The sequence below is a fragment of the Sesamum indicum genome, linkage group LG2 (genome assembly GCF_026168435.1).
Source record: "Sesamum indicum cultivar Baizhima isolate 11 linkage group LG2, ASM2616843v1, whole genome shotgun sequence".
NCBI lineage: Eukaryota > Viridiplantae > Streptophyta > Magnoliopsida > Lamiales > Pedaliaceae > Sesamum > Sesamum indicum.
Window position 1 is genome coordinate 12621150 of NC_142658.1, and position 72089 is coordinate 12693238.

At 33.1% G+C, this 72089-nt stretch overlaps 2 protein-coding genes, 1 long non-coding RNA gene and 1 other non-coding gene across 5 annotated transcripts; 1 reads left to right on the top strand and 3 right to left on the bottom strand.

Annotated features, from left to right (window-relative positions):
* The first annotated feature begins 16046 nt into the window (after positions 1-16046).
* Positions 16047-16120, top strand: TRNAT-AGU (transfer RNA threonine (anticodon AGU)). Its single transcript has one exon. It is a non-coding gene; the product is annotated as a tRNA-Thr (tRNA).
* A 10767-nt stretch (positions 16121-26887) lies between these two features.
* LOC105155863 (putative nucleobase-ascorbate transporter 10) lies at positions 26888-30648 on the bottom strand. Its single transcript, XM_011071848.3, has 13 exons — positions 30489-30648; positions 30212-30388; positions 30011-30111; positions 29442-29517; positions 29235-29294; positions 28874-29049; positions 28581-28677; positions 28198-28284; positions 28034-28092; positions 27727-27818; positions 27533-27610; positions 27290-27450; positions 26888-27200 (listed from the first exon to the last, which is right to left on the bottom strand). Exons 1-13 carry the CDS (start codon positions 30516-30518, stop codon positions 26982-26984), a joined length of 1413 nt encoding a protein of 470 aa, XP_011070150.2. The 5' UTR covers positions 30519-30648; the 3' UTR covers positions 26888-26981.
* A 4604-nt stretch (positions 30649-35252) lies between these two features.
* Positions 35253-36844, bottom strand: LOC110011606 (uncharacterized). Of its 2 annotated transcripts, XR_002286631.2 has the most exons (4): positions 36625-36844; positions 36097-36525; positions 35885-36024; positions 35253-35813 (listed from the first exon to the last, which is right to left on the bottom strand). It is a non-coding gene; the product is annotated as an uncharacterized LOC110011606 (long non-coding RNA). The 2 variants fall into 2 exon arrangements; XR_002286630.2 differs by having other exon boundaries at positions 35253-36024.
* Positions 36845-38996: 2152 nt separating this feature from the next.
* On the bottom strand, positions 38997-41928 carry LOC105155600 (uncharacterized). The gene is made up of 2 exons (XM_011071494.3): positions 40165-41928; positions 38997-39265 (listed from the first exon to the last, which is right to left on the bottom strand). Exons 1-2 carry the CDS (start codon positions 41621-41623, stop codon positions 39243-39245), a joined length of 1482 nt encoding a protein of 493 aa, XP_011069796.1. The 5' UTR covers positions 41624-41928; the 3' UTR covers positions 38997-39242.
* Between the last annotated feature and the right edge of the window lie 30161 nt (positions 41929-72089).

Genomic DNA, 72089 nt, shown 5'->3' on the forward strand with positions numbered 1-72089 from the left:
GAAAAATAACAACACATCAAAGGATAAAAAACCCCAAGGGGCTGGGCTCAATAATGCAATGGCATCTGAACAATAAATGCATGAGTGGACCTAACAAAAAAACACCACAGAAAAGAGGACTATCATTCTCAGAGTGACAGCCAATTTGCATCCATGGAAACATAAGTGTGTGTTTAATGTTCTTTTGAGTTTTAAAGATTTATTTTAAAAATATTTGGATAAAATAAAATTACGTAACTTATAATAGTTACCAACATCAAATTTGCAATTAATTTAGAAAAAAATCGAAGTAGCTTGCTATAATTTTGAAAATAAATTGAGAATTCTTTACTTTTCGTAAAATTTATGAGCCCGGAACATTTTTCTTTTTATTTTTTTATTTTATAAGCCCATTTTACCAAAAAAAATATTATATACTTTAAAACATTTTATATGCTCTAAAATATTTAAAAAAAATTATAAACTCAGCCGAACAGCCCGGACAAAAAAGGGCAGGACCCCTTGTCAATTTCAAACTGACAATGCCCAAAGGTAACGTTAAATTCCATCTACTAATATATTTATACTGTTTTCCCACTTTAATATCTTGGCCCCTATAGTGCTGTGTTTTCTAGTACCACTACAACACACTTGCTATCAAAACATTAGTCTTGATATTCGTAAACATGAACTATGCAATTTACATGTGATATGAGAAATGAGTAAAATAATTTTTTATAAAAAAAAATAATAAATTATTCCCTGTATTTTGGAAAAAGAAGCTAATTATCCCCTATTTAAACCACTGCTAGGAGGTAATTTGCTTCATTTTATGAAACACAGGGGGTTAATTTGTTAAATCTTATTTTATAGAGAGGTATTTGCTCATTTCATATAACACAATGGGGTAATTTTGCATTAACCCTAATTATATTAATACCGACATGTTTGTTTCTATGGAAAGTAAAATTTTGGCTTTTCGAATCCCACTAACGTGTTGAATGTTATTTTACTTTAATAGTAGTTGTTGATTGTATATAATTATCTGATATTGATGATTAGTATATGATTGTTATCGTTGTCGGTTGTTGTTAGATAACTATAATCGATTTATTGAAGAAATAATAGTTTATCGTTTTTAACTTATCCCCCGAAATAAAAAGAAAACTACTGCGTATACATGTGGTTTTTATCATTTTATTTTTGTATAAACTATACTTAATGTTAATAACTATAATTGATTTACTAAAGAAATAATAGTTTATCGTTTTTAACTTATCCCCCCGAAAAAAAAAAAAAGAAAACTACTGCGTACACATGTGGTTTTTATCATTTTATTTTTGTATAAATTATATTGACATCCCATGAAATTAGATTTAATTATAGAACCCCTTTTCATTCAGAAAAATGTAAAGTGTACAACACTATAGCTTGTCCAAACCCCAAGGGCTGCAACACAAAAAAACCAACACCTGTCAATCTATTACATCAAGCCCATGCTATCCTCCATAGTCTATACAAAACTAAATTGAAGGTCACCACTCAAATGGTAAAGGAGATTTTGATCATTCAATACATTTAATCCCACAAGTCCAGAAAAATTACAACTTTTGTCCCCTTACTCATTTTCGTTAAATTGATAATGGATGGATGCACGTGCTTCTTCCGTTAACAATTTAATGGAGGTGGATAATAGGACGTAAATTATAAATTTGTGGGACTAAATCTACTGAGTCATAAAACGATAGAACCAAAGTTGCAAATATGATAAGTTATGGGATGTAAATTGTAATTTTTCCTACTGCATTCAACAATTGTTTATCTCTCCACCTCCTACTAGCCCATTCAACACCCTGTTGCCATTGCAAACAACGTCAACGAAGCTCGACTTTCATACCCCAAACCCCCAAACACCCTCCTAGAGAAGGAGCATTTAAAGAACAAACAACGGTGTTTCTAGTGATTGGCTATTGCAAAGTATACATGTACGTCTTTTGAGGTTGTAGTTAATGTAACTATAAATACATTCCATATTCAGGGACGAAATTTTATACCAACACCTCCTACGGTACATTACACTGACACTCTTTTATAGGACGTATCTACGCCAATTTTACAAAAGTCAGAAAATATTTATATAATTAAACCTAGTGTTAGAAAGTATCCATATAATTTATCCATTTCCCCCTCCAAATTTAGAGAAAAATGACAAGGGTTGTGAAAAAAAGACAGTAAAATTTGCTAAGAGTGGAGTATGTGAGAAGGCCAGTGAGATGCAAGTGCAAGAGTGGTAGTTCAATTTGTCTCACTAAAATTAGCAAATTTACGCATCCAGAGATCGAGAGCATTTATTCTTCCAGGAAATAGTAGGTATTTTAAATTCACTCTCTCAATAATTTATTTTTTTACAGAAAAAAAAAAGACCTTGTTTTGATTTATTCTCCAAGGTCGATTTTCAATTTTATATTATTTTAAATTACGGGACGATGTTTGATTATATTCTTTTTTAAAAAAAATCATTCTATCACATTTTTACGTACAAAAATAAATAAAAAGTATCAATACTTTCATAAAAAAATAGCATCACAAAGTATATTCAAATACATTTTTATTTTACAATGTCTTTTTTTATATTTATAAGAAACCATCACAAAACGTATAAATTCAGAGCTGATTACACTAGAAGAAGTATTACTTTCTATTATGGTTTATTACCAAATACAAAAATTCATAGTAAAACTAATTACGATTACTCAATTACTATCGGCCGTTATTTCTGCAGTCGAGATCAAAATATTAGCAATATTTAATAATCGTAGCAAATATATTTTTGATCATAGCGAAAACCATTGAAAATATTGATTACCCGTATTCAAAAATTAAGTTTTCATATCAATCTTTTTTATGTAACGGTCGATAGAAAGTATTTTTTTAGTATTTGAAAATATTAAAAATTAAACATTAGGAATGAAAACAAAACCTAACAATTAAGGCCAATGTTTCGAAAATCCTTTCTTTTATTAAAATATATTATAATAATACAATCAAACTTATATATTAATATTTTTAAACTCATCAAATATTTGAAATGTGTAAGAGTAGTGATGAGGTGGAGCAGAATTAGAGCTTTTATGAATAGGTTGAGTCAAGCCCCACACGTGTGCTGTTGCCCGCCATGTGCTTCAGATTTTTTGTCCACTTGCTTCCTCAATCAATTCTCACTTTCAACACCACTTTGCTAAAAGCCAAACACATATTTAAAGATATTTAAATTCAACTCAACAATTTCATCTCCATGATGAAGACAGGGTACGGTGGAATTCGCACTATAAGGAAAAAAAAATGATTTTTTTTTATATTATAAATGATCGCGACTTAGAAATGATGATAAATGAATATTATGAATTAGAGATGATTACACTCCTCTTCCCTGAGGTTGGTTTATTACACGTAAATGTCCCGTTGTTTGAAAAATTATATACAGGACTTATGAAATTTATTTTTATCTAATAAATAAGTCCTCTAATTGAACAAAATTGACTGGATTTTGTTGATATAAACTAAAAATTGAATGAAAATTTGATATGTACCTTCGATTGACTTATTACTGACTTATTGCAAGTTAATTAATTATTTTTCAAACTAAACTACCCTTATAATGGTGAAGATATACTTGCTTACATTCATTAACATGTGAAAATGTACGAGGGTAGTGTGATCATAAAAAGATTTATTGGACTTGCAATAAGCCAGTGGGAGATTATATAATCTTTTTTCAATTTTTTTATTAATATTAGTAAATTCAGTGAATTTTGACTAAAAAAATGTCTTATTTGTTAGACAGAAACAAACCTTAAAGGTACTACATGTAATTTTTTAAATTTCAAGGGCTACACGTAAATACACCAAATCTCAATGGGAAGGGAGTGTAATTATCCCTATTAATTACAATTACATAAATTATTGCAAAACTAAATTTTTTTACTATGACTAATTGATATTTATCATGATTTTTAGTTATGACTAAAATATTTGTCATGGGTATAGTTATAGCTAATTAATACCACACTTGGAGAAACAACGGCTAATTGTCATTGGAGGATTGTAGTTAATATATATTCACCATGATTTTTTTTATTTTCACTGTAGTAATTAGCTATAGTGAAAAACTATGTTTATTCGATATAGTATACATTCTCATGAATTTTTCTCGCTCGAAAAAAATACAGTATTTTGTCATAATTAAAACCTATGATCGAAATTAAAATTTTTGACGAACAATTAATGCTAATCAATTATGACTAAACAATGACTATTAGTCGTCAGTTTCGCAAATGGGGCGAATGCATGAATTATGGCCCGAAAACCTTAGCCATGCTTTCGTCTTAACTAAAATCATGAAAAATTTTAATCAATCATAGTCAAAACTTAGGTTTTCACATTGATTTTGTTTACTTATACTATATAATATTTATTTATCATGAATATTAAGTTGTAATTATTTATAATATAGAGAATAATTTAATTTTTGATAAATTACATCGACACTCCCTAGTGTTATGTCTATTGACACAACCATCCCGTCCATTGTAAAATTATAGGTTCACCCATTAGTGTAATGCATACCAAGGGGTGTTTGTGTAAATTTCTATTATTGAATAAGTAGTCTACTTGTAATTATAACTATAATATCAAAAGTATACTTATAAGTTTGCAAAATAACATAAAATTTTATGGTAAATAAGGTGGTGTTAATGCAACTTTACCCGTAATTTTGTTTTGTTGTGACTTGAGACTATTTCTGGGACATGTCTGTAATAGCCAAAAAACAGAAGAGTTCAACTAAGATTATACAACTTACATTCTACAAAACTCTGTGCGAAATCCTCCTTCTATTAGAAACAAAAGGAAGATAGGAAACATGCACCCTTAGTGTGATTTGACATTTTTTTTGACGTGTTTGGACTCATTTTTTGCCCTTTGTTGACTAAATGTTCATTTGATGGCATCATCAAATTACTGTTTTGAACTTCCTTTTTTATTTTTCTTCATCTTATAAAAAATTTAAATAATTTTTTTTCTAAAATATTCAATTAAATATCAAAATATAATATATATAAACTTTAAATATTTATATGAATATACGGTAGCCAAGATTGAGAGCTTTGACAAACTGTAGCCATCATCGTAGATCGGGCCGGGCGTGGGGGGACGGATTGCAATGGGGAATTGGAGGCTGGCGGTTTGGGGCGGGGGGAGGTGGAGGCTGGGGATTTAATTTTATTAGATTTGTTTTTTAGAAATAATTATATTATTTTGTTTAGTTTATATATTATACATATAATAGTGATGTTTATAAAATGGATTGACCAAAAAGGCTAAATGATCCTAAAGGAAGAAAAAAATTGCAAGATTCTAAAGGAATGCAAGACCCAATGTTCACTTGAGGAGGGCCAGTTCATGTAAGGGCCTATGGTGGCCCTAGGAAGTCCAATTTGGGTAGAGCCCCAAGGGAGTTAGCTAGGAGCTGACCCAAGAAATAAATTGGTCAAAAAAAACTTAATTGGTCCATTTTCAAGAGGGGCATAGATCTAAGAAGATCTTACAGGGCCACAAAAGAGTTTAGGAACTTGAAATTTTCATAATGTCAAAACCAATATCACATGGTATTCATGGGTGGCTTGGGTGGATATCACCTAGGATATGTGAGGGTGTCTCCACAGCATCAAATTACGACCAACTGCCCCATAAGGACATGTGGCACTCCTAGTCGGAAGTAACCTTTAAACTCTAAAAGCTTTGACTCAAGCTGGGAAAGGTGTCTCCTCAACCCTCAAATACACCCATCTACAGCGGGATCCAACTGTGCCCAAGGATGGGGATCCTCCAATTGCTAGGAGATGACCCTCCACCGAGTCCGGGGGAATTCCCTAACTGCTGGGAGATGACGTTCTACCAAATTCATGAAGGATTCAATCTTATCGAACCACTGTGAGATAATTATACATAAAATTTGTGAGAGTCCTCCACTGAATATGCAGGAGATTCAGTCTTCTCTAACCGATTGATGATTGTCTATAAATTGAGAGCTCCCTTAGTGGAGAAGGTAACTAGAACTTGATGTTATAAGTTTTATCTTCGTACTATAAATTTCACCCTCATACTAGAACTTTACCTGAAAAGAACAATTTAATTTCGTACTTAAGAGTTTTACTTTAATGTCAATCTCTTCCTTGTATACAAAATTAAGGAAATACACTAACAATTTAACTCATTTAAACTCTTTTATTTTCTAGTATTTTATTTTATTATTTTATAACCTAATTAGACCCAACCACAAATTTTTTGCTTTCATCAAATATAAATTTAAAATTTTGAAAAATCGGTGGTGGAAAGTGTCACAGTTGGTTATTTCTTGGAACTCCGTGGAATTACTCCACTTCCAAGATTGAACACATAACCAGATGTACTCCTTGAATCATCAATACTTCCACCAAGTTCACTATCAGTATATCCAGCAAATTTTACCGGTTCATGAGTTTTGTAGAAAATACCGTAATTCACCATTTCTTTGATATATCGCAATATCCTTTTTGCATCTTCCCAATGATTTGAATATGGTTTCTCCATAAATCTGCTGAGCAAACTTAATGCAAAATTAGATGGGTCTTGTTGCTGTGAGGTACATCAAGTTCCCAACAAGACTTTAGAACATTGTTGTATCAACTGGCTTTCCTTCACCCTTCTTGCACAACTTTAAACCTGCAACACATGGAGTTGTAACTGGATTTGCATTTTTCATTTTGAATTTTCTCAATAATTCAGCAGCATATTTTTCTTGAGAAATGAAAATTTCTCTATTTGATTGTTGAATATTTATACCAACAAAGTGGTACAACTCTCCCAAATTAGTCATCTCAAATTTATTCATCATAGATTTCTTAAAATCTGTTAGCATCTCCATATTATTTCTTGTGAAAAAGAGATCATCAACATATAAACTCACAAACATAATATCTCCTCTGGAACCGTTTTTTATGTAAAGAATGTGCTCATATGGACACCTATCAAAGCCATTCTTTAGAAAATGATCATTGATTCGATCACACCACGCATGGGGTGATTGCTTTAGCCCGGGTTTGTACACCTTTTCTTCTTCTCCTTTTCTTATGAACCCGAGAGGCTGCTTAAGATAAATTTTCATCTTGAAGAAAACCGTTTAAGAATGCCGATTTTACATCCATTTGGAATAATTTCCAACCAATTTGAGCAGCAATTGAAATCACCAGTTGAACTGTATCAAGTCTTGAAACAAGAGCAAACACTTCACTGAAATCTTCTCCTTCCTTTTGTTTGTATCCCTTTGAAACCAATCAAGCTTTATATTTATTTATTGTGCCATCCAAATTGGTTTTTCGTTTTGAAAATCCACTTTACACCAATGGCAGATTTGTGCGGAGGCAACATAATAAGCTCCCATGTTTCATTCTTTTCTATTGAGTTAAATTCTTCCTTCATAGCATGAACCCATTTTTCATCAGATGATGCATCTTCATAACTAACAGGATCCTCTCCAATAAAAAAGCAAAGTATACTTGATCTCCAATACTCATTTCTTCAGTTGTATAATATATTTCCTGCAACGATCTCGTTCTTCTTTTCGGCGAAGCCGGGGAATTTTGCAACTCTTCAACAACTATATTAGAATCTTCAACAACTGTATTAGAATCCTGCTGCAAAGAGTCTTCGATTCTTGCACTCTAATAGATTCTGAAAAATCATAGCAAGTCTTTTTATCAAAGCAAACATCCCTACTTATCATAATTTTCTTTGTTCTTGGATTGCAAAGCTTCTAAGCTTTAGTTATTTGGTTGTAGCCAATAAATATGCACTTTTCGAATTTATCATCAAACTTTGATCTTAATGCATCAGGAATGTGAGAATATGCAAGACATTAAAAATTTTCAAATGATTAACATTTAGATTTTTACCATACCAAACCTCATTTGGCGTGGCATCATCCAGCTTCTTTGTATGTTATCTGTTGATCAAATAAACAACATAAGAAACTGCTTCAGCCGAAAAATTCAATGGAAGATTTTTCTTTTTCAACATGCATCGAACCATCTCGATAATTGTTTGATTCTTTCATGCTGCAACACCATTTTGATATGGCGAATAGAGTGTTGTAACTTCATGCTGAATTCCTTGGTTTCGAGAAAAATCTCCAAATAAAGAAGACATGTATTCTCCTCCACGATCGCTACGCAAATTCTTTATTTGAAACCCAGATGACTTTTTAACTTGCAACTTGAATTCTTTGAAATGTATAAGTGCTTCTGATTTCTTTCACACAATGAATCTAAATCTTCCTTGTATAATTATCAACAAATAGCAAAAAGTATTTGTTTCCTCCAAGTGATGATACTTGCATAGGTCCACAAAGATCTGTATGAACAACTTCCAAAGGTGATTGTGCTTGCCATTTTGATTTTGATAGAAAAGAGTCACCATGATGCTTTCCCAATTGACATTCCTCACATACTTCATAGCTAGCATTAATTCTTGGCAATCCTTGAACAATGCTTTTGTTGGACAATTCTTTCAAACTTCGATAATTCAAATGACCATACCAATCGTGCCACAACTTCGAGACTTTGTCATTAGAAGTAGAAAGATAACATGAATCATTAACAACATTTAGCTTGATAGGGAACAATTATTTGACCCAAAAGCAATGTTTGCATCATGCAGATTTTTTTTTTTATGATACACTTATCTCTAAAAAATTTGATATCAAAATCCTTTCTTACCAAGTGACCAACACTCAAGAGATTACTTTGTAAACCAGGTACATAGAATACCTCAACCATCTTCTTCATTTTTTCCTGCTTTTGTTTTGAAAGCTATTTCACCAACACCTTCAATTTTGTAGGATTTTGCATCCCCAATAGTCACCTGCCCATGGTTAGCTTCTTTAAGAGTAGAAAATAGAATTTTGTTTCCTGTCATGTGTTTACTTGCACTACTATCTAAATACTAAATATTTTCAACATTTCCATCCGAGGCTATCAACAATGTTTTCGAACACTCACCTTTATTTTCATGCATGAACCCAACAACTGGTTTCTTTTCAGGATGTTTCTCCAAACAATCACTTTCTTTATGACCCGGCTTGTGGCAATAATTGCATTTGAAGTAAGGTTTTGTACCTTTATACGTTTCCCGACCACTTCCTCTTTGAGAGTTTTGGAAGGGAGCTCTTTCTTCCTTTTTTGATTCATTATTTCTTCTATCTTGAGAATGCCCAGATTGTCTAGCACCGCTTCCACTACGACCTCTGCCACGTCCACGATAAGAACCACGGCCTCTGTTTCTCCAATAATCGTACATTTCACCATTGAATTTAGGAACAAGACAAACAAGGTTGTTAGCCATTTTTTTTTTCAACCTTGCTCTAGTACCAGTTTGTTGGGATTTAGAATTTTTCTGTTTTCATTTTTTTATTTGTTATCTAAAGCTTTACAATACATCACTTATTTATAGTACTAGTATTTTGAAGGACAGCAAGAAATTCTAAGAGATACTTTGACCAACACAAACAAAAAAAGATACATTCAAACTTCACATTAAAGAATATGATTTTACTCCAACAATTCGAAGTGTTACAGAAATAAAAAATTCCACTTGGGATGAAAACTGTTAGCAAGCATTCCAAGACTAGAAAGTATATACACTCCTTTTGCTCACTAAACCTGGCTCACTATACCCTTTATAAGTAAGCACACAGTAAGTCTCATGCTAATCAAAGAGTAAGTCTCATGCTAATCAAAGAGGAGGATGGGACACACAAACCTTTCTATCATGTTAATCAGGTATCCCACGATGGATAACAATGCTACCCGAAAATTCAAATGCTAGCCTTAGCGCTAGTAACAACAGCTAGAAAATTATATCCTTACTTTGTATCTCATTCTATTATTGTACGTACCAACACTTTCCTGCGACAAATGCTAGGGAAATTTGAAGCTTTATGTAGAATAATTAAATGGGTTGTGCAACTGCCGTCAACACACAGGATTCATGGAATTTTTTCTCCCTTTTACCTCAAAGTTCTGTTTACATTTTAAATTTGACTTAATAACAATAAAAAAAAATAGTACCATAAATTTATGAATTTTCTATTCTATTATTAAGATCGAATTCCCACATGAATTAGCTTTTTTTATTTTATTTTAATTGGAACTAAAGGATAGAATATAAGTTAATAAAGTTCTTTCTCTAAGATCATAAAAGTATAAATTAGTTTTGTTTATCTCTTCACAATTATATAAGTAAAATAATGAAAAAAATATTTAAATGGGTAGAGGTAGAATAATAGTTTAAACAATATTACAATAAAATAACTAAATTTAAAATCTAAATATTGTAGTTCTATTGAAGAATAATGAACATAACTATTGAGCCTCTAGATGTAAACTATTATTATTTTGATACTAAGGGTTTAATCAATTTGAATTATTTTTTCTTATATATAACTAACAATTTGTATATCAATGGCTTTTAAAAAATATTTTGAAACATAAATATTTTTATACAAAACCAAAAGTAAAATATATAGCATATAATTTATGTTAAAAAAAATAAGAAAAGTCAAATGGTGCAAAATATATTAAAATAATAACAACTAAAAGTACGATTTTTAAAATAATTAATGTTTACTAACACATTAGTTATAGATTAAGTATCATTATATTCGTATTAAGAAAATTAATAAATTTTGAGAATCAACATAGTAACAACAAAATAGTAGATAAAAAATAAGTTAATTACATTGAAACTAGAAATAAATGATGATAAATAAATAAACCTAAGATAAATATATTTTTTTTAGGATAATTTTTTATAAGTAACTTAAAAGTTTAAAAAGTGTGAATACTAATAATAAAAATTGATATATGAAAATAAAAAGTACTAATTTTTATTAATTATTGCATATGAAATTCAACTATTGAGTGGATCTCTTACAATTTCATTTTTTTAGTATTAGATAATTCTGAATGCACATTAGTATTTTTACATCTATTGCTTTTAATATTACCAACTTAAAATTATTACAACAACAAAATATGACATAAAAGATTAAGTTGTAACATAATATATTCTTGAAGAAGAAATAGATTATATCAAATTAATGCGTACTAAAATTAAGAAAGTAAAAATTTCAATATAAAGACAAAAAGTATAATTTTATGCAATAATATTTGAATATTTAGAAGTTGATAATAAAACATCTAAAAAATATTTAAAGGTTGATGCTAAAATATACTTAGCAGATTTTATAGCACTTGCAATACAAGTACTGATACTATATATGATTCAATAATACAAGTACTGATACTATATATGATTCAATTAGATTAATTTTTTATCAACAATAGTTTAATAAATAATTAATTTAAAATTATTCAATGTCAATAAATTAAAAAGAGTAATATTCAAGATAATATCACATATACAGAGTTAATATAACAAAAACTAAAACAAAATTACAAAAAAAATAGCAAATAGGTATAAATAAAACCTACAAATAAAAATTGAACAATGTTATTATTTTTATTTTCATATTAATTGATTTGATACAGGATAATGAAATATAATCCATAGTGAAAAGGAAATGCAAAATTTGAACTTTGGGTAATATTGATTTTATTTAATTGTACCAATTAATTTAAAAAGTGAATTACAAACAACAGAATTAAGTAGTTCTCTTATCAATTAAATTAATATTAATTTATTTGAAAATATAATTGTAGAACTAATTAATGTTTAAGGAAAGAAACATACATCAAACTTCATAATATATATATATATATATATACACGTAGTAATATAAAAAGAAAAGTCCCTCCACACTCACAAATAACGATTAATGACACCACTGTACCAATTTTTTATAAAGTAAAAAATGCCCTTCATGATAAAATAACTAACTTATTCAATTTTTTAAATTTTACGTTAATTGATAAATTAATTTTTTTCTTTGTATTAATATAATATACTGATTTATATATTTTATTATTATTTATAATATATTTTAAAATATGAAAGATTATTTGTTATATGCACTCAGAAACAACATGCCATAACGATTAATTATTATATAAAAAGAAACCTTTTTATCCTACGAATTTTAAATATCCAAATTTATGATAAATTATTTTTTTTATTAATGCAATGTACTAATTTATATATTTTATTTTTATTTATATTTTAAAATATAAAAAAATATTTATTATTTGCATGTAAAAAACAACGTGCCACAACGGCTAATATGTATATATATATTGAAAGAGAAACTATACAGTATACAAAATACACCAATAGTAATGAATTTGTACTTTAATTTCCCTTATTCTTTTACATTAAAACTTGAGATAATTTTATTTAACAACTGTTTTCGTAGCTCAGTTGGTTAGAGCACTCATTTGGTAAGCGGGAGGCTTTTGAATTCGACTCTCAACGAAAACAAAATTAGCAAAAGCCATCTACTATAAACAATTTTAATTTTGATGAAACGCGACAAACTTTCCTTTGCAATATCCCAATCGCAAATTTTGCAATGATTTTTGCGATACATTTTTCATATGATTGACGCTATCTACTGGAAAATCGTATCGAGGTATGAGATTGACGAATCTTGAAAATAAAAAAGGAAACGAACCCGTTGGAGAAAATAAAACATCCGTAGTACCTAATTATCCTATACGATGGTTAGCGAGACAACCAAGAGATGCTGCTGAGTTAATGTTCGGGTAGTCGCCCACGGGTTACCCTTACCCCAGTGGTGCAACTACCGGCTAATTAAACTATATAATATAAGGGGTTAATTATATTTTATTATTCGAACTATAATTACTTTTACAATTTGACATTTAAATTTTTTCTTTATATCAACTTATCATCTCAACTTTATGAAATTTTACATTTTGCCATTTATATATGTTTTTTGTCGAAAAAATATTGCATGCAGTGCAAATGTGATATTTAAGGGTTATGCGATTTGATATTTTCACATATGCACAATATGTTATGTTTTTTTCCGGTAGAAAATCAACAAAAAATCGATCATATATGGTACAGTGCAAATTTCATAAAATTGAGATAATAAGTTGACACAAAAAAAAAATTGATAGTAAAGTGCAGAACTCCTTTAAAGCTAATCCGCACCACACCGAAAAGATGGATTTAATCCTCTTGCTATAAAGGAGTAGATCGACGAAAGAAACCAATTTCCAAATACACTATTAAGGGTCTCGGCCTCTAATTTCAATTATTCTCTCTCAATTGTTGACTTGGAGTCAACCAAGTGGTGGCTAGGGTTTCCGCATTTGAACCGGAATTATATTAATTTGTTCAATAAATTAATTCAAACCCAATAATTAATTAATTTATTTATTAGGGTACTATTTAATCCAATTAAATAAACCCAATAGAAAATTTATGTTAATATTTAATCTAATTAAATATACACACGCCCAAATATATTTAATTAATAAATGTAATCTATTAATCAAACTTAAATTATTAATTAGTCTAATTATTTAATTTCTAGCCCATCTCCACTAAATAATGAATTCAATCCATTGATTAAACAAACTCATCTACTAAACAATTAATCCAACCAATTAATTAATCCAAGTCTCTTTGGCTGAATCCAAAATTTAATTAATTCAATTAATTAAATATTTTGGTCATCCATACAATAGATTGTCCCAAATAAATGATCCAATTATTTATTGTTCCCCATGAATTAATTTAATTCAATTAAATTAATTTGTTTCTTTTGAGATTAATTTTAAATTAATTCCATCATTCACAATGATTTGTGTCCACTCCCAGCTAGATTTGAGCTTGTGTCTCATATAATTAATTAAATCTAATTTAATCAGTTATTTCTGATTATCCAATAACTAGAAAAACCCGTCACAATAGGTGGTTGTCTAGCAATTGTCCATATCACTAGAGACTAGATGAAATTTAGTGTAAACATTTAGGCTCCAAGTTCCTTATAGGTATGGTCCTTCTGTCGACTGTTTCACAGCCTTCATATAGAGCATAAAATTGAGCGTCGTTTTCTATTCTTGATTAGGAAACTTGCTTCATACTCTAAATATGTTTGTTCTATTGATTCGATTTAGGGAACCCATCCATAATTGGTCAATTGCTTTGGTGAGAGTCTAAATCATCTCAGAACACATAGGAGAACTACAGTCAAATACTGACAGGGAGCAGATTCTCTCTTGAAATCCACCTTCCTCGCTACATACACTAAACAAGGCATATATTGACCATATCTTATGACACACACTACTCGCTAGATATTCCAAAATATAGTTTTCGTATATAAGTGACTGCCATGGTTTCTCAAGTCCAAGGACTAATCTCGTACTATCAGAGCCTAAAAAATCTCAGTCATATCGACCAACCTTTCAAGGCTTCTATATGATTATTCCTACAAGTCGGTTCAATCAGTCGACTATCTTACTAACCCACTAAAATTGCATAGACGACATATGTTCTTGTCGATAAAACAAGGTTACAATATTTAGTACAAGTCTCTATATAACACTCGATGTCCTATTTCAAGGTACTCGACTTGGAACATTTTAGATCAATTGACAGAAATTGATTTCATGGCCGCCAACCTCTAAATCCAACTTCTTAGATTAACCATGTAGTCTGTGGAGTTTGTTGTGAAGTTAAGATTATTTTAACATAAATAAGTGAACACTACAAAGTCCAATGCCATTAAATTAATATTTACTTTTATTCAAAATAATATTACATTACATCAAAATTTTCAAATTATTTATACAAGACCTCAATCTAATTGGTTTTCTGATCACTTATCCAATTGAGACCATAAAGCCAATTAAATTGGTTGTTTTCTACTCGTCTATCTTTATATACTTAAAACTTCAAAATAGTGTGAGTACTAGGAATAAAAATTGATATATGAAAATAAAAACACTAATTTTATTAAATTAAAATTACTTATGAAAATTCAATATTAGTGAATCTCTTACTTTTTGATTTTTTTAGTATTAGATAATTTGGATGCACATTATTTTTACATCTATTGCTTTTAATATTACCAGCATACAAGTATTACAACAACAAATATGATATAAAAAATTAAATTGTAACATAATATACTCTTGAGTAAGAAATATATTCTATCAATAGATGCCTATGAATAAAATTAAAATTACGAAATTAAAGTTTTCAATATAAAGATGAAAAATAAAATTTTATGCAATAATATTTAAAAAGTTAGAAGTTAGTAAAACATGTAAACTATACTTTGGCTATATTTAAATTAAGGTTGGTACCAAAATATACTTGAGATACAAATTCTGATACTATATATGATTCAATTAGATTACATTTTGATTAACAATAGTTAATAAATAATTAATTTAAAATCATTCAATGTCAATAAATTAAAAATAAATAATATTCAAGATATAGTAGTTCAAGAAAAACTATAACATATATAGACATAATATAATAAAAACTAAAACAAAATTAAAAGAGCAGTAAATAGGTATAATAAAATTTAAAAATAAAAATTGATAAATTTCTAAAACAATTCAAAATGCGGGGCTTGACTAATTAATTTTATTTTAAGATTGGATTTTTTGATGTTATTATTTTTATTTTTATATTAATTGATTTGATACAGGATAATAAAATATAATCATTAGTGAATAGAAAATGCAAAACTTTAATTTACATTAATTGATAGTTATTATGTTTTTATTTCTTTCTTTTTATTAATGTAATGTACTGTTTTATATATTTTATTCTTATTTATAATATATTTTAAAATATGAAATACTATTTTTATTTGTACATAAAAACCACGTATCACAATGACTAGTATATATAGATATTGAAAGGCAAATTATACTGTATATCAAGTACACCAATCCTAATGAATTTGTACTTTAGTTTCCCTTATATTTGCACAAATAAACTTGAGGTAATTTTATATTATATCTGCTTTTGTAGCTCAGTTGGTTAGAGCACCCGTTTAGTAAGCGGGAGGTCTTGAGTTCGACTCTCAATGAAAGCAAAATTAGTAAAATCAACATTAAAAAATTTTAATTAATCCATTTCTTTCAAAATTAATTCCATCACATTTGAGTGATGAGTGAGTGACTCTTTAGGTTCACCCGACTTGAGCATGTGTAACCAACACAATTAATTAATTTATTTTTGATTAACCAATAACCAGAAATAACTCATTACCATAGGTGACTGTATAACAACAGTACATGCACTAGAGATTAGGTGAATTGTGGCGTAACATTTAAGCTCCAAATTCCGTGCGAGTACGGTCCTTCCATCAACCATCTCCGGACTTTAATTTAGGGCATCGATTGTCATCTTGGACTAATCATCTATACTTATAATCCGAGTTCTCGTTTACCCTGTAGATTGAACTGGAAAATCCCATTTATTCAGTCATTGTGGCCACAAATTCAGGATATAAACGGATCTCAGAGAGTTTAGGAGGTAGTACTGTCATAATACTAATAGAGGATGGATTCTATCTTGGAATCTACCATACTCACTACATACACAAACTACACTGGACAAAGCTTATAATGACTATGCCTCACGACATAGTCACTACTCGTCATATCCAAGATACAATTTTCGTATGAATTGTGATTGTCATGATTTCTAAAGTCCAAGGACTACCATCGTACTATCGGAATCGAGAATTTCAGTCATACTTAGCAAGCCCTCAAGGCTTCCATATGATGGTTCCAGCAAGTTAGTTCAGTCAGTCAACTACCTTGCCATATGGACTCCACCATGCTCTCTCATTTTAGCGACATCAAGATAGTTTTAGCCACCCTTCTCCGCTCCTCGTTAGGCATTTCCCAGCCCGCACACTCAGTGAAGTTTTCTACTCCTTCATTTTCATTATTCTTCCTGGGATATAAAATATTGAGGCCAATGTCATTTTTAAGTGTGGGAAGTTGAAATTCTATGCTTTCATGATTATATTAGTCAGCATGATGTGGTGAATCCTTTTTTTTACTTATGCGTTGAGTCTTGTATGCTACACCCTAATTTTGACCTTTCCTGACATGATAAGTGAATATACTATTAGGATTGCAAGAGATAATGGAGATAAATAGGAACTAATTCAAACTTGCAGCACTTGTTTTGATTGTCTTGATAATTGTTATGAATGATGAATGCCTGTGAGTAACACACGAGCCAAAATTTTGTGAGCTTTTGGGCCTTATGAGCACATCTTATTGCTCTAATATTCTTTTTAGTTGTGTGATTGTCATCTCTGGTTTGATTTTTTAGAACTTGCTCGATTATACATGTTGAGGCTGCATTGTTGAGTTGGGTGTGGTGAGAGTGATAAGGGCATTAGGATTTAACCAAAACATTTTGTTAAGCCTACATAAAGGCAAAATTGCAAAATTGGTCCCGTAAGTATGGGGGGAGGTTGGAAAAATTGGGACCATAGCTACAGAACTGGCAATTTTAGTACCATAAGTATTGATTTTTTAGTAATTTTGGTCCTTCCGACCAAAATTGTCTAAAAACGCGGCAGAGAGATTTGGGGCTTAGGGTTCCGATGTCTATGTGCGCAATTTAAACACCTAAGAGCTTGCGTGGCTAATGATGTGGCTTCTTCTCCTCCCTCACTCTCTCCCAGGCCATCCTCTCTCGTCCACCGCCCTGCGCCATGCCTCCTCTCACCCTCCTCTCTCTATCTTTCTTCTTTGTGTTTTATTTAGTTAGGATGAATTAATTTACTTTTTACTAGGGCTTTTGGAAAACTAATTGAGAAAATATTTTGAGTATTTTATTGAATTAATCCACAACGTTGTTTTCATATATATCCATGTATTACTGTGCTTGTTTTTATAATTTGAGAGTCTGATACACTTTTAGATTTAATTAATTATGATGATGAACAGAGAGGAATTCGACATAGTGGAAAACATAATTATGGTGTAAATTAAATGATATATAGACATACATAAATGTGATTCATCTAGTATAAAGGTTTCTCACAGATCTTAATGCATTATTGTCACGAATTTTAAATTGGAGAAATATACTATTTCTTTGATAATAATAGGTTTGATATAACTGGAGAGAATCTATTATATTAACTTGAGAAAGACGCAATGTATGAAAATTTGCCTACTAAATTAATTTGTGAAATTCAGCATTCATTGCATCAATTAGGTGGACCTATAGCCTTAGCATCTTTCTCACTCATAAATCTTCTCCAACACATTGGTTTGATTTATTTTCGTTAGTAGTTATTTTTCGTAATAGTAGTCTATCACATGTTTTACGATCGTCCGAATAATCCTAGATTAATTATAGTTTTGATAACTATTTCATTTAAATCCTCGTGAGAACAATATTTATTATACTATTTGATAGCTAGTACACTTGCTAGGGACCTAAACATATTTTAGCAATCACCTATACTAACAGATCTCTATATTTCAACACTCAAGACCATTTACTGATAAAGGGCGACGAATACTTTCCAAAATAGTCAATATAATTGATTTTTTTTGTCACCTATTCTAACATTGAGGATATTGAACACCCCCACGTGAACTATTCAGACCAGCACTGATCTCAATGATAATGTAGCTGACATGGGTCAGGAGCTGAAAGAGGTGAGTAGAAGGATATTAGGTGATTTAACTAGTGGATTCTACGTCAGGGCACGAGCTTCTAAGCTTAATGACACATCATAAAAGTATGATCAGATCTCCTAAACCTTGTTGATAAAAAGAAGAATTAACATTATCACCTCCTTAAGGATGTACTGATATATGGTAACAACCTATTATGCCAAAAAATGCAGTAGCTACATAGCAGAGGTTGGTGGACATGATTTGCTAAGGATCACAATATCAACCTAGCTAAAACTTTTGAAGTTTTGAACCCCTAAATGCGCATTCAAGGTACCAAGTGCAAGTTTCCTCAAGGCATCAAGTGGAAGTTTCCTTAGCTACATGATAATGGAATGATGCACACAGTCAGCTCAGTGCTACTCAAGGAGGTGAAATGCTTGTACAAGTCTATATACACATGGAAGTGAGCTGAGGTACCTAGAAATAGAAAAACTGGGATATGCTCTAGTGGTAACAACATTTAAGCTGCAACCATACTTTCTCTCCACCCGATAGTAATTATCCCTTTTGACAAATCCTTAGGAACAATGATCAAATGGGTCATAGTTGATTTCATTTCTAAAATTATTACCTAGTAATAAGAGTTAGGTGTGGTGTTTGCTTAAGGCTTCTCCACCAGCTGAGGATGAAGAATAGGAGTGGTTATTTATAAAGTTGAAAATGACAATATGCGATTATGTCTTGATTGTAGGCAACTGAATAGGATCATAGTTAAAACAAATATCCTTTAGATCTACTTGATCAATTGAAGGGTGCAACTATGTTCACTACAATTTATCTGAGATTAGTATATTAGAAACTACTAATTGAAGAAAGGTCTATTTCAAAGAAAACTTTTAATACAAGGTATGAGCGTTATGAATCCTTATTATTATATATGCCGTTTGGGTTAATAAATGCCCCAACTGTTTTCATATCCTTGATGAACAAAACACTAGTCGTTTCTTGATGAATTTTTTATTTTGTGTATTGATAATATTTTGAAAAATATTCTCTCGTGAATCGTAATTTTACATGTTTTAACTGTTAAAGCATGTGGAACTTGATGCGAATCTACATTTAATTGTTAAAGCATGATTTACATGCCATTTTATGTATGTTTTGTTAGAATAGGTGATCGGAAAGGCAATTTGATTGGACTTTTTTGTAATCTATTTCACAACTTTTGATGTAATGTAATATTGTTTTGAATAAAAGTAAATATTCAATTAATGACATTATACCTTGTTATGTTTACTTCTTTATGTTAAAATGATCTTAACTTCATGACAAAGCCCACAGACCAAACAGTTAATCCAAAAAGCTGGGTTGCACATAGGTTGACAACAATAAAACCAATTTTTGTGGATTGATTTGAAATATTTCAAGTCAAGGACTTCGAGACTAGGCATCGAGTATCCTATAGAGAGTTGCACTATCTAATGTAGTCGCTTCATCGGTGGGAGATGCAGACTGTTTATGCAATTTAAGTGGGTTGGTTGGCAAAGTAGTCGATTGAGTGGACTAACTCGTGGGAATATAGAAGCCTTCAAGGCTTGGTCAGTATGACTAGGATTCCCAACTCCGATGGTACGAGATTAGTCTTCAGACTTGAGAAACCATGGAAGTCGCATGCATATGATGTCTATAGCTTAGATTTAGCAAACAATGACTATGTCATGAGATGTAGTAATTTTTATTTAGTGCAGTTAGAATGTGTAGTAAGGATGGTGGGTTCCAAGAACGAATGCATCCCGTGTCAGTATTGTGATAGCAGTATCTCCTATACGCTCAAAGACTCGTTTAATCCCTTAGAATCTGTGGCCATGTGACTGAATGGATGGAATAAGTTTTCACGTGATTATTCAGGAGGGTAATGAAATGCCTCGAGTAAGTGAGTATAGATGCCTAGTCTAGGATAAGAACCAATGCCTAATTTCATGTCCTAAGCTAAGGCGGGGAGACGGTTGATAGAAGGATCATTATCGTATGAATTCAGGAGCCTAAATGTTCATGCTATTATTCACCTAGTCTCTAATATCGTGGACTGTTGTTAGACGGCCGCTCAGGGCAACGTGTATTTCTAGTTATGTGATAATAAAAATTAATTAATTAAATTAAATTTTATTAATTTTATTGAGAACATGCCCAAGTATATTTATTTGCAAATACTAACAATATATTATTCAATAATAGAAATATTTCAATGCATTTCCTCATTACTCTCTTTCATAACATAATCATTCAAATCAAATCATCTACCTGACATACAATTACAAATAATTTAGTTTCAGCACAAATCACAGACCTTCATAAAAATACTATCACAAGGAAAGAAAGCTTAATTATATAGATAATACCTAATAGTTTAAAAGATATATATGCCTTAATTAATTCTATATGTGTGTGTATATATACATATATATATATATAGTTACAACACATAACTCTTGTCAGCATAACAAAGATGAGTTTGCTTTCTTACATGGATGACACGTGCGACACATATCACCACAAATTCATTTTTATCCTTGTTTTTATATATATGGTAAAATTACAATGATCTTCCCTAAGATTTTGCATAATTATAAATACTCCGTCGTTATTTAAAAAATTATTAATATCCCCTAATTTTAATGATTGTCTAACAGTTAGCATATCCCGTTAGTTTTATTAGTTTTTTAATCTATTTTTGATAAATTGATCAAAATATCCTTATGGCCTAAGGATTATAATTTTATTTGTTTTTTAAAAAAAATTAATTTTTTATGGATCAAGTGGATAATTTTTTTATAATTTTTAAAAAAATTTCATCCACTCTATTAGATTTTTTTACAAACTTTTATTTTTATAAAAAAAGAAAAAATACAATAAGGGCATAGTTGATAATTTCATACCTCAATCCAAGGATTACATAATTTTATCAAACATTATGGGGAATTTGTAATTTTTTAAACAACGAGGGGTATTCATAATTAATAACTTTGTTAAAATTGTAATTTGGCCCCCAAACTTTTAAATCTAAGTAGTTCAACCCCAAAAACTTTATAAAATTTCAATGTAGTGTTTTAAAACTTTAATATATTCAAACTTCAGTTTATAACTTATTTACTACTTAATACAGATTTTTTTATTATTTATCAATTAGGCTCTCAATTATGTCATAATAAAAAAAAATTATGGATGTTACAAGAATAATGGTTGAAAATGATGTTAATGTGATGTAATTCATGTGAAGTGTAAAAATATGCAGAAAAATAGTCTAAAAATCAAGGGAGAGAGAGTGTGAGTGGATAGCTTGTCTCTCCAAAATGACTACACAAATAGTCCATTTATAGGTGACTGTGAAGCAAGATCCGGAAGGTGGTTACGTTAAATCATACACCGTTGGAAAGCTGAAAGTGTTAGCTACTTAACAAAAAAATTCGGTCGCGATTTAAAATTATCTAGATGAAGATATGATCATTTTACCGGTCCAACCTGCCAAAGAATCCAGAAATTTGTTAAATGTTGCATCAAGAGTTGATTTCAGCTGGATTAGTTGTAGCTAGTCGAAGATTTTTAGTATAGTGTGTCGTTCTTGTTGTACGCTGACTCTGGATTGGGTTAGCTTCTCGAGCCTACCAGATTAGAAAGAAGAAGCAATATATGAGCTTTATACATTGTTCTTGGCTCAAGATGCACAATAGGCCAGATTGGACTAACCCAACTTAGGACCGAATTGAATAAAAAACTATGCTGGTCCAGACCAAGCTCACTTCCAATTGGGCCGGTCTTGAGCTGGTCCCAAAATTCAATACCTAGGACCATTCCAGCTCAGTGGCCCAAGACCACTTCGTCCTAAATCAGACCTATTGGGCCTTCTCTTTTTAATAATGTATGACATATAATTTTTATTTTATTCTTTTGAGTTGACTATTCTAAGATTTTTAGTTTTTTTTTTTGGATTTTTGAAACTCTAAAATTTTTATCTTTATTGTTCTACTTCTAAAGTTTTGGTACTTTAATTCATTAATACTCTTTGTTTTATTCTTTTCTTTCAAATTTATTTTAAGTCCTTTTTTAATTTATTATCATCTAAGTTTATCGTTGTGAGCTTGTTAGTCAAATTATTATTTAAGTTCATTATATTTGTTTGATTTAATAATTGCTTATTTATTTGATAAGATAAATAAAATAAGTACATCTTGGCTTGATGTGGTTCTGGTCTGGGCCTCAATTGTGCCGGTGCATGGGCTGGGCTTTGATTTAGAAATGGACCTAATTAGGGTCCACTCAGAGGCTCAGGGCTGCCCTAAGATCGGCCATGAGCAGTAGTGGGATGTTCCTAGGTCAGGTTTTTTCGGGTTGTTCTTAGACCGGTCTTTGGTGGTCCTGGGCTCAGCCGGCTGTGCAACTTGACTCTTGGCCTTGCCAAGCTCGGCCTACTGGGCTACTCAGTAGGGCATATTACTTATTTTCTTGGGTTTTGAAGGAAAATATTTGAGCGACATCACATATATAGATAAAAGTTTCGATTAATATTTATATATTATTCATGTGTTATTTATTTATGTGCTATAGAAAATTATCTTTTTTAAATATACAATTAATATTTCATCTAAGATATTATTTGCATATTTATTTTTAATTGGATGTGTTATACATTATCTAAGTAGTTTAGAGAAATTAGAAAATTAGGACTACTAAATATAGGTGTCTTTTTTGATAGAATTTTTTTATTTTATAACTAATATTTATATATTATCAAAAGGAGTATTTATGTAAGAGTTTTTAAATTTAAATTTAATATTCTATATATTATTTTATGTGTTTTTATTTTAAATATTACTGCGCCATGATAAATTAATTTTTCTTTAAATATTCAAGATTTTTTCTAGCAATATAATTGCGTTGAAATATTGTTTGCATATTTATTTATTTTTAGTTGGATAAGCTAAGTATTCTCTAAGTAGTTTAGAGTAATGAGGACTATTGAAATAGTTTTATATACTAGTTGTCGCAGCACGCCATCCCTACGTGCATATAATAAATAATTTTCAACACTTTAAAATATATTATAAATAAGAATAAAACATATAAACCAACAAATCACATTTTACCCAAAAAAACAAAAGAAAAAAAACTTAATGTATCATTGGCACAATAACTAAATTGGTGTAGTGGTATTAAAATAATGGTATCTCTTTTCTAAAAAGAAAAGAAAAAATAATTCAATTCATTTTTAAGATTATCTAAAAAGTTAGTGGCACAGTGTAAATAACCGCTATTTGTGAGTAAAAATGAAGTTTTTTTTATTAGTATAGAAGTATAGATATAGATTAGTATAGATAGACAATATAAATATATAGATAAGAAGAAGAATTTGAGTAGGAGTGATGGAAAAATACATAAGGAATATTTTTGGAAATTAAAAAAATTGATGTTGTGATGTAAGTAACCGCTCTTTGTGAGTTAAAATGGTCATTTCTTTTTTATATAGTATAGATATCAGTTATTGTTCTATAACTACATTTTATTTAGGGGAAAAAAGTTTTGGTCCTTTAATTTTATGCTCGATTCATTTTGGTCCAATAAATATTACCATTATCAATTTTTTACCATTATTTTGAAAAAATATGTAAATTTCATCCAATTTGGAGTTTTTATTTAATTTTCCAGCAATTTTAGCCCGAATGCACTTGAGTGATTGAAAATTTTTATTGCCTATGGGGTTCAAACCCTATTCATTTAAAATAATATTTAAATCCTTCACCATGCTATAATTTATAATGCACGGGTACTCTAAAAAATTGCTCGATGCAGTGATTGAAAATTTTTATTGCCTATGGGGCTCAGACCCTAGTCAATTAAAAGAATATTTAAATTCTTCACCACTTATACTATAATCTATAATGCATGGACACTTTGAAAAATTGCCCGATGCAGTGTTGGACACGGACACAGCTCATGCACGCCTCGACATCAATGATGTGTCCGAAATTAAAAAGAAAAAAGAAAAAAGCGGGACACAGCTTCGGAATGCCTGTTGGCATGTCCGACACATTTCGGTTTTTTTTATATAATTTTAAAAAATTTTAGGTTGTCTTTAAGAAAAAAATGAATTTTTAGGCTTAATAAAAATAGAACAAAAATTAATTCACTCCTCTTAAACTAAAAATATTATGATTGAATTACTAAAAATTCTAGAGAGATTCTCGATAATTTAACTAATTTAAATTATTAAAAATTCTTCATTGTGTTTCTTTTTAAAATAATCTGATTTTGTAAATTTTTGATGCCACATTCGATTAATATAGATGTAAGACATGCTTATTTTATATTTTATCTTACTATTTCTTATACTGCATATTTTAATTTTATGAAAAATTGAGAATGTATAATAAAAATATATTATATATAGCCCGTGACAAGGCCGTGCCATGTCTTAATATTTTTTTTATTTTCTGTGTCACCATGCCCGTGTCGCTGTGTGCATGTCCATACATTGTAGGCTATGTCCAACTTGTGTCTTGTAAGCTCAACCATACAATATAATCTATATATCTATAAGTATTTTAATATAGATAGATGATAATATCAATGTATTAAATATTGTTAAACAACTAATATATTATACTAATTTTTTTAGAAATATTAACATTTAATAATATTTTCTTTATTCAAGGATAAAAATTATATATTACTTTCTATATGCTTATATTTATATGTTTTTCATTATTATTTCTTAAATGCTTCGTATTTTTTAAATTTATCATTATATATTACATGTTTTGAAAGATTTATAAATTTTTTAATAAATTAATAAATATATTATTTAATTGAAAATTTTGGACAAATTTTTATACGTTAAATATATAATATTTCAAAAAATTACTATATTAAAAATCAATATGTAATCATTGTATAATATTTAAAAAGTTGTTATCTTAAAATATAATACAAAAGCAGTTTTCAATATATCAATCATAACCTATATATATATTCACTAATTTAATAAAAAATTAGAAATCTTTCACAACATACAATATATAATAAAAAACATTTAAAAATAATAAATGATTATATCAAATATATAAATATTAGCATTAAAGGCAATACATTATTTTATAAAATACATAGATACATTTTTTCTGCTAACACATCTATTAACTTTATAAAGGTTTATAAATATTTAAAAAACACACCATATAATAATAAGTCTATAAAAATAAATGTAATATAGTAATATAATATATAAATATTAGCATTAGAAATAATACATTGATTTTCAAAATGCATAGATATTTTTCTTCTGCTAATATTCCATTTCTGCTAGAATCTCGATATTGTTAGGTGTAATTTTTTTATAAAAATATATAATACATTGAAATATTTCTAGATATATAGGTCATATAGCATCATTCAGCTTAAAAATTACAAGTTAGTTGTAACATTAGTGATAAAATAATTAAATATTATTTTAATTGACTAGGGATCCAACCCCATGACCAACAAAATATTTGAATTGTTCAAGTACATGTCTCAATTTTCTTGCTTAGGTGGAAATTCCAGCGGACATGTATATCAAATTTTGGGGAAAACTGTCTGAAAATTGAATAAATTTACATCTTTTTGCAAAGTAATAATAAAAAATTGATAATAGTAATACTTAGTGGACCAAAATGAATCAAAAACAAAATTAAAGGACCAAAATTTTTTTTCCTTTCACGACAAATAAAAACTTGTCAATTCATACTTTTATATATATATATATATATATAATATATAGATATGAATTAGTTAATTTTAATTAGTTGTCCAGCGCCATTCATTCTTGAAGACATTATTATATATAAGATGGGTGCATAACAATTTATCTCCTTATGATATTGAAAATGAGTACATTATCCATCTATGAAAAAATATAGCAATTTATCCCCTTATACCTTTTAAAATGAAGTAAACCTCCTTATACTGGGAGGTAAATTACTTCATTTTAAAAAACATGGGGAGGTAAATTATTGGATTTTAAAAAGTATAGGAAAGTAAATCGTTATTTATTTTTTCATAAAGTAACTTGCAACGCGATATCACAAGAGGGTTGCTTGCATTTTTCCCCATACAAGATTACAATAAGCCATGTTAATTTCAAAACAGAGCAGTTTGATACTTGGAAAGAAAAGTCACCTGAAGTCCTCAACTCTCATACATACGCCGGAAAACGAACAAATCGTGTTCAGGAAAACATACACATAACTTCCACATTTTTCAGACAACTTAGAAAGATGGAAAACATCTATTGAGTCGGCCTGGCAACCTATAAAACTCATCGCTCCTGACGTCTTTGCCATAAACTACAAACTTCTCCCACCAGTAAGAGCCATTATCTTTACGAGTCTCGTCGGTTCCATAATCGAGAGTGCAGTCCAGTAGGAGGGCAATCGCAGCGGCCACGGTTGCGTGTGACATAAAGACGACAGACATAATGTCGTTGAACTGCACATCGTGACAGAAAGTTGAAACGAACAGGTCTAAATTGTTTTATGAATTGAAAGTTGGAATAGGTTGCATATAAATGAGCATACCCATACTGCAGGAGTGTGAACTGGACCACCTCTAGAGTTCGGACCATGCTCTCTGAAGTATTGCGGAAGAGAAAGTCCGATGAAGAAGGATAGCCCCAGTACAAGCTTTGTCCTGAAACTGTTGAGGTTACAGAACTGGAGAAATCCCAAGCCTACAGATGCTGCATTCGAGAAGAATTCAGCAAACGATAGGATTTCGGAGTACATGAAACAAAAATGTTAATATTTTGAGACGGTACGTACAAACGTAGCCAAAGAAGATGCAGTAGGATCCTGCCATAATTGGTAAAGGAATCGAAGCAAAAATAGCTCCAAATTTTCCTGATCCACGACCAAGGTAAGTCGGGGTTACATAAAATTTCATCGTATCTGTGTAGAATCTTGAATTACAGTGTGAAATTGACAGAACATGTAGTTTATATAAATCTGGAGCTAACCTAAAATGGAGAAGAGAATCATAAATATAGATGATATTTGGACAACTCTTCTGCTTCCTGCTTTTGTCAAGGCCAGAAGACCAACATTTTCACTGTACATGTCATAAAATCTTAGTAAGAGAGGTGAATAAAGCCATAACAACACTTAAAAATCCGGGATCTTGTACATCGTACATGTTCTGGTGCATGTGATCAACTATTTTTAAGACCGTTGAGCGGAGTCATATATGTTAACGTACCGTCTAGGTGAATGCAATTATGCAAGTAAGAGAACCATAAAGGCAGCTATAAAGGAGGAGTTTCTTACACTGTTGCGGTGGAACCAGTGATGCTGCCAAACAGGGCATGAAGCAGAGTCCCGATCCCCTGAATAAGTGAAATATAGTCGTGAGTAAACCGATGCAACGAAATGTAGAGCTAAAAATGTATCTTAAACCGTTGTAGAAGTAGAAAAGTAGCTCTTAGTCTTACCAGCCAGCCGACACCACGACTAATTACTGAGGGTGGCACCGGCGTTGCACTGCCATATCGAGCTGCTGAAATGAACGAGCCAGTAGACTGCCCATCAATTGAGTAGTAGTACATGAGGCAAATCAAATGGTTACCCTTTATTAGGATATGTAATTAAAGATCTCTATATACAATATAGTCTTTAATACTCTTCCAACGAATGCAAAGGGAAACAGGAAAACTTCCATTAAGAAGAAAAGTCATGCTCCTAACTAGCACATCTGTTGAAAAAACTGATCAAGTCAGAGAGCGCATGTACTGATCTTAGGTTCGGTATCCAGTCATGCATAGCAAAGCATATATACAATCTATACTATTAGTAGATAAAATATGCAGTTTAACACCTCAATTGAAGCGACAAATGAAGCAACGATTGCTGCAAAAGCTTCTCCAGCTCTAAAAGTGGGAGGCCCCCATTGGAATGGAAACGGGACGTAAAACCTGCAATTCATGGCGACAAGAGATCATGACGCCCATGATTTGACATTATATGTATAAAACGGCTGGTAATATATGCAACCACGCGACATCCTCAAATGATTAGGCAGGTGGAAACTTGTTGACAGATGTTCGTTGCAAATAAAATGTAGTCGCTAGCTAGATAAAAGGAAAGAGGAAGGAATGCGGTAGACCGTACCAAGGAGCTCCCCCAATGAGCCCTGAGCTATCAGTGCGGCAGCTAACGTGTTTAGATTTCATAAAAGCACCACTCCATGTTAGGATTCCTGCATACATCCACACAATTGCAATGGCGAAAAGCAGCGCATATCTATCGCAGAGGTGTCTCTTTGACTTTATAAATCTTGGTAAAAACTGCAGCGCAATAAACGTTCAAGCATTAGTCCCTGCACAAGTAGTTAGTCACTCGGCATCGCCGCTTTGTAGTAAACAAAATCTCATTGGTGTTTTTTCATACAACGTTCATCATGTCGTCTTTCATGTTTCACTAGTTAGTCACTCAGAATTAAAAGCATAAACTGTCCGGCCAAGTCAGTTACCTGTGAGATGATTATCAGTAAAACCAGCTGTGGTATCCCGACTTCAAGACAGGTTGCAATCTGCATAGAAATAACAACAGATTAGAGTTTAGAGACCACATTGAGCATCAACCTTGAGTTCAGTAGTTCATTTTTATGTGGCAAGCAGGAGCAAAGTACTGAATTTCTCAAAATGTGAAGCTCAACTGAAGGGCTAATAGTTCTTACAAGTGGGAAGCCAAGATGGTAGAGCCCAAGTCCGGTGAATGTAATCAGTGGAACCATAGACAGAGGGGTAAACGACCTAAGACCAGAATCAGATAAAGTAAGGATACATTCTTTTCTTTTGCAAAATTACAAATAAACATCTGAAATCATAATTGTAATTTTTATCAACACCACCAATGGCAGTAACTTTACATAACCCATGAGGTAAATTATATCGATACCCCTTAACGAGTGTAATTGTAATTTTTCAAGAACATGGATAATTATGTAATAAAACCTAATTAAGAGGGTGTCGATCTAATTCACAACAAAATACAATAGCAAATTTTCAGTAGCAGGGCATCGATAATGTGAAAAATGCAAGCAACCCCTATGATATTGGAAATGAGTAAATTACCCTCTATTAAAAAAAAAAAAAAAGAACAGTAATTTACCTCAAACTGCTTTATTTAAAAAGCACAAGGAGATAAAATTGCTATCTTTTTATCGTAAAGTAACAATTTGTTATTTGCAATATCACAAGGGTAAATTGCATTGAGGCCCATCAATAATTAGAGTACTTAACCAACCTTGCTAGGTTTCTCCACAAACCGGTGAATCCAATGATCATTTGGAAACATGAAGTAACAATTAAAGCTCCCTGTATTTCTCTCATTGTTTGCAGAAATCTCTGAGAACAATCATCGAAATAACAAAAGTATTAACATTGTAAACAAACACATATCAATTTCTAACAAGGACGAATGATAGAACTGATTTCATCACTTCACCTGCTCGGGCTCGTGCATCAGTCTGTATTTTCTTGCATGAATAATTGAGGTTGCCGGAATCAAGAACGCGTAGGAGCCACCTATTACTGATGGCAGCCTTGTACCAAAAAAGGAGTGCAACAATGTGTTCACGCCCGATATGAAAAGTAGGGTTTGTATCACCTTGGCCTTGTCTTTCTTCAATACAAGTGCAAGAAAAGGGTGGATCAATATATATATATATATATGCATGCATGATCTGATGAATTTGGATAGTTAAAAAGGAAGTGAGACTTACATCAGTCCCACCCATTTCAGGAACTAGCATACTTGGAATTAAGACAATTGAACCAAGAGCCAGGATATAATGTTGGAATCCCAAAAGAATGGCTTCTACTGCATCAAAGAAAAACACAAATTAAGAATCAAAATTATCGGAACAAGCCACAAAACCAATATTCTCGAAAAAGTAATGCCAAATTGTGCCTATATATAATCAGACGGGGTTAAATGCAATCTCCGTGTTGTGAAAAAAAAAATAGTAAATTATTTTCTGTATTTTCAAAAATAAAATAAAGTATCTCTCTTGGTTTAAATAGGATGTAATTTGTTTTATTTTTTAAAACATGGAAGAATAGTTTGTTATTTTTTCACATGGAATTTTTTGTTTATTTTTCATATCACATGGAGTAAATAGCATTTTTTGTTCTATATAATGTCAAAATTGTAATGGAGGATTATAATTTAAAAAATTAACGCATTTACCAAATATGATCGAAAAAATACTAAATTTGTTGAAAATTAGTTCATAATTGACGCGTGACCCTTTTAATTTTCCAATAAATTTTGTTAATCCGTCCATTTGACACATCAGCATTTCCGCAGCCATCGTGTCGCCCATGGCGCATTTTGAAAGCATGTCAGCATGACACCTAATTTGGGACATGAGGCCAAATTGCCACTTCAGCAAATCGAAACTTAGGAATTCTCAAATTGAAGGGGTGACGTGTCGTCACAACATCAGCTTATTTTAAGCAAATTTAATATTTTTCACCGACCTTTGGATTAAATATGCTAATTTTTTTAATCTTAAATGTAATTTTGACATCAAACCGAATTAAAAGCATTAATTTCTATAATTATAGGACCAAAATAATATCTTTCGCAGATATTTTCGTTTAAAAAGATCAAAATGACCATGAAGAACATAATTATTAACATCGACAAGACAAATTAAGCAAGATCGCAGAAGGACTAAGTTAATAAATTCATTACCTAAGACCATTCGCAAGAACCAAAAGTATATATATATCATATATAATTGGAAGATCATAGGCGTAACTCCGACAATGGATGAATGAAAACTCGGAAATATCGAAAATGCAACAAATACGTATTGAAGATGCGGAATCAACTTAATTTGCAAACATGAAAAAGAGACACTGATGAAATAAGTCCACTTAGATAAATTCTTCAGCTAATAGAGAGAATAGGGGAAAAAATCATATGTATATATGTATACTGACACCAAGGAGGCGGGCTATTTATGCAATACTGGATGCCCGGCAGCTGCTCAAGGACTGCATGCGGCTGCGGCTCGTTTACGTCTCCATTGCTATTGCTGCTGTTGCTTCCATCACCCGGCATTGTTGAAGGTCGGCGGAGTGTTGCTTCAGGGAGAACGGAACACCTCAAGCAGTGGCTGGAGATGATCTTCTTGTTTTTCCTTTCTCTATAAAGAAGTTGAGAGTATGGTCATAAGAGGAACATAATCTTGTGATGATATGTAACTTACATATTGTTAACTAATACTCCTCCATGATCTGGCAAATTTATTGGAGATTAAATTCCTGAAATCATTACAAATTTATAATACAGAAATAATTAAAATTTCAAGAATCATATTATATATATGTATAATATAAGAAATTATGCAATATATCTTCCTGTAATATGAGAAATGAGCGAAAAATTCCTGTGAAAAATATAATAGTAAATTACTCCCTATGTTTGAAAAATTAAGCAATTGACAAGGGGTAAATTGCTTCATTTTTTGAAATACGGGGAGATAATTTGCTATTTTTTTTTTATTTCATAAAGATTTATTTTGGTCATTTTATATGTTATAGGGAGTAAATTGCATTTAATCCTATATATATATATATTATATACATGTATTTACTAAATCATTTGAGGGTTTATAGAAGATTGCATGAGGAATAGAGATTCTTGCTTTAATTCATAATATTGCTTCATGATTATTAATAGCATGCATGGTTTTACTTTGGCCTAAATGATTATTATTTTGATTGTATTCACCAGATTAATTATTACAATGGATCTTCTCATGATTTGATAATGTTTGAAGGTTTCATGTAACTGTAGGATACATCAGTCGTCCCTCCTGCTTCTCCTATAAGCATCGATATATATCAAATGGGAAAAATTGTAATTCCAGTCATGTAATTTGGGAATAGTATTATTGGTTCTGTACAAATTAATTTAGTTTTATAATTCTAAAAATTAATGTAGAAACTCGTGCTATATATGCACGGCTTTATATTTTCTTTAGATTAAATAAATTTTTATAATATATGGTATACTATAAATAAATCTTTTACACAAAATAATTTTTTTATTTTTAATGGGTAAAACATAATAGTTTTGAATAGGGGTCAACTTTTACATATATCTAACCCTATATAAGAATAAAAAAAAAGAATTAATTAAATGTATGGTTTGTTTATATAATTCATCTTGCTCATAAACTATATTAAAGTACATAGGAACTTCTGTTAATCAGTTATAAGAAAGATGAGAAATAGAAAGAAAAAGAAATTTAAAATAATATCAAAACCTGGTCTTTTTTCATAACAAATTCTCTTATTAATTGATTTTTAAATAAAAAATTAATTTTCTTTTCTCCGTGTTTATTTGTAGCAAAATTTCTACAGTTTTCTTAAACCTTGATGCTATTGTTTATTTATTTATTTAATTTGTTTAATATGACCATTTACAAAAGTAAAAGTGTTTACAATAATATAATTTGCTTTTCAAACTACAATAATATAAGCGTAGATTCTCCCAGCCTTACCTCTGATGCTTGTCAACGGAGGAAAGTAGAAACACATTGCAGGAAATACACGAAGGAGCTTGTGGATCTTACATAGGTGGCATAGCTCTGGCAAACAAAACTTTGCGAGCATGATATTTTTGATCGACTCTCAAGAAGGACACCATAAATTGAGCAAAAAGATGTGAGCAATGGCAAAAGCATGCCCCACTAATTCATGTCCCAGCCGAACCATTTAAGGCCATATCAGCACCTTGTGCGTTCTTCCAATGGTGAATAGAGATAGTGGGCCCCTTCCCAACCGCAAAAGGACAGCGTAAATTCCTTCTCGTGGAAGTAGATTACTTCAGCAAGTGGGTAGAAGCGGAACCCTTATCCAGAGTCACCGAAAGTGAAGTGATAAAATTTCTTTGGAAAAATATAATCTATAAGTATGGTTTATCTCGTGTTATTATTTCTGACAATGATAATCAATTTCAGGGTTCGAAAATCTAAGATTGGTGTGCAGAATTGGGCATCCAACAACACTTCACATCCGTAGCCTATCCTCAAGCCAACAGGCAAGTCGAAATCATTAATCGCATCCTCGTACAAGGAATCAAAACGAAGCTGGAGTAAGTAGGTGGACAGTGGATAGACATGTTATCTGGCGTGTTGTGGTCATATGGAACTACCCCTTGATCCACTATGGGAGAAACTCCTTCAACCTGGTATATGGGTCACGAGTTGTTATTGCAGCTGAAGCTGAGTTGGAAACCTTCATAATACAACATTACGAGCAGGAAAATAATGACAACTTGCTTCGAGCCAATTTTGGGCTTGATAGACGAGTTCAAGAGGATGCTCATACCCCCATAGAAAAATACAAGCAGAGAGTAGTCAGTGCTTACAACTTACAAGTTAAAAGGAGAGAAATCCAAGTGGCAGACTTAGTACTCCAACAAGCTGCTGCCCTTGGACCAATAGAAAAATTAGCACCCAACTAAGGAAGCTCTTATAAAGTCATTCGAATCATTAAGTTTGGAGCATACGAGCATGAAAGTACTGATCGCAGAAAACTTTCTTGACCATGTAATGCTTGCAATCTCAAGAAGTTTTACTCCTGAAATTTCTCTATTTATAAATGCTTACTAGTGTAATCAAATATTCTCTTCTTAATAGAAATACGTTTCTTGCTCTCCTTCTAGTGACACTTGCAGGATGAGATTACGAATACAGCTAACTGCACTAGTTGGCAGTTATCTTTACTTACGCCTCCTTGCTGGCGCATACTTTACTTAAGTTGTCCTAGGGGTGAACGCTTTGCCTAAGTTGCCTTGTTGGCACACACTTTTTTTAAGTTGCCTTCCTGGCGTATACTTTATTTAAGTTGCCCTACTACCGCACGATTCACTTAAGTTCCCTTGCTGGTGCATACTTTTCTTAAGTCGCCTTGCTAGTGCATACTTTACTTAACGTTGCGTTACTGACGCACGCTTTTTTTGAGATGCCCTGTTGGGCGCATACTTTACTTAAAGTCGCCTTGTTGGCGCATGTCTTCCTTAAATTGCCTCATTGGCGCAAACCATATTCATCACTTCAACTGACACACTCTTAACAAACAAATGCCTACAATATAGTTATTTATTTTTACCCCACTTGCTTCTTAAGAATCCATAAGTCACAAAATATTATGGTTTGCTTTATAGAGATATATATTTTCTCTTGCTGACATTCTTCCTATTGATAAATAGGAACACCTGGAACAAATAAGCAAAATATCCCAGTATTCCTTCTTTTATATTGGATCATGTTTTCTAGATCATTGCACCAGACCTCTATCGTACCATTTTATGGGCATAAGACATCTTCTATAATTAGCATGCAGGAGGTGGAGAATCCTATCTACCTTTTCCCTATTTAAGATTATCCTAAACTATTACAGAAAACCTATTAACACAAGCATGAGAGCTACATTTTTATACAGCCATATACATAGGAGCAATAAAAGACAAAAAAATAAAACTGCATAAACCATTAAGCAAGAAAAAAGAGAAAAGAGTGGAATCCAGGGGGCATCAAGGATCCAAAATAAACATTTAGAGCCCACAAGAGGGCATTTCGATAGCCTCACGGGAGGAAATGTTAACAAAAAATATATTTGTTCATGTTAATGGCAGAAAGCTAATTTACTTGTCAGGATGAGGAGGAGCGGTTTCATCATCACCAACAAGAGGGACCGCTTTGAGGGGAAAGACATCCTCCACCATTTGATCCATGGGGTTTGTTGGGGCCTCACCTTCCCTGGGAGCATGAAGTAGGGTATCTGGCAATTCACGACGAATTTCCTTGTACGGCTTAGGTGCATCGGCCAATCCCGTGTGAATATCCAGGAAGTCAATAGGAGCGTTAGAGGAAGATAATCGACATATGTGAATTGGGAAGCACAAGTCTGATATCCATGGTAATAGTACTCAAGGCGCTATCTGAGAGGAGACGTGGAAACTCCATGGATCTTGAATTCGACCATTCGGCTCGACCATAGCTCTTCCAATTTTTGCTTCCCCTCCTCTGTAGAAGGATAATCTTGAAGCTTGAGTACCGCCTGCTCTAGACGTTCATAAAGACTTGATATCTCTTACCTTAAGTGAACTAGGTTGACTTCATGCTTGGGTTCCTTTTTCCGTATTTCTCTCTCCTCCTCCACCTTCCTCTAGGCCTCCGCAGCAGCAGGTTCTCCTCGTTCCAACTAGCTAAACAAATCTCCGGCCATTAGGGCAGCCTGCAAAACAGGTTAAGGGTCTATCAAGTCTACACATAATAAATTTAAACATTTTCATTTCTTACTTCTTACCTTACTAATATGAGAAGCTAGTGAGTTCATGGCTTGATCACGAGGAAAAGCCTCGAGGAAGACTTTGTCAGGTGGAGAAAGGAGCCCTTTTAGAAAATCAACTGCCAGACTGCCCTCATCCCCTTCCTTCAGCAAGGAGGAGACCTCATCAAAAATCAGTTTCTCCCCTTTGATTTTCACATCAGATGGGTGGGGAGTACCAGCGCTCATGGATGGCTTAGGAGCCGGAGGAGCTAGGGAACCGGTGGAGATTTTGGCCTTCTTGGCAGGAGTTGAAATAGGCTCTGTTTGGCCTTTTCCTTTACGATCACATAGTGGAGGCTGAGCTTGCTGGAGTTAAAGAGGGACTTGCTTAGACGAAGAGCCAGTCCTAGGAATTTTTTCCTTCGTCCAGAGCCTTGTCATGCAGCAACTTGTTGAACATATTGACTGTAGAGGGTACAGGTATGTTAGCACAATCCTATATATATATATATATAAATCGAAAAAGCATAAAAGAAATAAATCAGAATACAGAAGGAGCTGTACCATGTTATACACCATTATTACCAACATTGCTTGCCACCTCATAAGGTCTCATGTCTACAACTGAATGAAGAGCTAGCGGAATCAACCGTCCCAAAGAATTGTGACCCTATTGAGCCAAATCCCCACTATCCGCAGAACCCTCACGCTGCCGCAAATGGCAGTTAACAAACTCACCAAAAACTTGAGAACCCCGCAACACCATCCTGGTAGACGATGTAAACGAGTTATGGAGGGACAACACCAACATCTATTGGATGTTTGGAGGAAAGCTTGGTCATTACTAGATAATTATTGGATTGTCCAATCACGTCTAGGTTAGGATGTTTTATTATATCTCTAGGTTCCTATAAATTACGTGTAGGTGTTAGTTTTCTTGTTTGCCTTGTGTTTTCATTTCATTTGGTTTGAACAGTCAACAATGTAGTTCGAATGGTTGTTGAGTTTAATATAATCTCATCACTTATTCTCAATATATATATATATATATATATATTACTTTATACAAACGCTTTAAGAATCTATTTTTAAAATAAGAAGCAATATTTTATAAACTCCTAAAATATCTTATAAAATATAGGAGTTTGTAAAATATTTTAAAAAAGTTTAGCCAACAAAGTGTAACTTCAGCCCAAAAAAGGCTACTCAACTTTAGGAAAGCTAATGCAGAAAATCAAATACGCAAAACAATATTTTTTCTAGAATTGAAAATTCACAACAGCTTTTTCAAAATTTTGGAAATACACACACTTTGTTAATATCAATAGAAAGAGAAACATAGCAATAGAATTAAGATTGAAGACTTGCTATTGGAGCTAGGAAAGGTGAAGTTTTCTTGAAATTGTTCTCTGTTCTTTTCATTGCTTTACCTTCCCTTAAATGACGATACATTTGTTTCCTTATTTTTAGGATCAAGCTAAAAGTGGCATTAATCTATCATAAACAATTCTAACATATGTATATATGTAAGTGGTACTGGCAAGAGAATATCTGAGTGGGCTTCCTTGTTGCATTGCCTTTGAGATGGGCGTGACTTAGTGATTCTTTGGGTTAATCTGATTATGCTAAGTGAAAAATCTCTGACTTATTGCAACTTTGATACCATAATTCTGTGTTTGATGTTTCAGTATTTTAAGAAATAAAACTTGCGATTTGATCCATTATATTTGTAAAATTCGCAAACATAATTTGCTAAAAAAGTTTGACATGCAAGTCACATATGTCCTCAAATCTAAGTTGACACTTGATTTGCAACTACAAATTTCCAATAGATTTACAACTTTAGAGTAAATTATGTTATCAAATCATGAAATTTGCAAAAATAACTTATCAAATCACCAAAGGTAAAATACACTTTGATTTCCTCAACTATTCTTGATGTAAATTTTACCGCTTTAAGCTAACAAATACGACACTTACCCCCCTAAAACTATATTTTTGAACAATATGTATTATATACATAGTTTAAAGAATTCTTTTTTAACAATTTTGCATTTTAAGTTCAATTAAAATTTTCTTAATTGAAAAAAAAGTATCTTTTAATTATAATAAAGTAGAATATAATTAGTGAGTTAAATAGTTTAAATTTTATTATTTTTTAAGTAATGATTGAGTTCAATAAATACACAAAAAAAATTCATTAAAAGTCTTTTATGAATTTGGTAATAAGATTAATTTATTGATTATTATTCTTTTAGATAAAAATGAATAATTACGTATTGGATCTTTTAATATATTTTAAAAAAAATAAAATATATTTATTCATTTTTTTCTAAGAATGTTTTAACTTTTGGTTAAGCATATATATTTGTCAATTTATTTTTTCAAAAGCATAAATGAGTTGGTTAAATTATATAGTTGTGTATCTACTATATATATATATATTAATTTATACTCTTATAAAAATAATGAAATAATTTGTTGATGATTTAATGTGCAAAATACTAAAATATATTGAGAATAATATAATTGTTCAGCATGACGGGCAGCAAACACCTAAAATTACAGAATCAAAATTGCAGTAGAGCCCAAAATCTCATATCATGAGTCACAGTAAAATACGTTAGCAAAAGGAAGAAGAGCAAGACAAACATGTCTTATTTGCTAAAATGCAAGCACAATTGTTCATCTTTTTCCTTCCTCTCATCTTAGTCTGAAATTTTACCAAGGTAAATTAGACACTCAGCTCTTATACTGATGGAGAAAGCATGAGAGTGTATGTCAACACAGTGTTTCAAGTTTAGTTATGCACACCAAACACCAGTTACTTCGAATTACAATCCTATGATCCACCGCATACCTTAGTTCAACTGCAAGTATCATCAAATTATCATTCTAAGCAATATACGCGTAAACGTATTGGAGATCACAGACACTGAGCACAAAAAACATGTTCGGCATATATTTTATATTTCTAAAGTATATAGAGAATAGTGAACAGACAGAACTATGAGATATGTTAGTCCCGGATAAAACCTCGTTACAAGTGGAGAATAGCAGTATAAAGATCATATTTTATCCGTTACCATGGTGAGAAACAACAGAAGTGAGGCTTTCAGCAAAAGCCGTCATCTTGATAGACATTACAAAAATCCAGAAAGCCTTCTTGTTGTGGGCTATAGTTACTCCTGATCCGCTGAAATTCCTGGCAAAAACAATGAAATAAATGTGACTTTTCTTCTACAAGCATTTCAGAGATTATCGAATTAGAAACATTCTGCTACTTCAAACCAAGATGCCTGGAAGTATAGGCAGCATGAGAAAATGTAAAGAGTACAGGCAAAACCAATGTATTTATCTACCTCCATATCAGCCTCTATATATCATATATATGTAGGCACACATACTGAAATGGTTTGCAAAACATGCAACAATACACGCGTGCATATGATAACAATGTGTAATGCTAAAGTGGGATCTCCTGCTGAAACCTAGACGCACAGCACTGCCCTGCTTCGGACACACAATCGACCCCCACCATCACAACCATTGATCTTTTCCATTGTCACTAATTTGTATTACATAGTTGTTTATTCAAGTAATATTGAATGCTTATGGCTAATGGAAAACTAAAGTTACATCATGTGAAGATGTGGTATATGCATGGAAAAATATTTGAAGGATCAATCTGTACCCACTCCCAACTGAACCTCTTGTTAAATAAGCTGTAGAAGATAGATCCTAGAACACTAACTGAAAGCTGTGTTCAAATAAAGCTAGCATTCGCTTAAACAGAACTGATCTATACTCAACCACTGAGTTGTCTCATCAAACCTAAACAATTTACTCAAGTTCCGGGACCTGATTGTATGTCTTGTATTTAGCCCCTTGCTTGCCATCTTTTTCAATCAATCTAGTGTTTACTGCAAATAAATGCACAGACAATTGCTAACCTCATAATACAAGTACTGAAGCATGTGGGAAAAAGCAATTTTAACTCTCAACAATTTAGTATTCAACTGAAGTTTGACATAGCATCATAGCATGCATGGAGCGAATTAAACTAAAATTAGTCACAGTGATTGGTTGTACAAAGATGGATACCAGAGGAGCCAACTTCAGCAGCATCTGTACCCAACTTCTCTTCCTTTCTCACCCACATCATACGACTCTCTCTCGGTTTTGTTTTCCAGCTATCCTTATATCTTCCTGAGTTCGCGTAGCTCCTGGTCGCTTTCACCCTTGATCTCACATTATCTGCTTTCCAATCAATAAAAGCTGAAACCCCAATCTTTCGTCCAGTGTTCCCCCTCCAGTTCCCATATCTCTCAGATCCATTTTGGCCTCTTCTGTTTTCACCATTTTTGGCACTCTCCACATCTAGAAGCTCACCTTCAACCTTGTTCCCAGATTCTAACCTATTATCATTCAAGCCTTCCCCTGCAACTCTTTGCTCTCCAATCTTGCTTCTCAGGTTGTTGTTTTGCCCCAAGAATCCATTTCCATTTCTTCCGTTCAGACCACCTGTTTCACCACAAACTTCTAAACTCTCATCCTCTGCCTTATTTTCTGATTCCAGTTCCACTTCATTACAATTCACACCAGCTCTACTTTCCTTCAACTGATAATAAGTCTCCACATTGCCACCATTTCTCCTCCCTCTTCCCTTCTTATCATACTCTTTTTCACCCTCCATTTTCTTTTCCGAAGCCAATTTTACTCCAGTCCCATCAAGTTTAACTCTATACTCTTTTTTACTCGTATAACCAAATCCCCTGTCATCACCATTTCTCCTTAGCCCACTTCTAGACGCCAGTTTTTTCACATTGGGAATCTCCTCCCTCACTCTATTTCTGGGCATAACATCCATTTTCGACACACTCATTCTTTCCTGAATTCCTTTCAACTCACCATAACCCTCATCTCTTCTACTGCTTTCCCCACGCAAAACCCCGGGAATTCCCACCTTCACCTCATTTCTGGGAATTATCTCCACTTCTGGACACCCATCTCCCTCAGTCTTTCCCATTTCCCCATCGACTGCAGATTTCTTTTTCTCGAAATTCCTCTTTTCCTCCTTATTTTTCTTCGTCCTTTCCTCTAGGCTGTCAAAACCACCAAGTTCTATCTCCTTCCCCGTTCCTTTCACTTCGGCCACGCCCATCTCCCGCCCATCTTTTTCCACTCTTCTCCAACGCACATCTCTTAGAGACCCATCCCCCATTTTTCCACGCCTATCATTCTCCACCCCTCTCTGATCCTGATCCCGCTTCTGGGTCCCCGATTCTCTTTCCTTTTTCTCCTCTTCTAGTTTATCTTTCAGCTCCTTCTCTTGTTGCCTTTGGATCCATCGCTCTTGGAGTTGGGCTAACGAAACGTAGTCTGGTGGAAGCGATGGGTCTTCTTTTTTCTGGGTCCTCGCTTCTCTGTCTTTTTCCTTCTCTTCTAGTTTATCTTTCAGCTTCTTTTCCTGTTGCCTTTGGATCCATCGCTCTTGGAGTTGGGCTAACGAAACGTAGTCTGGTGGAAGCGATGGGTACTCTTTCTTCGCTCCGTCGACCATGAATGCCTCCCCAACTTGAACTTCAAAAATCAAACCAAACCAGTCAAGAACCAAGTACCCTTTTAAAATCCGGACCTTGAAGGAAGTATCCTTGAAATCGTCGCGGTTTTTGATTCCTCTCACATACTCTCCGTGTGTGTGGACTTGTCTCGTATGTATGCGAGAGGAACAGGGGAAAGTTGTTGGGAGAATTGTTGCAGAAATTTGGTAAAACCACTCACTGTTACTCTTAATTTTGTTGCTTTATTGAACGAATCAATGTGTATTTAAGGGCGGATGAAGCCATGCAAAGACAATTTTCCTTTACACCAGTCATCATTCATGATGATAGGGACTCGAGATAGTCGGGTGAAAAGACTACAATAGCAGCAGAACTCATAATTATAAAATGGACAACTTATTCACTATTAAAAATAAAATAACAATTTATGCACTATGAAAAAAAATAATAATTTATTTTCTTATATTATTAGAAATAAAGTAAAATACTTCGTTGATGTGTTTCGTGAATCACACGTTTATTTTTTTTCTCTTACTGTGTTATTGAAAATAGGCAAACAAATCCTTAATAAAAAATAAAATAGCAATTTATTCTCATGTGTTTTCAAAATGTAGTAATTTACCCACCTATCTAAGGAGAAAATATATTGAATACCTCCCTACAAGGCTATTTTTCTTATTAATCATAAAAGCGGGGCATGGAGAATTTTGTGGACCCCAAGTCCACTAGAAAATGATTTTTCAAAACCCCATTTGAGAGTAATAGACTTTTTGTAGAAATAGTAAGAGATGTTAATGACTAAAGACAAAGTTTTAACTTGAAAAAAAATATTATAATAATTTACTAAGATCTTTTCCTGTTAATTGTAGATATGTAGTAATCCACTAACCTCTATACTCGAGCCAAACAAATTTGATGGAAATTAGATATGTAGTAATTCTAGATATGTAGTAATCCAAACATAATTTCGTGGTTTTCAAGTCAATCATGCTACTCAATGTTAGGTCCTACTATCAACCAAATCATACCTCAATTGTGCCCCTCGGCCCCCTCCCCCCGGACTTGTGAGATACGAAAATAGTGACCGTATTCCTTTGTTCATAATAATAGTTCAATTTTCTTCTATTCCAAATGTGCCACAAATATTAAGACCATATTTGGGTAGCCAAGTAGCTTTCTCACCTCATTATTGTGGATGGAAGGCTTGGACAAATCAAAACCATCATAGGCCTAATATTTCAACTTGGTCCGACTAAGTGAGAGTTTGATTAATAATTGACCGGAACCTCATTATGCTAATGTATTACATGCGTAAAAATTTCATAAACCATTAAGTTAATGAGTCGCGTGCAAATAAAATATAGCATAACTCTTGTTGGATGATCACAGGCCCAACCTATGCAACCCACTGATCCTATAGTGGATCTCTATCCTGTCTAAGGTGGCCCTACACAATTAAAAAAATATATATGCATTATCACGCTAATGGGCCTTATAAACTCTCTTGATTCTTTTCGATTTTTCACTTTGGGCCTCTGTCTAACATGGGTCTCCTCCTCTATGAGCTGGCTTATTACATATGAAATACAAAACCTCACGAAAGAACCTAACTACACTCTTTACATAGTAAAGGAAACCCGATCAACAATTGGGATAAATACATCAATGGACAGGGAAAACAAACCTCATTCTTACAAAACATAAAATAGGAGATGAGAATAAAAAAAAACAAGATGCACGCAGGCTCAACTCAAAAAGAAAGTAAAATCCATCATTCAATTAAGAGCTTAGTCATCATCCAATGCCAATTTAACTGACATCATTGCATAATTATTCTCAATCATGCTAACCAAAATATATAACATAGCGATATCCAATATCACAACACATGAATACATCCAGACAACACAAATTCAAATTGTAACCTAATAGATATCCTTCCCAAATACATCAAATGCATAAATAACACCAAAGTAACTTAGCAAATTAATTATTAGAGAAATTCAATTAATCCAAAATTAAATACGAAAAATTAATTATTTCAGAAAACATGTAGAAAACTCCAAAAAATCCAATTTCTGAAAAAAATGTGAAAGAGGACCTAGTCATTCGATCGTCATGCAAGCACGCATAGGCGCCCCTATCCCCGCATAGCTGTCAAGTGTCAACGGCCACGTGCTTAGGCATAGCAGGCCTACGCTTGCATACGTAGTCGTCTGCGTTGCTATCCTTGTTAGCACACATGCCAGCAGGCGTGCTAGCCAGGCAACGCGTTGGTGCACCTGTCGGCCAGTACCATCCAGTAGGGGCGGCAACGAAAGGTTGTCATTGTGCTGAAATTTTTTATTTTTGTTTCTACACATTTAATTTTGAAACTAAGATGTGAATCTAGAAAATAATCATACAAAATTACATGCTTGATATCCATCAACTTCACAAATATAAACAAGTTTCTACAACTTTTGCTGCCACACTTATTTACTATATTTCTGACAGAGACCTTAAACTCAATACTGACTTAAGCGTCAAAAAGCCATCACCAGAATCCCCTTGGCCCTAATGCAATCTTGTTTTGAAGGAGCTGATACATCTTTGAGGGATTACCTAAAGCATTGGCCGAGTAACAAGGACCTTAAACACTCACCCCAAATTCTTTAAATAATCGTTGTTTTCTGGAACAATATAGTATATATATTTACCTATGAGAATTTTTATTTTCTCCACAAAAATGAATTTCATTATTTTAACAGTGATAATTATTTTGTGAAAACCGGCAATAGTAAAAATTAGTGAACACAAAATTATGTATGAAGTTTTCACTATAAGTTATTTTCATATATGTACAGTTGGTTAACTGACAATAGACAATTGTCTTCGATATATTTCTGTTGTCTTCTCGTTAATAACTGTACTGTAACAAAATTAAAATTATTAATTAATATATATTTCTGGTGACGACTTTAAAGTTCTCGTGATTTGATGATTTGTCGCATCATTATCTTTTATGTTTGTTTTCATACTTTTACAATATGATCCATTTTCCTTCCATTTGTTTTCTTCCAATGCATGCATTGATGCTAATATCAGTTTTTAATATTGTAATTAATTATTTTTAGAGAGAACAATAATATGTAATTAATCACATTTGTAAGGTGTGGATCGGTCACCAGCTCCAATAAATAATACAGAGATTTAAAAAATTATTACAGGCCTTTAAGGTTAAACAAATCCCTATACAAAATTACAGCAAATCTTACAAGTAAAAGGAATAACACGATACTTAATTCTAAGAATTGCAGAATCAAAGAGATATAATGCATATAACAAATACCAGGGATAAAGGCTCAGATAGCCAAGATCCAGTAGACACAAAGGCCAAAGGCCACAACCCTTCAAACCACACGGTTGCTTGAAATCACAGAGCCAAGAAAGCTTAAAATCATAACCTTCAAGGACTGTCACTAAGGCTTTATCACAAACTCACCAAGACTAGGCCACTAAGGCTATTAGTTAACCTAGTCCTTTCAAACTTTAGAGCATGAAGAACTGGTTAAGTTTCAGAAAAGGGGAGGAGGAAGAAGATGGGGTTATTTCTGTTATCCACCAAACTATTTTCACCAGTCAGTTAAAGAGGCTAGCCATTAAATGGCTGATAACAACCATCGAAGAAGGAACAGTCACAGAAGAAAACGAGGGAGAAGGGAGACCCAAAGGGTCGATTTAGGGAGAAGGGAGAGAGACAGACGGCGCAGGGTGAGGGGGATTAGAGTTAGGGTTGGAGTGAATGAAGAGAGAGGGTATTAATAAGGCAGCAGGCGGGTCAAACCTTGGTGGGCTGGGTTGGTGGTCAGGTGGCCTATTGCGGACATAAGTGATTCAACCGTCCAATAGTTTTGAAGGGCGCAGGCCATAATTGGTTTGGGCCATTTTATTCTACGACATTCAAATCTTTTTACAAAAAATAACAAAATATTCAATATTACATCATTGTTTCATATTAACATCTCCTTACATTTGGTATAATTAACACAAACATTCACCATTCTTTGTAAAATTATAAATATATTTTTTGAAATTGTAGTGGCAAAATTTAAGTACATCTCTTATTCAATGGTTAATTTACACAAAAAAGTGTTGAGGTATATTATACTAACACATCCTCAAAGGAAAACCTATAACTTTATAAAGGAATCTTCACTATAATAAAAGAAAACTTAATGATCGTACAAATTTTTTATTGTCCCATTTTACCAATTCATTCATTTTATTCTTTAAGAAAATATTGCAGATAATAGTAATTTTAATATTTTTTAATTATTTTAAAATTATAATTTTTTTCTCTCAATCCACTACTCCATTTTTCTCTCTCATGTTCTTCATATTTTTTGCCCTCATAAACTTTCATAATTTTAATAAATCCTATAACTATTTTTTTGTTCGCTCTCACATTCTCCATATTTATTTTTTATTACGAGCTTTCATATTTTTAAGATTCTCACAATTATAATTTTTTTGTATTTTACACCATACTTCTTTTGTCTCAAATACTTCTTTCTTTTTCATCAACTCACAATATTTTATGTCTTTTATAAGTTTTTTTCTCTTCATCTCATACTATAATATTTTATATGCTTGTGGGAAATACATACTACAAAAACTAGTTTGTATAATTCTAATCTTAAATAATGTCTATATGCTATTTATTCCCTCTGTGAAATAAAAAATGAACAAATTATTTCCCTATATTTTGTGAAATGATCCCAAAAACCAATAGTGTAATCCACACGTCCCTCCTACATTTTTGCATGAACATTAATTAATAAAATATTATTTTATAAATAAATATTTATAACATATTAAAAATTTATATATAAATATATTAATTATAATAATAATATAATTTTTTATTTTTCTTTCATTTTTTTCCCAACCTTGCATCTTCCTATGTTGGCCCACCACCGCCGCCGTTGTCCCCCCCCCCCCCCCTCCCCCCTCCCCTTCCCATCACCACCCCTCCTCTCACTCAGTGTTGCTGCCTCTCCCACTCTAATCCCGTCGCCTCTTCCTTTCATCCCTAGCCTCGGCGGCCCCCTCTCGTTCCCCCTTTGTGCCGTCACCTCCCGGTCCCCTCCTCCCCCTCCCCCTCCCCCGTCTCTAATTTTAATTTGATAAACTATTGATTTACTAGTTAAATTGGACTTTACATTAAAATTAAAATCTAACAATTTTAAAGAAATGATATAAATGTCATTTTACAATTAAAAAAACCGACATGCAACACCAGAATGCATGAGGAGTGTTTTTTCTTCATTTTCCTAAACACACGGAATAATTTGTTAATTTTTTTAGAAGGGAATTTTTGCCTCATTCTTATATCATAAGGGATAAATAAACCCGAATAGTATTTATCTTATTTTTAAATATGGAAACTTATTAATATACAAATAAATTAACATCCATGTATTTCATACTTATCAAAGTTCACAATAAGCCATTAGACATGCAATTAATGTTCTTTATGAGGAAAAATATAAGGGCACCAATCTATTAACAAACTCAGACCGTCTCCACGACTTCTTCGGGATACATAGAAAATACTTGGTCTTTGCCTCTTCTAGAATCGCTACTGCAAGAAAAGTGTGCAAGGAATAAAAGCAATAGTAGATCGCACGACAATAGCAGAACAACTCAGCAGGGTGTACGCAAAAGCGTGTCAACCGCAAAGAGTGATCTAGTTCTAGACACCTTGATCAAGTGGTCACCATTATTATTTATTAAAAGCATAAATGCGACTTATATATTGACGTCTCGTCCGCTTTGACTTCCAGAACCAGGAAAAAGGAAATCTTGCTCTTTATTTCATACGATGAAGCTTCACTTTTCTACGAGCACGTGGATAACAATTCCATTTCACCCCCTATCACGTGGTTTGCTTCAATTTCTTGGGATGTATGTTCAATTATGCAGCTATGTTAAACTACCATCTCCTTTAAAAATTAAAGTTAGGGATAATTACATTTTCTTTTTCTAAAATTAGGTGTAATTACATGTAAATCTCCTATAGTTTGAGAAATTACGTTTAGCACCCTTGAAATTTGGTTCCGTCTAACAAATAAGTCCATCTGTTAGTCAAAACACACTGAATTTGCTGATATTAACAACAAGACTGAAAGAAAATTGATATTTACCCTCAATTGACTCATTACTGATTTATTGCAGGTCAAATAATTAGCAACAGAGGAAGCCTAGAAGAAACTGCAGGAGCTGGAGAAGGGAGCGTAGGAGGAGTATAAATATGAGGCAAGCCTTACCCATTTGAGGTCTGAGATTAATAGCTTACATTATCGCTTGGAGCAAGCAGTACTAAAATTTCAAGATTATCCTTTCGAAGGAGGAGGAAAAGAAGGTGCTAGAGGAGATGTGGTCCAACAGGATGGCGAAGTTCAAGAAATCCTTGGAGTTCAAACGCCTGCTGTTTGACACCGCTTTGAAGTACTATTATCATGGCTACTAAACCTGCCCTTCCCAGTTTGCTGATGTGGACTGTCCTCCTCTTACTGAATGCACCTCCTTATTGAACATCCATATGGGGCTGTCGGATACTCTGAGCTAGATGAGGAGGTGCCTTGTGAGCTGCCAGAAGCCCTACTTCACACAGCATAGGTGGTAAAAGCTCTAGAAGGCCCAAGGGGTCAGATGCTAGACGATGCCTTTCCTCTTAGGTTGGCCCCTCCAATTAGTGGTGATGAGGGTGTTCCCCCTCCAGCTAAAAAGAGAAAATATTCCATCTTCAGTGCTACCTCCTGTGTGAGGTTTTGAAATGCTCTCTTATGGGCTTTAGATAATTGTTTGATGGCATGAGGTACCTTTTAGATTCTATTCCCCCCTCCATTTCTTCTTGAATACTGTAGATGTTTTTCTCATGCAATTATGTCGTTTCCTGTTTCATTTACTGTTTGAATTTTCCTGTTATGCCAGGATTGTTTAAGTATTTGGTGGAGTAGCACACATCTTATAAGTTGATCAAGTATGTTCACTACAGTTGTTGGAGTAATCTTTGAGCAAGATAAGGGGAGGTTGTCCCATCTTCTATTAGCATCAGTTACTCAAATAATAATAAATAATGCTTTATCACACGAGTTTGGCCAAAAAATAAGCAAATAGGTAGATAATTTAATGATAAGGTCACATTTTGTACTTATTTTATGTGATATTTTGACCTCTTTTGTGATCAAATGCTCCTAATTAAATACTATTTTGCAGCATTAGTTTACTAAGGAAAAATGAAATGGGAAATGAAGAACCAAAATGAAAATTTGGACAAGACACAAACTCGATTTCTGGCAAGAATTTGGAGCTGCTTGAACTACCTTTTTGATGAATGAGGAGTTTAATTAGGATAATATTTTTTTTCCATTAGTCGTTTAGTTCAATTAGGATCTACCTTTTTAATCCTAATAGAATTAGGTATCTATTTAGTATGTATATGTGATGTAATTTACTTTAAAAGATACTTTTTAACTCTTGGGAATTTCAGACCTTGAATTCTCGTCTCTCTATTTTTCTGCGTTTTTATAATATTTTCTTACTTTGATTTTCATGAGTTCTTTCATGAGCATGTCTAGCTAGTTCTCTAATTCCAGTTGAAGACTTGGTGAATACTTAATTCCAACAAGTTATGAGATCTAATTTATACTTTCTACTTCTACTCATATTGGTATTTGTGTTGTTCTCTGTGCTTTAATTACAAATAATCTGAATTATGAATGATAGGTATCGTTATTCATTGTCAAGAATATTTGCCTAGCCAATTGAACTTGCAAATCCGTAATTCTTTGTTTAGTTCAATAACTAGTGGTAACATAGCATAATTAATTATATAGAAATTTTCGATTATACTGTGGGCAATACACAATCTAACTTAAATAAATCCTCGTAGAAATTTATTGGTTAGAATTGGCCTTTCTAATTTTTAATGCTGTCAGTAAATTAAATTTTGAGAATGTTCCCAAGGTTGTTTATTGATTAGGGATTTAGTCAACGGATGTTCCTTGATTATCCACAAGATAAGGAAATGTGAAGTCGTTAGGTCGTACCAGTGGTCATAACCAATTTATCTATCATAAATGATTGTTATCTTTGCATCTATGATCGATCATAGAATTAAGCATGATCCTGTCTTTAGATGGAATACTCTTCTCTTATATTTACTTTTTCTAATTTTATTAACTCTTTAATTTAATTTAGTTTTTATTTTTATTCTTTGTCACAATAAAAAACCTCCTAATTATTTTTATTTTTGAAGGAATTAATTTAAAATCAATCCCTGCGGATTCGACCCTACTCACACTTCTACAAAAGTCGTAGGAATTATTTTTGGTGGATTCAACACCCATCATTTAACCTAAGTAAATAGGCTTTTGTTACGACAAGCCTATATATTTAAGCAACTTCCTGCTTTGCTCAGTTGACACATGCAGACTTTATTCAAGCTGAGCTTGCCATTAGCAAGGAAGACCTGATTTTGTTAGTAGGAGAGACATATCTCATAATAATGAGTAAGGATAGAACTCAAGTAGTAAATTAACCTAAGTAGGCATTTATTTGCTGAAACATATGCACCAACAGAAGGCAGCTGAAAACTGAAATGAATGTGTCAACTAGGAGGTGTTTGTATGTTGTATATACCAGCTGGTGATGGCTGAGTTAGATGTGTGCACCAACTAGTGGCAGCTCATGTCAACAGATGACATCTTACGTAAGCCTGTACACTAGCCAAGAGCGGCTTATTGGAAGCGTACTCCAGTTAGGGCGATTTATGTAGAGACGTGAGCCAGCTAGGGGCCACTTAATGGAAGCATGTTTCGACTGGGGGAGACTTATGTAGAAACGTGTTCCAGCTAGTGCCAAATTATGTAAGTACATATACTAGCTAGGGTTACTTATGTTAGATTGCTCACTAGTTGGTGGCGGTTTGCTAGAGTCAACCAAGAGCTGAGGAACTGGGTCTAGGAATAACACAAGGCGGGAAGCAAGAATGTCTTTTATTCTTGTAAGATAATGTTGGGTTACAAGGATGGTGTAAATAAAGAATGGAGATTTCATGAATAAAACTTCCTAAAGATTATAGACATTCCATGGTCTAGAAATCCTCCTAGCATCAGTGTCATCCAGCTTGTATGCCTGAAATTTGATGATCTCAGTTATTTTGTAAGGCCTTTCCAAATTAGGAACATGAAAATCTTGTATGGTGAATTAGACTTGATGGTGTGTATACTTTGGGCATAACACATGGAATATTGGAAATGCACTGAGGAAGTAATAGATGGTTGTCAAGAGTAGTTTCTCATACCTGAATAAGGATTAAAGAAGTATTTTTGGTACACCATTTGTGGAATGTTCATTCTGGAAGGCTAAACAATACTAGCTTTCATATTCATGTAAATAATAAATAAACATCAAAGATTAGGCACATTCGGACTTGAAGTTGAGTGTGGTAGCTTGGAAGGATTTCAAGCAGGAACTACGGCATTCTATCTTAAAGTCGAACGTATGACAACTTTTGAAAATTGGTATTGGAAAGTGGTTTGCATTGAAAATATTGCAGCCATTGAATGGATGTGCTGCCTAGCATGCCGAGCTGGTTGTAGCCTTGGAGATAAATGATAAGGCTAGGAAAAAATATTTTGGGCCCGAGATCTTATCCCAAGATCCACAAAACATTCTTATATAACTACCATCTACAGATAGTGATGGTAAAGGAGGTATACGGTTGGACCATGTAGCTCAATAGAAAATATAGTAAACCCATGATACAAAGCTGGTATCGTAGATTGTTGATACTAAGAAGTCTCTAAGCGACATGGGTAATTGACTTAGTGGCCAAGTGAGAGATTGTTTAAATAAGTGACCACAAAGTCAATTGGATTGGTTGTCAGTTTTATCAAAATAATATTGTAATGAAAAATATAGTAAGATTTCATCAAATTGGCATTAGTGTTTTTTTGTGCTTACTTCATACATTGAATGCCGTTTCAGTGTCATAACAAAATGCCCATAGATTGAAAGGTTGAACCCATGGACTTGCGCTGCACATAGTTTTGACAGCTAAGAAATCAATTTCTATAGGTCAAGTCGAAACATTCTAAGTCGAAGATCTCGAGACGGGGCATCGAGGGTCCTATAGAGACTTGCACTAAGTAGACGTAGATCGTCTATGCAATTTTTAATTGGTTAGTTGGCAAGGTAGTCGACTGACCAAATTGACTCGTGGGAATCTTCATATAAAAGCCTTGAGGGCTTGGTCGGTATAACTGAAATTCTTTGATAGTACGGGTTTAATCCTCGAACTTGAGGAATCATGGAAGTCACGTACATATGAAGACTATATCTTATATATGGCAAGCGGTGACTGTGTAGTGAGATATCATCATCATCATAAACTTTGTCCAGTGCAGTCAAAGTATGTTGAGAGGATGGTGAGTTCTAAGATAAAATCTGCCCCCCATCAATATTATCTCTTATACACTTTAAGACCCGTTAAAGCCTTAAAATTTGTGGCAACAATGACTAAATGCATGTGTATACATGCCTAGTCCAGGATGAAAACTGACTCTCAATTTCATGTCCTAAGGTGAAAGACGGTTCATGGAAGGACAATTAGATATGTCGTGACGAAGGCACTCTTTGGCTCCAAAAGGATTGAATGATCATCTGTACATGAGCATAGAGTGATGATGTTATCCCTTGTGGAAAGCTCAAAGTCCTCCACGTTGATCTTGGGAGGGAAGATACATACATTGATGTGATCCTTCGGGCTCTACCTCTCTCATTCAATCAATTTATTGTCAATTACAACATGAATATGCTTGATAAAAGCATCCATGAGTTGATTAATTGAAAGACAAGAATGCCTAACACTGGAAGAGGAAGAAGGATGAGAAATCATCAACTGCTACAAGAACTTCAAGTGCTCCTGTTACACCGGTAGGAAAGGTAAACGAAAAAGGAAGAAGTTTCGACAGTCAAGGATTCCAAATGTATTTGCATTTACTGTGGAGAAAAGGGCCATTGGAAGAAAGAAGTATCTCAAGCTCCTCTCCTATGAATGTAAACCTTAAATTTATTATTAACATGATTAACTACTCTACCTTTGGTATTGGATACCAATTATTCACAATTGTACGAATAGTTTGTAGGTGTTGATGAGGAGTAAAAAGTCGAAAGAAATGGTCCTAAGGCTTAGTGATAACGGGACTGTTGCTGCAAAGACTAAGGACTAAGTTAGGTTTAATCATGTTAGGATAATATTTATGTAACCTAACATGATCAAAATAATATTTCATTTATTGTTGGATAATATTTTATTATGTTTTTCTTAATCAATAAAGCTATTTTATTTGACATAGAATGAGGTTCTTGTTTGCTAGATTGAAACATAAATCTTTCACTATATCATATTAGATTATGAATACTCAAACAAAGGTTTTAAATGATAAACGAGAATAAAACTTATAGTAGTGGTAGGTCAATCTCCTCTAGTTAAGGATGAGGAAGATTGATGGATTCAAGAGTTTAGAAATAGAAAATTTGAGTCTATGAGCTTTCAAAAACATTCTGAGAGGAAGAAAGACTGTAAAAACTCTTTGTTGGACAAAATGAGCATACCAGTATTCCTTTCGATTCGATCCAATATGACATCTGTAGTTCACCAAAATACACAAGATCAATATGGGGTTCACAAGTCTAATGACGTTTCAGAGGTTCAAAGAATTAGACTTGTAGTAGTGATTAAAAAAGATTACTTTTTTATTGGATCTAGAGGATGTGTACTTTAGTAGAATTTCTTGAATATCTTAAATGAGAATGTAATTCTCACTCATTGAAATCCTTTCTAAAGGGACCATTGTCAAACAGTCTCTGATAAAGAAGAAATCAAACTACGTTGGACTTTGTGTGATCGGTATTTTACTAAACCACCTTGGCCCTCATTGCATAAAAAATCTTCATCCTACGTAATACTTGAGTTTGTATGATAATCCTATACACATCAAGGAAATAGTGAGAGTTTGGTTTTATGCAGTTTATCGTAAACATCATTTGTAATTGCATATTTTTCTCTAACTAACTATATTCCAGTCCTTCCTTGCTTGTCCGAATAATTGGATTACTATCCAATAAGACACAAGGAGAAGCGATGTTGGACACCATATCAATATCTTATAGTCTAATGATTCAGCATGGAACTCAAACCGGGTTTGAAACTTCATGTAACTGGAACACTTGATTTGTCAAGATCACACCAAGTATGACTCGATAAAATGAGCTTAGAAGCTAGTGGGAATTGCGTTGTGTTCCAAAGTGTTTAGTGTACAACATTTTACTCATTTAGAATGAGGTTAACATGTTGAGGAACACTAAAATATAAACATCGTTATCCACGAAATTCTCCATGGAAGGGATTGGATTTCTAAATAAAAGGGATAAGTTGTTCAAGAATCAGTTACGTTTGACTGATGAGACGTTTAAGCTGTCCAATACTCAGTCACGGTTGATTGCTGAGAGAGGTCAGATGTCTCTGACATTCCCTACATCTTTATCGTAGCTAGCATGAAAATAATGTTTAATGCGTTAGACCTGATGTTACGTGTGCTTTGGGTGTGACACAACGTATATGGGCAGTAGATGGTTGTCAAGAGCAGTCTCCAACTTGGATAAGGATTAAAGAAGTGTTCTTGACATACGATTTATGGAGAGTTGATTTTGGACGACTAAACCATACTAGCTTCCAAATTCATGTGGATAATAAATAAGTCCTCTAAGTATGGGTACATTCAGACTTGATGGTGAGTGTGGTCGCTTGAAAGGATTTCAAGCAAGAACCATGACGTCCCATCTTAAAGTTGAATGTATGACGATTTTTTGGAAGTCGGTTATGAAAAGTGGTTTGGATTGAAAAATAGCATACATTGACTGAATGTGGTGCCTAGCACGATCGAGCTGGTTGTATTCTTGGAGGCAACTGACAAGGCTAAGCAAAAGCACCCCCAATGTCTCTATTGAAATAGCACCCTCATGCATGTGCCACCAGGATATGTCCCCACACCTCCTGTGAGAGTGCCATGTACTTCTGTTTTGCGAGTTCCCTAAGCCTCTACCATAAAAGCACCTCCATTTCTCTGCCTCAACTATGAGAACCTCTCCCTCGCGCATGAACCATGCCCCTTTCTCGAGCGTACCCCATAATTTGATCACATCACATCCTTGCGCCTCCGCTGTCACATCTTCGCTCCTCTACTGCAAGAGTAGCACCATGCTCGCATTGCAAGATTACCCCCAGCCTCCAACTCATTCATGCAATTGGCCTCCATCGCAAAATCACCTTGCATCTTTGCCTTGACTACGAGCAGCTCTACTTGGAGCATGAATTACTCCACTGATTGCGGTGGGTCTCTATGCCTTCACTGTAAGAGTATCCATGTTGCCAAACAATGAAATTATCATGGACCTCCACCTGCACATGCCCAGACCTCTACCACAAAAGCACCTCACATATTTGCCTTGGCCATGAGCACTTGCACCTCGAGTGTAACCTCGAGCGTGCCATGTGGCACCGCCACGAGAGTTCCTATATCTCTAACTCATATGTGAATTTGATCTAAGCCACAAGAGCACCTCCGATCACCATGGTGAGGATACCTTATGCCTCCTCCTCGTGCATGCTTCACGCCTCCACAATAGGCACTCTCCATTGCCCACCCTCAAGCTTTCCCAAACCTTGATCACATCACGTCTTTGCCTCTCCACAACGAGAAACCCCCATCTCGCCGCAAGAGTTCTCCCATCTGCACTTAGTGTGTGCCTCACGACTCCATAACGAGCACTCAACATCATGCCTATTCCCACCTCAAACACGCCACCCGACTCAAGCATGCCTTGCACATCCAACTCAAGCATGTGTTATGCCTTGGGCGTGCTCCTGCATCTCCTCCATGACGATATCTCCTTGTCTCCACCGCTAAAGCGCAAAGTGGACCAAACATAAAGTTTTCCATATATGCCAATCATACCAATTTCAAGCAAAATGTGACATATGAAGCAATCAAGGAGCTATGAAGAATAATGGAAAGAAAATATTGTGCATCTCAAAATATCAATACCGGAAGTGACATTTTAACCTATAGAAATTTTGAATTGTTGAAATAAAGAGTTTAAGTTGCTCTATGATTTTCTTATATTTGTATTAAGTAATATACATCGCTTAATAATGATAAAATGACAACGAATATGCATGAGCAATAAGGTTCCTTTCCTTGATCTCTTGAGGCTTGATGAGTACCCGTCTCCGCTAGTTGGACCAAGGCGAGAACTCTTCAAGCCTCAGTCATCCTAGACGAGGCAAGCTAAGCCTCCACCAGCAGACTAGCTAGTTGAGCCGAGTCGCGCCTCAACCAACATGCTGGTCTACGCAAGAGGTGGAGGCCCTTGCCTCGACCAGCAAAGTGAAGGCGGGAGCCCACTCGTGCACTCGTTGAAGACAGGTTGTCCCATTCCTTCATCAAGGTGGCCTTGAATTCACCTCTATTACACATAATCATGACACAAATTGAAACAAAATGTCAAAAGGTTTTATAATGACAAAAAGTGAGGGAATTTGCAGGGACATAGGATTAGATCAACTCCCAATAATCTCTTTCCTAAACTTTTTTTGTCAAGATTTGTATTGTGTAATTTACGTCATCAATATCAATTAAAGCGTAGAATTTACATTAAATCAACAATCTTTACAGAGCTTGATTTCTTTCATCAAGGTTAATTAGGGACATAAATGAAGAAGATATAAGAGGGAAACGCATGATGTAAAATTACGTGGGTGCCTCCGCAAAAGCAGTCGAAAGATAGCATTGACCGATAAAAAATCAAATAGCATGGTCAATTTAGTTTACTTTCCTTCACCATGAAACTGTATAAATATATATATATGTTAACTGCCGTAGCTCACCCGGTTTAATCCACCTATATTAATTATATGCCAAGTGCACTTGGCATTGGCATGTGATTGATGTACAATTTAAAGAAGGTGACCAATCGTATAACAAGTGTCATACACATATTTTATAATTGGTTTAATTCGACTAAACTTAATACGAATTAGAATTTTCCATCATTTGAAAGGGGGTTGGAATTGGTCAAGTGAGAGAATTGATTAGCTCCAGACAACTAGCTTGTACTGAAGTTGAATCTGTATCACATGTACTATGTAATAAAATTATAGAATTTTTTGCAACACCACATGTTTATATAATTTCTAACAATTATTAATACGTGACGGTCAAGTGATAATATATAAATATTATCATTATATTTGTATGGGAAAAGTACTAGTAATTCTTTTGTAATATTGTAAATGAGCAAATTATCATCTTATGAAGAAAAAATAACAATTTATCTTTCTGTGTTTTTTAAAATGTAGCAATTCACAGCCCCTGTGTCTTTCAAAATGAAGCAATTTACCTCCTAGACAATGAGAAAATTGTTTCATTATAAAAAATGCAGGGAGATAAATGGCTATCAATTTTTTATAAGGGGATAATTTGTTCATTTTACGGGGAGGTAAATTACATCAAACTCATATTTTGTATTATTATTAATTTTTCCAATAAATATGTCAGTGATTTTCTATAATGACAAGAGTTAAGTGTGAAGAAAGTTGAGCTATCACTGATAATTGTATTATGACAAAATTAAATTCACTAATTATAATAAATTAAAATTATTATACAATATATCTTTTATTGTAGAATAAACCGGGCTGCATTTAGAAGTTTGAAAGCAATCTCTTAAAAATACATAATTGTCCTTAAAAAAAAAAAATCTTTACACTTGATAAACTCATATTTAGCATTACATAAGTAAATAATAATCCAGACGACGGGTAAACCTAAACTTTTATATGTATTACATCTGACCATGCATGTATATATATATATATATATTTTTTCTAAGAAGAATCAGTGTTGGTTTTGTACCATCCAATCGACTCAAATCCATAATCAAAGTCATAAGTACAAGGTGCTCTTGGCAACAGGCCACTTTATTTCATCTGAACATGCATGTATATTAATGGTATGTATTTCAGCAGTTGTTTTTTTTTTCTTCCCTTCTTATTTAATCCGGAAAAGACGTATATAGATATATTGTTATCATCAAGACCTGAGGCTTGGTGGAGGATCCGAAAGGCAAAAACGTCAAAGCCATTAACACTTCTTTTGTTCTTCTTTTGGGTAATAATAGGAATGTTTATAGTGATAATAAGCATCCGCATTTATAGCAGTTGGAAAAAATTAATTTTCTTGACTATTATTAAACCTAGTTCAACCACCCTACCTTAAACTATAATTATCGGTTTGTCAGAAGTCATGAGTTCGACTCTCGTAAATATGTCGGTGTTAATATATTTTAATAACAGTTATTGATATATTATAATAATGATTAATTATATATATTTGCTATTGATAAATGACGTATATTTTGTCGATGATTGAAATTCATGATATAATTTTACCCAATTCACTATACACTAGAAGAAATATCGCTTTTCAGTATGATTAATAACTGATGTTAGAAGTAAAAAATCGCACGGAATACTCATAACAATGGGTTAGCAACGCTTATTCGTCATTGTTTCTGCATACAAGGCTGAAACATTAGCTACATTTAAAAATTACGACAAATATTTTAGCTATAGATAAAACCATTGCAAATATTTATTTAGCATAGTCAAAATTTAAGTTTTCACGTCGATTTATTTGAGTGAGATAGTTGTATTAATTTGTCTTATTTATAAGTCTAGTGATGAACGCATACAAATAATTAAGTTTTTGGTAGTTTACTAAAAAAAATATATCATTTAATCATGGATAATTAACATGATTAATAATACATAACCGTAGTAAATAATTATTGAAATTTCGTGGTCGTTGTTTTTGTGAGTGCGACTAAAATATTAATTTGTCATGGTTAAAAGCTATGACAAATATTTTTTACCATGACTGTTAGTTATAGCAAAACATTTTTTCTTAGTAAAAAAATTATTTTTCTTGCAACGATTTCATTTAGTGTGGTTAATAATAGTTAGTTACCACGATCCGTAACTATAATCATTAATTGTAGCCAATAGAATTTTTTTTTTATAATTACGTTATAATAACAGCTTTAATTAATTCACTGAGAAAGAATTCAATTGACAAAAATACATCTGATTCTCTGAAAATTCTTAAACTTCTTAAAATTTATAAAACGACCTAAATATTATTGAACATCGTAATACAATTAATTTCGGTTTAATTCCATTTTTAGTCTGATAATTATATTCTTTTAGTGGTTTAGTCTTGTAACTTGTTACCATTTTAAATAGTCCGTCACCTGTTTTAATTTCACGGTTTTAGAATAAAATTGGTCGAAATTTTCAAAATTGACAAAAATTAAGTGACATCATAATTTCTGCTAATTTTGTCCTATAATCTCGAAATTATAAAAGGTGGAAGATCATTTTACAACCGTAACAAATTATTCGAATAAAGTGTCAAATGTCACATATTTGGCACATGACAACTACCTTTTTCAAGCGAAAGTAACATTTTCTAACATATATTGGATCTAATTGAATGGGTTAAAAGTGTCACTCCTCCAAAGTTATAGAACCAGAAGTGTAGTTTTCCCCTGACAGGGAAAAATCAAAGTTTTAAGTTTTTGACAGAAAAAAAAAAATGAAATTATAGTTAGTGAAATATAACAAGTAATTAATGTTACTAATAAAAAAAAATAATATTTTTGATCCCATAAGTTAGGCCATTTAATTTTTGATCCCACTCATTACGAATTTAGCAATTTTAGTCTCGTAACTTATAAAAATTAACACTTTTGGTCTTCATCCACTTTTCTGCCAACAACTTAACAGTGTAGATCAAGTGTCTAGCATTGATCTTTTAGTATTTTTTGTTAGAGAGAAAATTAGTTTGTTTTTGAGTTTGGGACCCTTTTTGGGAAAGAAAAAACTAAATTTGAGGGGAAAAAAATAAATCTTAAAGGAATTTATGGCAAGAAAATATAGCGATTTCTCTCTCACACAAGAATTGAATCTTTTCCTTCCTATATTTCTATAAGTTGAAGCCAAATAAAAGCAATACAAAAAATCATGTATTCCACAAGTGAATTAAGTAGGCCAAATGAAGCATTCATATACTACTATTGGAAAAAGAGCCAATTTATCCTCCAACCAAAAGTATTTAACGGCAACGTGCTAGGCACGTGGCCTACATCGTTAAATTGTAGATGGCAAAATGCATGAGGACCAAAAGTGCTAATTTTATAAGTTATGGGACTAAAAATACTAATCCCGTAATGAATGGAACCAAAAGTGACATAGACCTAACTCATGGGACCAAAAATACTATTTAGCGTTACCAATATATGTGGTTTCAGTCAATGTGAAGAAATTATAATTCTGTAGAAAAATCAACCTTGTTGCCCGTGTATTACACCGGAATCGTGTTTAGAAAAATATTTAACTTATCACACCATCACGCTATTCCATCTCCTATCACTGTCCGAATCATTCTTTTTAAGTAATAACGATGAATTATTATTAATTAAATAAATTTGTTATAATTATTTCTATTAAATATTAATATCTAATAAATTATTATAACAGTCATACTATAATTAGTAATATCAATATATTAAATCAAACCAACGTCTATTAAAAACACGCACAAAGAAGGGTTTGAACCTATCATTTTCAACGTTAGGGACCTTAATTTCAATAACTAGAATAGGCCTTATTGGTTCATTGCCCGGATGATTGCTACGTGAAAACTCAACACAAAATCCCCAACTACATAAGTTAACACTCTTGGTTAAATAAATAGGGAAATAAAATTTAGGGAAAAATATTATTTTAGTCCGCTAAGTATGCCTAATTTTAATTTTAGTCCGATAACTATGTCCATTTTTATTTAAATCCAATAACTTACGAAATTGCTTACTTTTAGTCCTCTGGTAGATTTTCGGACAATTTTACCCCTATGCAACTTTTGAAAGACAATTTTAGTCCACATGCACTCATAGAGAGTAAAATTGTCTGAAAATCTGCCAGAGGACTAAAAGTAAGTAATTTCATAAATTACTGGACCTAAATAAAAATGGACATAGTTATCGGACTAAAATTAAAATTAGACATACTTAGCAGACTAAAATAATACTTTTCCCTAAAATTTATAGGCTGCTACTCGAAATGAAAGGAGTAGAAATATAATTTAAACCTGCCAAATCAAGAGCCAACTTTTATGAAAATTAAAATGAAAGCTCTAAAAATTAATATAATTTTTTTTGTAATATTTTTCTAATAAATACTAAATAAACCGTAGAAACTTAATTACGTCGCACATTTTTCTCGGATAGGTTTTTGTTCTTCAACCATTGGGTCGCAAATTTTAATATCGTATTGTAAAATTCATAGGTACGTTGAAGTGGAGAAGGTAAAGAATTAATTATTTAAGTTTGGGATTAAATGTAATTTACTCTTGTAATATGTGAAATTAGCAAATATCTTGTGTGAAAAAAGAATTAGCAAAATATCCCTTGTATTTAAAAAAATGAAGTAAATTAATTTACTTCATTTTTTGAAATATAGATGTAGGGTACAAAATCCGAGTGGTATACTTTATCAACGAATCCCTAACCAACTATTACACTTGCTTTGGAGTACAGAACTCCTCAAATATTACAAACCGAGATTACAGTAATAAGAGAAAATACACAGAAATAAAAAGATAGATGAATAAAACCTTAATTTTGAAAGAGGCTCAGGAACAAGCCACATTCAGTTAGAAGGGTCACGGTTACCTGGCACCGCACCCACACAAACGCCTAGCCCACGGTTGCACCTCACTCAGAGTTGTCGGATCACAGAAATCGAAACCCAGAAACACAGGCACACACAGTTACTTTGGTTCACTCAGAACTTTCACAAAGAAGGATGAAGATATCTCAAGATATTGCTCAGTTTCAAGGTGTTCTTCAAGGAGTAGAACAACTCCTACTTATAGGAGAGGAAAAGAGAGCCGTTGGAAAGGTGGTGTTGGGGTGGTTTTCCTTAAGCCATCATCTTGGCTAAGGAAAGCCACCACCATTAACGGTGGTGGACAAGGAAAGGAGAATCTGCCATGGAAGGCAGTCTCCAAAGAGGGAGAGAGATCGCAGACAACGGCGCACAAGAAGAGAGGAGAGAGTCAAACTGATTTAGATTTAGGAAGTGGGTATAAGTATAGATACCTAGGTCGGGTTAACGGGTAGGATACCGGGTCGGGGTGAGGGCCATCCAGTGGGCCGAGTGTATGTGGGTGAGCAATGGGCCTACCAAATATAGATTTGGTCCTTGGGCCATTAATATATCAACAATCTCCACCTTGGACCAAGACTCAATAAGAGGGAAGTGTTCATGGAGTCTTTAGCTGAATCTGTTTGTTTCATCATTGCCAAAAAGTTCTCCGTGGACGTACCTGCAGAGAAGATCAAACAACCATGTCTGCAGGATTGTCCTCTGATTTGATTTTCTCCAATTTTATTACCCCTTTACTGACGATATCTCGAATAAAGTGATACCTCACATCTATGTGTTTCGTTCGATCATGAAACACGGGATTCTTACACAACTGAATTGAGGATTGGCTATCAAAGTATACCATGAGTTTTTCATTGGAGAAACCAATTTCCTTAATGAGACCATCTAACCATATAGCCACTTTGAATGCTTCCGTTGTGGCAATATATTCTGCCTCTGTAGTGGAGAGAGCAACTATATGTTGTAGTTGGGATTTTCAACTTATGCAAGAACCGCAAAATGTAAAAATATATGAAGTTGTGGATTTTCTGCTATCCCGGTCATTGGCATAATTAGAATCAACAAAACCAACAAGTTGAGTGTTCTCACTTCTTTTCGAAAAAAGTATACCAATGTTTTCAGAGCCATGCAAATATTTCAAAAGCCATTTTAGGGCCTCCCAGTGAGGAGGGCCAGGATTAGACATGTATCTACTCAAGCAACTAATAGCGTATGCAATATCAGGTCTCGTGCAAACCATGACAAACATGATGGATCCAATCACATTTGAATAAGGAACTTTTTCCATTTTTGCTTTTTCAACATCAGTATGAGGGCTCTGATTTTTACTAAGTTAAAAATAGGCAGCAAGAGGCACAGAGGTTGGCCTAGAATTTTCCATTGAAAACTTCTTTAAAATGGATAGGATGTACGACTTTTGATTTAGCAAAATAAAAGACTTATCTTTATAATGTTCATGCCAAGGATCCGTTTTGCATCACCTAGATCTTTCATTTCAAAGGTTTTGTGTAAATCAGTTTCCAAACGGTTTATGAGATGCAAGCTAGGACTAGCAATGAGCATATCATCCACATATAGAACAAGAAAGATTGGAGTACTATCAACATGCTTGAAGTATAGACAATGATCATAATGGCTCCTTTTAAAATCTAATGAATGCATGAAGGAATCAAATTTCTTGTTCCATTGTCTAGGGGACTGTTTTAAACCATACAACGATTTTTTAAGAAGACAGACATAATCAGGTTTGAGTTTGTCAATAAAACCAGCAGGTTGACTCATGTAAATATGCTCATCGAGATCACCATATAAAAAAGCAGTCTTTACATCCATTTGTTTTAATTTCCAGTTGTAGTGTGCAGTGAGAGCAAGAATAATACGAACAGTGGTGTATTTCACAATAGGGAAAAATATCTCATTATAATCTATGCCTTCCTTTTGAGTAAAACCCTTTTGCTACCAATCTAGCTTTATACTTAATGGGGTTTTCTTGTTTAATCTTAAAAATCCATTTGCAATCAACTATAGAAGAGTGCTTAGGTCTAGGAACTAAGGTCCATGTCTCATTTTGTTTTAATGAACTCATCTCTTCTCTCATGGCACTAAGCCATTTTTCTGATTTCATTGCTTCCTCAATATTAGTAGGTTTGCATAACTCAATGTTTAGGGCGGTTTGGTAATCTCTAAGTCTAGGGGGGATCTTAGTTTCTCTTCTAGCTCTATCTCTAGTGAGTTGATAGTCATTTAGAGAGTTTTCAGTAATTATAGCCTCATTATCAGTTGTTTGTTCAATTAGATTTTCATTTTTCCCTTCCCCTTCTTCTTTATCCCCTAGGTGATTCTCCACCTTATTGAAAGTAGGTTCTTTTTCTCTATGTTGGGTATTATCAAGGCGAGGAAACTCATTTTCATTAAAAGTGACATCCCTACTTATAAGTACTTTAAAACCTGGTTGACTTTGAACCCAAAGTCTATACCCTTTTGTTCCCTCAGGATAACCAATAAATACACACTTAACCGATTTAGGTTCTAGCTTGTCTAGGTTTTGGTAAACAAACGCAGAACATCCAAAAATACGCAAGTAAGAGATGTCAGATTTCTACCATTCCACATAAAATCAGGAGTTTTACCAGATAAAGGCACAGATGGGGACAAATTTATCAGATGAGCAGCAGTAAGAATAGCTTCACCCCAAAAAGACTTAGGCAATCCAGAACTTATAAGCATGCATCTAACTTTATCAAGCAAGGTACGATTCATACGTTCAGCCACACCATTCTGTTGGGGGGTATAAGAGTTTGTTCTATGCCTTTTTATACCAAATTTGTCACAAAGACTCTAAAAATCTTTATTGCAGAATTCAAGACCATTATCAGTCCTAAGGGATTTCAGTTTCTTCCCAGTTTGATTTTCCACAAGAATTTTTCATCTTTTAAATTTCTCAAAAACTTCAGACTTGTGTTTCATAAGAAAAACAAACACCTTCCTAGAGTAATTATCAATGATAGATAAGAAGTAACGGTTACGACCATGTGTAGGAACACTAGACGGACCCCAAACATCAGCATGTACGTAATCCAAAATGCATGAAGATATGGAAGGAAGTGATTGAGATGAAGTAGGAAAATGCACTTTATGGTGTTTACCCAATACGCAATCATCACAAAGATCCAATTTTTCGATTTTGTCATTCAAAGTCCCATCCTTTTTCATAAATTCAAGACCTTTCAAACTCAAATGTCCAAGCCTTTTATGCCATAATGCAGTCATATCACATTCATTCACAGAAGCAGTCATTGAATCATAGGTAATAGAACATAAATAGAGGTTTCGTTTCTTTTCAGCGTTAAAAACAACAAGTGAGCCTTTCATGATTTTCATGAGGCCTTTGCCCCATCTACCTTCAAGACCATCCTCTTCTAAAGCAGCACAAGATATCAAGTTGTGACTCAAATCATGAACATATCTCACATTTTTCAGGGTTAACCTATAACCCTCTTTGAAATTTAAAGAGACGTCACCAAGACCCAAAATCTCACATTTCTTTTCGTTTGCCATAGAAAGAAAACCAGATTTTTCGTAACGAAAGTTTGAGAAAACTTCTTTGACAGGGCTCATATGAAAGGTACAACCAGAGTCAATAAGCCATTCAAATTTGTTCACAGAATGCACAGAATTTGCTTCATAAACCATAAAGACTTCACTGTTTTCATCAGAGACATTATTCACCTTTTCCTGTTCATCAAAATTTCTATCTCTATTATCACGTTTTGATTTTCTGCAATCTTTGATGTAACGACCCTTAATACCACAGTTGTAACAATGTCTTTCCTTGGTTTTATCATCCTTATAGGTGTTATCCCTTGATCTAGATTTACTACGACCATTTCTACTTTTGCCTCTGCTATGACTTCTACCTTTGTTCTTGAAACCATTGTTCCTAAAATTAGACCTGCCTCTAGCAAAATTAACCTCGTGATTGTTCTGACTAGGTCTAGCAATTTTTAGATCCATTTCTTTGCTCTTTAGACCATTAACCACAGTATCCAGATTAATGTTATCTCTACCATACTTAATAGCAGCTTTCACATCAGAATAAGATTCAGGAATTGCATTCAAGAGCACAATAGGAGTGTAATCATCAATGTTTTTATCACCAGTGAGTTTGATGCCTTGTATCAATTTGGTAAAATCATCAAGGTTTTCATCAATATTTTTGGACAGATCCAATTTATAACGAAAAAACTTTTCTAGTAGAAAAAGTTTACTGGGCAAAGATGTTTCAGTATATAAATTCTCCAATTTTTCCCAAAGATCTGTAGAGGTTTTTGTTTTCCCACTTTTCTAAGAACATTATCAGAAAGGTTTAAAACGATGGACGAGTACGCAAACTCATCATTTTCCAATTGTTTTTCTTCGGAAACATTTTCAGTGTATTTTCCGTCAATTGCTTTAAACACTTTTTGTTGGATTAGAATACCTTTCATTTTCTGTTGCCAGATAGAAAAATCGCTTTTCCCGTCAAAGGGTTGTAAACTATATCCGGCCATTAAAAAATTTTAGGAAGCGTTTTAGAAAGAAAATCACCGGTTTCAGTTTTTAAGAAAAAATCAAGAGGAATAAACGATTTTTAGAAAAACAGGTTTTATTATAGAATTAGGGGATCACAAATAACGCAAAATATAGTACCAGATCACAGGTAATGTCCAAAAATCAGAGTTAAAGGGATAACAGATAGTTCACAGATCAAAACTATAAATCATTAATCAAAGTAATTAATCACAGATCAAGATAAGTAACCACTGATCAAGATTTAATAATCACATATCAAGGTCGATAATCACAGATCAAGATAAGTAACCACAGATTAATAATCACAGATCAAGGTTGATAATCACGGACCAAGATAATAGTCACAGACCAAGATGAATAACCACAGGTCAAGATAATAATCCAGTTATCACAACAGATCTCAATAATCACAAAGAAATGATATATTAACAGGACCAAGGCTTTTCCAGCCTAACGCCCAGTCCAGATGCCCGACGACCTCAGGGGTCCGGCCAGGAGGGTAGTTAGGGGGATAACCACCTTAGTTATCGAACAAGGTATAAATGACTGAAAAATAAATTGCAGTAAATAGAGGAGGGGTTTAAGCGAGTTACCACCACCACGGCGCGGAGAGGATCAGAACAGTGCTCTGATACCACTGTAGGGTACAAAACCCGAGTGGTATACTTTATCAACGAATCCCTAACCAACTATTACACTTGCTTCTGAGTATAGAACTCCTCAAATATTACAAACCGAGATTACAGTAATAAGAGAAAATACAGAGAAATAAAAAGATAGATGAATAAAATCTTAATTTTGAAATAGGCTCAGGAACAAGCCAGATTCAGTTAAAAGGGTCACGGTCACTTGGCACCGCACCCACACAAATGCCCAGCCCACGGTTGCACCTCACTCAGAGTTGTCGGATCACAGAGACCGAAACCCAGAAACACAGGCACACACAGTTACTTTGGTTCACTCAGAACTTTCACAAAGAAGGATGAAGATATCTCAAGATATTGCTCGATTTCAAGGTGTTCTTCAAGGAGTAGAACAACTCCTACTTATAGGAGAGGAAAAGAGAGCCGTTGGAAAGGTGGTGTTGGGGTGGCTTTCCTTAAGCCATCGTCTTGGCTAAGGAAAGCCACCACCATTAACGGTGGTGGACAATAAAAGGAGAATCTGCCATGGAGGGCAGTTTCCAAAGAGGGAGAGAGATCGTAGACAGCGGCGCACAAGAAGAGAGGAGAGAGTCAAAATGATTTAGGTTTAGGAAGTGGGTATAAGTATAGATACCTGGGTCGGGTTAACGGGTAGGATGGTCGGGGTGAGGGCCATCCAGTGGGCCGAGTGTATGTGGGTGAGCAATGGGCCTACCAAATATAATTTGGTCCTTGGGCCATTAATATATCAACAATAGAGGATAATTTACTATTTTATTTTTTATAAAAAAAATTTATTTTCAATTCTTATATCACATGAGTGTAAATGGTATTTTTCCCTTTAAGTTTGCTGCCTTCAACAAAAATTACACACATACATACACCATTGCTAAATCACAAGCTGCCTTGGTTAAATAAAGATGACACGATTATTTAGGATTTAGTAGAAAAATAAATCATAGTAATTTTTTTAGAGCTTTCATTTTAATTTCCGTAAAAGTTGGCTTTTCATTTGATAGATTTAAATAAATTTTAGGTAAATTACAACGATCTCTCTTAAAATTAGACATAATTATGAATACCTTTTCATTATTTAAAAAATTTTAAATATCCTCTTGATTTTTTATGAAATTATGTTATTTTGGATGGAGGTATGAAATTGTCAACTTTGACCATACTGTAAGTTTTTTATTTTTTTAAAAAAATTAAAATTTATAAAAAAATTGAACAGGATGGATCGATGGAAAAAGTTTAAAAACTATAAAATTATTATTCACTTTATCCATAAAAAAAAATAAATGGGTTTTATGACAGGCACTCATGCCTGTTCTTGCCATTAGTGTCGGAAAAATTTGTTTGATGGTCAAAACATATTAATCACAACTTTGATGAAGAAATGTGATTGATTTGCAAAACCATCCCAAATGTTGTCTGATGGTTGGATAACAATTTTGTTTCCAAGTTTGGAAGCTATAATTTTTTAAGTTTTTGCAACCCTTTTTTGTGATGCACATCCATCTCAAACATGTTAGAACTTCTGTGACGAGTTTCCCGTCTCAAAAATAGAAATTTCATTACAAATTTAAGACGCATTTTGCAACGGTTTATTTTTAGACAGATTTTGTGACATTTATTTTGTTGCATTTTGTAGCGGTAGATGTTGAGACGGAATTTGTTGCATCTATTATGTCTCATATTGTGACGATTTTTGCAACGAGATGTTGTTTTTTCAACAATTTTTCGTTTATATATTATTACACACCCCGCTACAAATCAACTATGAAATTTAATGTTTTTTAAAAAATTACTTTTATTTTATTTTTATTGAATTGATTTATTTATTTAATTTTAAATTAATTTAATTTTCAATATTTTGATAAATTAGTTTAAATATATTTTATTTCAAAATTAATTAGATAATTAACTTAATATTTCAATTATAATAATTTATTTGAATTTGAATTTATAAATTTATTTTTTTGTAAATCCTATGAGTTGAAATATTAAATAAATTGGACCACTACAAAAGAACGCGGGATTTGTAACGATTTTTTTTTAACAACAATATAAACGACCTTATAGCAATATTGGGACAGAGAACAGTTGCTGACATCATTTCTGAGGCCATAAGAATTTCATTTATTTGTAGCAGCCGAAACGTTACAAATGTCGTTCCTACACATTTGTATCCATAAAGACACTACAAAAAAATGGCCGTCACTAGTTGTAACGAGTTTTGAAATGGCTTCTGAAAATAGGGATGGCCATGTCCCTTTATAACGGTCGCACAAAAAAAGACAGCCTTTCCAAGTACCGAATAAAAGGTCATTACAAGGTGTATTACAACGGAACGATACAAACGCAGTACCAATAGGAACTACTTTGTACGTTAGTGTTGTTACAAAGGCAGTTCCAATAATAAATGAGTCTAACGGCTATTTTCAATGATTATCTTTTAAACAGCTTTATTTTCGCTCCAAAGGTCATTCCGAAAGCCCGTACAAATTAGCTAATATATATGTGTGTTGCATGTTGTTTTCATTTCTTCTAAAATTGATTATTAACCACACACACTCTCAATCTCTCTCTGATTTTTGTGCATATACAGTTCGTAGACTAGAATTGCGTAATTTGACCGGCTACTATTGATCTCTTAATTTGGTTGACCAGGTGGCAACTTGAACCCTTTTTGTTAATTAAATTACAGTTTAATTATTTTAGTTTTCTAATTTTTTGATCTTGTATGTTATGTAATATTAGTGGAAAGTAATATTTATAATTGATAGGACGAAATATAATTATATATACGTGTGAATATATAGTGATCATCATGTAAAAACAATTGAGGAGATGGATGTATCATAAGAGAACCTCTCGGAGATGGCAGGTCTTACGCTGGAACTTGAGGATGGTGTTAAGGACTTTTCTAAAATGGGCCAAGTGTCAGCATCGATCTACGGATGGAGATAAAATTAGGTATCTGTATCAAAAGTGCAGAAATAAAAGGTTCAAAGCACCCTACGATGTCAGTTTTCACTTATGTATACGAAGGTTTATGTCAGAATATTGTTAGGTCCGATATTATTAGGACAGGAGCTCGAACCTTCACATCCTCCACTTTCTCTCCAGCCAATCTAAAGGTGCCTAGCACCTTCAGACTCTTCTCCACCGTATATAAAGATGTCTCTCTCAAATGGAAGTTAAGATATCACACATATTCAGATAAGGTAATCAGGCAACAGACTTTCTTGCAAATCTAGCCTGTTCAGCTGATGCTCTCACCATTCTTACGAGGGACCAACTTCAAGGTAAGATCACAGTTACTGTTAGACATGACCGTTTCTGTGTGCCTTATTTTAGATTTTCATAGTACTGCAAGTTTCATTTACTATCTATCTGAAACTGAAAATAGTATTTTTGTCTGGTTCTTATTTGCTTTGCTGGAACTTGTGACATTCTTACTTGTTTTATATCTTCACTGCCTATGCTTTCATATGAATTTTGTATATACTTGTAAAGGAGTTGCTCTCCTTTCTCCTGCTTCCTGTGGCGCTTCCAATTCTTCACCACCCCTCATAATTTGCCTTGATTGTAATGGGTACAACTGAGGTGCCCTCTTGTCATGCTATACTTGGGATATTTTGCTTGACATTCTGTTGCAGGTAAGAAGTTGAAATTAGTGCTTTCAGTGGCATGCTCCATTCTTTTTGGCACAATCAAGCTGTACTTTCATATCATTGTCAGTAACTTTAGTCTTAGGTATAGAAACTTCTTTTTGTAAGGAAGTAATGCTCCTTATTTCTGCTTTTTCGTCCGGTCTTTGTGATCGAGGGAGTAGTACTCCTTATTTCTGTTTTCGTTAAATCTCAATGTAATGAATTAGTATTTTTCATTTATGGTTTTCTAAGCGATACTAGGGAGTTAGGACTCCCCCTTGTAAATTTAGTCTCTCTTTTGATTTAATATTGAAAGGACGAGACCCTGGAAAGCTCTCCCTAGTCCCGGGTGGTTTCTTTTAGAAAACAAACAACAACCATCATTTAAGCCCAATTCATTTGTTGGTTGTAACCCCAGTGCATAGTAGCCTCCTATGCAGCTGGGGTTTGCTCCTGGACTGTCGCGGTCACTGAGTCAAAGTACTCCTATATCCTATCCTTACAATGGCAAGTCCAATTATAATATTCCGAAATAAACCCTTTAATCTACAAGTAAAAATATTTGACCTTGTCTAGTATTTTGAACCTTTTGTTTTTGTATTTTTGTCACAACCACCTAATCTTCTCATTGTTCATATGTGCACATTGACAATTGACTTATTCTATAAAAGTTTTAACACCCTCCTCAAACTCTTGTATTAACCAGCCTCTCTTCCAGGTTCTCCTCATACATTTATCTCCTCAATTATTTTAACATGATAATCACTACATGTATATATATATATATATGCAAATATGCAAATATATCAATTTCCAGCTATAAAATAATTTAGTGTCACTACTAATACTTAACATTCAGATATAGAAATTAAAACGTACAACTAAACTACATTCAACAAAAATGAGTTCTAATTGTTACCTCACCAAGTAGCTGAAAATAGCAACGGTACACGAAAATAACGTTGATATCTTTAATATACTCGAACAACATAGATAGATTGAAAGTGTGTGGTTTAATAATTTAAAAGAGTGAAAAGAAATGAAATGAGAGCGCGCACACACACACACATATATATATATATATATATAATATTTTGGAGCAGATATTGAAACGGGTTTTGGGATGAAAAAATAGCCATTAAGTTATACACGTTAGAGTTTACAGCGGTATTTGGATCGGATTTGGAAACGAATACATAGTCGTTAATTTGTAATGGGTACAAAAATTTAGAGCGGAGAAAAAAATTGCAACAAAATTATTAAGGATTTAGTAACAATTTTGAAATGGACAACTTGTTCTTTTTACATAACCATCTTATTTTCAAAGTGGTCAACCCAAAACGCATGAGAAAATCAAAACGGGTTTAATTTTGAGACGGCTTTTGGGACAACGAATGGATAAACTCATTTTGGAACGGGTTCTACAAAGTTGCAACAAAATTATTAAGGATTTAGTAATAATTTTGAAACGGACAACTGTTCTATTTACATAACCATCTTATTTCGGTCAACCCAAAACTCATGAGAAAATCAAAATGGGTGCAATTTCAAGACGAGTTTTGAGACAACAAATGGCTAAACTCATTATGGAACGGGTTCTGCAATGATTGACCCAGCCCAAATATATTAAATATGGTATATATAAAGGACGCGATAAAGTCATCCCTCACAAACTCGTTACAAATCTCAT

Coding starts and splice junctions, on each gene's coding strand:
- LOC105155863 (XM_011071848.3), bottom strand. CDS start 30,518: ATGCTAGTTCCTGAAATGGGTGGGACTGAT. Junction 29,050..29,234: donor TACTGATAATCATCTCACAG/GTAACTGACTTG, acceptor ATTGCGCTGCAG/TTTTTACCAAGATTTATAAA. Junction 27,201..27,289: donor TTCACACTCCTGCAGTATGG/GTATGCTCATTT, acceptor CACGATGTGCAG/TTCAACGACATTATGTCTGT.
- LOC105155600 (XM_011071494.3), bottom strand. CDS start 41,623: ATGGTCGACGGAGCGAAGAAAGAGTACCCATCGCTTCCACCAGACTAC. Junction 39,266..40,164: donor TGCTGAAGTTGGCTCCTCTG/GTATCCATCTTT, acceptor TGTTTTTGCCAG/GAATTTCAGCGGATCAGGAG.